The 72,089-nt window shown below is 31.7% G+C and overlaps 3 protein-coding genes and 1 non-coding gene across 4 annotated transcripts; 3 read left to right on the top strand and 1 right to left on the bottom strand.

Annotated features, from left to right (window-relative positions):
• The first annotated feature begins 31,477 nt into the window (after positions 1-31,477).
• On the top strand, positions 31,478-35,099 carry LOC112743817 (CBL-interacting protein kinase 2). Its single transcript, XM_025793166.3, has 2 exons — positions 31,478-31,881; positions 33,087-35,099. Exon 2 carries the CDS (start codon positions 33,521-33,523, stop codon positions 34,898-34,900), a length of 1,380 nt encoding a protein of 459 aa, XP_025648951.1. The 5' UTR covers positions 31,478-31,881; positions 33,087-33,520; the 3' UTR covers positions 34,901-35,099.
• Positions 35,100-35,364: 265 nt separating this feature from the next.
• Positions 35,365-38,739, top strand: LOC112743818 (small ribosomal subunit protein eS25x). The gene is made up of 4 exons (XM_025793169.3): positions 35,365-36,874; positions 36,948-37,022; positions 37,255-37,389; positions 38,348-38,739. The coding sequence occupies exons 1-4, from the start codon at positions 36,872-36,874 to the stop codon at positions 38,459-38,461; spliced, it is 327 nt and encodes a 108-aa protein (XP_025648954.1). The 5' UTR covers positions 35,365-36,871; the 3' UTR covers positions 38,462-38,739.
• A 5,965-nt stretch (positions 38,740-44,704) lies between these two features.
• Positions 44,705-44,792, top strand: TRNAY-AUA (transfer RNA tyrosine (anticodon AUA)). The gene is given in 2 exon segments: positions 44,705-44,741; positions 44,757-44,792. It is a non-coding gene; the product is annotated as a tRNA-Tyr (tRNA).
• Positions 44,793-50,137: 5,345 nt separating this feature from the next.
• Positions 50,138-55,565, bottom strand: LOC112743819 (uncharacterized). The gene is made up of 4 exons (XM_025793170.3): positions 55,255-55,565; positions 53,343-55,005; positions 52,024-53,111; positions 50,138-50,736 (listed from the first exon to the last, which is right to left on the bottom strand). Exons 2-4 carry the CDS (start codon positions 54,825-54,827, stop codon positions 50,628-50,630), a joined length of 2,682 nt encoding a protein of 893 aa, XP_025648955.1. The 5' UTR covers positions 54,828-55,005; positions 55,255-55,565; the 3' UTR covers positions 50,138-50,627.
• Between the last annotated feature and the right edge of the window lie 16,524 nt (positions 55,566-72,089).

The following is a 72,089-nucleotide window of genomic DNA, read 5'->3' on the forward strand; positions in this document are numbered from 1 at the left end:
TTCAAGTCCTCATAGACATCAAAAAACCATTGAAGAGGAAGATGAGAATCTCAGAAAGCAACAATAAAATTATTGACCTTCAACTCAAGTACGAGATGATTTGTAATTCTTGTTATTGTTGTGGGTGCATCGGGCATGAGAGATCAGGCATGTTCAGAAAACCTAGCAAATATAGTGCAAGGCAGAGAAGAAGAAGTGTAAACCCCGAGTAATTAGTAAATAATTAGTTAATAAATTAATTATTAATCAACTAAATAAGAAAATAGAATTTTATGATTTAGTGAAATAGAAATAATTAAAATAAGAATTTTGACACCAATTTTAAAGGATTTGGCCCAAGATTGGACCGAATGGACAGAACCAATTAGACCGGATCCAACCGGGTCCATGGCCCATTATATAAATAGCCTAATTCAGCTTCCTTCTCCTTCCCGCAACCAAATTCACGATGAGCTCCATGAAAGGGAAGGGGCAAGATCTCAAACCCTAACCTCTCACTCAATCTTCCATAACTTTCGATTCGGAGCTCCGATCGTCGCACCGTTTGTGGCCACGCATCGAGCTCTACGAATCTATCAGAATAATTTCATAGGTAAGCCTCATTCTCATCTTCAGTTTCTCACCCCTCAATTTAGAAAATTTATGAGTGCATGTGTTGAGATTTGTTTAAAACTCAATGTTTAGGATCGAATTAGTTTCGTGAGCTTGATGGGTCTTGCATCAATTCTCCGTCGATAAGGTAAGGAAACCCTAACCCTTGTCACCTTACTAAATTTGTGAACCCTAAGGTAATTCCAGTGGTAATTATGTTGTTAGATTGGAAATTAGTTGAGAAGTGGAATTAATTTGAGGATATGGGAGCTTGAGACCGATTTTGGGAGGTGGGTTCCTCGGTGAGGGGCTGTGTTGATAAGCTTGCGGTACGGGAATGCTTGAATTGTTTTGGATTTATCGGAAAATCGGCCAAGGTATGGTTTAGGTTTCTCGTATTTAATATATAATGTCCTGTGAAAACTTAGGCTAGTTGACTATAAGATAGGAATGAATGTATGTGTATGTTAAATTGTTTAGTGTCTTGAGAATAATTGTGAATTTAATTGGGGGTTGATTGTTGTTTGATAGTGGAGATGAAGGTTAGAATGATTAAGGGTGTTGAATGTTTAGTAATTGTGACTTGGATTGATGATATATGTTGAGCATTTGTTGATAATTATGAACCAAGTTGAGTATGAGTTTGTTGTTTGATATTGAGAATGAAAATTTGGATGTTAAATGATGATTTAATGATGATTGATAAATTGAGAATAATGAATGTGAATAGATGATGGATGGTTGGTGGTCTTCTTGATATAATTATGAAGTTATGCATGAGAATTGTTTAGAATTGAGGTGTGATGGATGATGAAAAGGTGTAGAGCTGTGTTGTTGTGATATTGCAAGTGTTGGAACTAATTTTGAGTGTAAAAGGATTGATATTGAATGGTGAATTAATGAAAATAAAGGTTTGAAGGTTTTTGTGTAAAGTTGATCTTTTGCCGAACTTTGGCGAGCCGTAACTCGGCTTCCGAACCCCCAAATGGTTTCAAACTTATTTTTTATAAAAATTGGGCCCGTGAAATTTACCTCGTTCAAAGAATGGAATAAAAATATTTTAAAACGAAAAAGTTATACGTGTTGAAAGTTCGGAATGCAAACTGAAAAATTCTGCAGCATTCAGCATTTTTGCTGTTCTGCATAACTCGCGTACGCGACCACTGCACACGACGTGATCAACCTATTCGGGTTGCGTATTTCGCGTACGCGAGCATAGAAAATTGTACGCCCACGCGTAGGCCCACGCATACGCGTGACCTTTCAGAAATGCACTCCCACGCGTACGCGTGACCCCTGTTTTCAGCAAATGGCATTTTAGTATTTTAAACATGATTTTAAACCTTTAAACCTCTATTTTTTACTCCATTAGACCTTAAATTCTAGTTGAGGTATAGTGAAGAGGTTAATCTAGGAAGAAGTAGTTAACTTGGAGTTAAAGAAAGATAATTAATGGTCGGAAGAGATAGTACTCGAATTGATAAGATGATGAAAGTGATATATGAACCCCTTGAGAGAGTAAGGTAACATTGAGAATGATATGTGAGATAGTTGATGATATTAAATAATTGAAACTGATGAGTTGAGCTATGAATTATTATTGAGAATGAAAATGATATTTATGAGAAATGATTGAATATATTGAGCTTGGGGTGTTATCTCCCCCATGTCAGTTTGGGGTGTTGTCTCCCCATGTCAGCCTGGGATTCGTCCCACGGATAATATTGAGCTTGGGGTGTTGTCTCCTCCATGTCAGTTTGGGGTGTTGTCTCCCCATGTCAGCTTGGAATCCTACCCATGGTTATCATTGAGCTTGGAGTGTGTCTCCCCTATGTCAACTTGGAATTCTTTCCATGGTTAATTTCTACAGTTAGTTACCAGGACATGTCGGCCTGGCTACGTAACCGACAGTTGATATCAACAGCCATAGGATAGGCATATATCATGTGCATATTGTCTGATTTGCTTGCTTGTGAACTTTATGGGATTGCCCACGTGATTATAATATGCTATTTGTTATTAGGGGTGGCAACGGGGCGGGTAGGGGTGGGTTTTTACTCTACCCGACTCCGCCCCGCCGTACAACAACCCGCATGGAATACGCCCCGCTTCTACCCGCGGGTAGTAAAATGTTGAACCCTAATCCGCCCCTGCGGGTACCTGCCCCGCCCCTACCCGCTCCTATAATTATTAAAATTCAATAAATTAAATTAAATTTCAAAATTTATATAACCATCATCACATACATAACATAAATTAAAGTAAAAATTTAAATATGATACAATATTATTAATTATTTACTAATTATTTTACATATATTATATATATAGCGGGGCGGGTATTACCTAAACCCGACCCCGCCCCGCCCCTCCCAAGAACCCGCCCCGCTAAAAACCCGCCCCGGTGCGGGACGGGTAAGCGGGTAGGGGCGGGGTGGGTACCCGCGGGTTCGGGTGGTATTGCCATCCCTATTTATTATAATTGCTATCTGTATTACTTGTGAACTACTTGTGTTTGCCTTGTTTTGCTTATTTGTCTGTGCAACTCATAGGAGACAGAGGAACGGAGAAAAAGTGGAGAAGATTAGTGTGCAGGTTAAGTTTAGTTAGGATTGAGAACCTTAGCATTGAGAACCTCTAGATGACCACCCACTTATGGCGTTAATTTTTAGTTCCTTAAGATTTATATCTGAGTGTCGGCGTTCTAGGATTGCCTCTGGCATTTCCATGACCTTATATCTTATATGCGTGGCACCTTTACCATGCTGAAAAACTTCGGTTCTCATTCCATATTGTGTTGTTATTTTTCAGATGCAGGTCGAGAGGCACCTCGTTAGGCATCTAGAGCTTCTGCAGCGAAGTGGTTTTCATTTTGGGGTTTCTTTTGTTCTATATATATATATATCTCCTCTTATATACTTGTTTATTTTTCTCCTCCTAGAGGATTATGGAGAACTAGGGTTTTATCTCTGTATTTTGGATTTGGGATATGTATATATGTATGTAAATATTCTCCGGCCAGCCTTAGTTTCGCAAGCTGAGTTAGGAGCTTGTTATTTTTTATTCTTGACCTTCTATTCCTACTTTCTGTTTATTTTTGCCTTTGAACCTTAGTTTCTTCACACGCATGTAATCACGTTTTCTGAGCATTGCGCTTTTATTTTGTGATTTTGTTTTATCCGCTTTTCAAGACTCCTCGTATACTGTATCCTTTTCAATATTATTATATATATTTTCATTTTTAGAGGTCGTAGCACCTCGCCATCTCTATTTTACATCCTAGGTGTAAAGTTTTGTGTGGTAGGGTGTTACATTATGGTATCAGAGCAGATTGTTCTCGTAGAGGCTGGAAAATGGACTGACTATGCTTCTGAGCATACTCTAGCTGTGTGTACATGCTATTTAGGATGTCTGCTTGCCATATATAGCATAAAAGTCCATGAGCATTACCTTTGGAGATTCGAAGTACTAGATTTTAGATATTAAGACTGATCACCTTAATATCAATTGTTCGGTGTGGACAAGACCCAAATGGCATCTCGTGGACGCGAGCAAGGTAGTACGATTGATTTTCAAGCTGCTCTGGAGAATATGGTTGCTGCTGTGCGAGCTGCTGCTGAAGGAATGGAGCGAATAACCTAGGAATTATGATGGAGGCGATAATGGACCTAGCGATGAATGAAACCAAGGGATTCGAACTTGTGCAGCTAGGGCGAAGGTCGATAACATCTTCTTAGAAAGATGGAAAGATTCAAGGAGTTTTCAGGCATAGTAAGTGATGATTTAGAATCTTAGTGGCTTATAATCAGAGTAGCGATGCGAAAGCATGATGATTTTGGTGGCTCTAGAATTGTATCGATGTAAGAATAGAGTTTTAGGATATGAGGGTGTCTTGAGGAATCAGTGTAGGATCGAGGAGTGAAAAGTGTGTGTGATTTAGGCTATAACGGATTGAATTAGAATAAGAGATTGGAAAATTGATTAGTATTTGAGATAGTTGAGAAGGATTAGAGATCGATTTGGTTTAGATAGGATCTTTGGAGGATAAGCGAGTTCGTAGTCAATAAGAAAGAATTAGACGAAACTAAGAATGAAATAGACGGGTTTAGCTTAGACTTGAAATGAGAATAAGGTGTTAAATTGATGTTGGATAATGACAAAATGAATGGTAAGAGATCGGTTGAATCTGAGGGAGCGTATATGGAGAATTGAGAACAAATTTTCGAGGACGAAAATTTTTGTTAGGGGGGTAGAATGTAAACCCCGAGTAATTAGTTAATAAATTAATTATTAATCAAATAAATAAGAAAATAGAATTTTATGATTTAGTAAGGTAGAACTAATTAAAATAAGAATTTTGACACTAATTTTAAAGGATTTGGCCCAAGATTGGATCGAACGGGTCGAACCGGTTGGACCGGACCCAAACCAGGTCCATAGCCCATTATATAAATAGCCTAATTCAGCTTCCTTCTCCTTCCCATAACCAAATTCATGCTGAATCTCCATGAAAGGGAAGGGGCAAGATCTCAAACCTTAACCTCTCACTCAATCTTCCATAACTTTCGATCCGGAGCTCCGATCGCCATACCGTTTGTGGCCACGCGTTAACTGCATCGAGCTCTACAAATCTATTAGAACAATTTTATAGGTAAGCCTCATTCTTATCTACAATTTCTCACCCCTCAATTTAGAAAATTTATGAGTGCAAGTGTTGAGATTTGTTTAAAACTCGATGTTTATGATCGAATTAGTTTCGTGAGCTTCTTGGGTCTTACATCAATTCTCTATCGGTAAGGTAAGAAAACCCTAACCCTTGTCACCTTACTAAATTTGTGAACTCTAAGGTAATTCTAGTGGTAATTATGTTGTTAGATTAGAAATTAGTTGAGAAGTGGAATTAATTTGAGGATATGGGAGCTTGAGATGGATTTTGGATGGTAGGCCTCAGTGAGGGGCTGTGTTGATAAGCTTGCGGTGCGGGAACGCTTGAAGTATTTCGGATTTATCGAAAAATCGGCCAAGGTATGGTTTAGGTTTCTCGTATTTAACATATAATGTCCTATGAAAACTTAGGCTAGTTGACTATAAGATAGGAATGAATGTATGTGTATGTTAAATTGTTTAGTGCCTTGAGAATAATTGTGAATTTAGTTGGGGGTTAATTGTTGTTTGATAGTGGGGATGAAGGTTGGAATGATTAAGGGTGTTGAATGTTTAGTAATTGTGACTTGGATTGATGATATATGTTGAGCATGTGTTGATAATTATGAATCAAGTTGAGTTTGGATTTGTTGTTTGATGTTGAGAATGAAAATTTGGATGTTAAATGATAATTTAATGATGATTGATAAATTGAGAATAATGAATGTGTATAGACGATGGATGGTTGGTGGTCTTCTTGATATAATTATGAAGTTATGCATGAGAATTGTTTAGAATCGAGGTGTGATGGATGATGGAAGGGTATAAAGCTGTGTTGTTGTGATATTGCAAGTGTTGGAACTAATTTTGAGTGTAAAAGGATTGATATTGAATGGTGAGTTAATGAAAATAAAGGTTTGAAGGTTTTTGTGTAAAGTTGATCTTTGGCCAAACTTCGGCGAGTCGTAACTCGGCTTCCGAAACTCCAAATGGTTTCAAACTTATTTTATATAAAAATTGGATCCGTGAAGTTTATGCCGTTTGAAGAACGGATGAAAAATGTTTTAAAACAAAAAAATTATGCGTGTCGGAAGTTCAGAATGCAAACTGAAAATTCTGCAACATTCAGCATTTTTGCTGTTCTGCATAACTCGCGTACGCGACCACTGCACGCGACGCGACCAACCTATTCGGGTTGGGTATCTCGCGTACACGAGCAAGGTTCTTGCGTACGCGAGCATAGAAAATTGTATGCCCATGCGTAGGCCCACGCGTACGTGTGATCTTTCAGAAATGCGTGACCTTTTAGAAATGCACTTCAACACGTATGCATGGTTCACGCGTACGCGTGACCACTGTTTTCAGCAAATGGGATTTTAGTATTTTAAACATGACTTTAAACCTTTAAACCTCTATTTTTTACTCCATTATACTTTAAATTCGAGTTGAGGTATAGTGAAGAGGTTAATCTAGGAAGAAGTACTTAACTTAGAGTTGAAGAAAGATAATTAATGGTTGGAAGAGATGGTACTCGAATTGATAAGATGATGAAAGTGATATATGAACCCCTTGAGAGAGTAAGGTAACATTGAGAATGATGTGTGAGACAGTTGATGATATTAAATAATTGAAAATGATGAGATGAGCTATGAATTATTATTGAAAATGAAAATGATATTTATGAGAAATGATTGAATATATTGAGCTTGGGGTGTTATCTCTCCCATGTCAGCTTGGGGTGTTGTCTCCCCATGTCAGCCTGGGATTCGTCCCACGGATAATATTGAGCTTGGGGTGTTGTCTCCCCTATGTCAGCTTGGGGTGTTGTCTCCCCATGTCAGCTTAGGATCCTGCCCATGGTTATCATTGAGCTTGGAATGTGTCTCCCCCATGTCAGCTTGGAATTCTTTCCATCGTTAATTTCTGCAGTTAGTTACCAGGACATGTCGTGCTGATTACGTAACTGACAGTTAATATCAACAGCTATAGGACAAGCATATATCATGTGCATATTGTCTAATTTGCTTGCTTGTGAACTTTATGGGATTGTCTATGTAATTATAATATGCTATTTGTTATAATTGCTATCTGTATTACTTGTGAGCTACTTGTGTTTGCCTTGTTTTGCTTGTTTGTCTGTGCAAGTCATACGAGACGGAGGAACGGAGGAAAGGTGGAGAAGATTAGTGTGCAGGTTAAGTTTAGTTAGGATTGAGAACCTCTAGATGACCACCCACTTATGGCGTCTGTTTTTAGTTCTTTAAGCTTTATATCTGAGTGTCAACGCTCTAGGATTGCCTCTGGCATTCCCATGACCTTATATCTTATATGCGTGGTACCTTTACCATGCTGAGAACCTCTGGTTCTCATTCCATACTGTGTTGTTATTTTTCAGATACAGGTCGAGAGGCACCTCGTTAGGCGTCGGGAGCTTTTGTAGCGAAGTGGTTTTCATTTTGGGGTTTCCTTTGTTTATATATATATATATATCCTCTTATATACTTATTTATTTTGCTCCTCTTAGAAGATTATAGAGAACTAGGATTTTATCTCTGTATTTTGGATTTGGGATATGTATATATGTATGTAAATATTCTCTGGGCAGCCTTAGCTTCACAGGCTGAGTTAGGAGCTTGTTATTTTGTATTCTTGACCCTCTATTCCTACTTTCTGTTTATTTATGCCTTTGAACCTTAGTTTCTTCACACGCAAGTAATCACGTTTTCTGAGCGTTGCGCTTTTATTTTGTGATTTTGTTTTATTCGTTTTTCAAGGCTCCTCGTATACTGTATCTGTTTCAATATTATTATATATTTTTTCCAATTTTAGAGGATGTAGCGCCTCGCCGCCTCTGTTTTACATCCTAGGTGTAAAGCTCTGTGTGGTAGAGTGTTAGAGGAAACGGAATGGGGAGCATGCCTAAGGGCAGATCAATTCGGTAGGCGAGTGGAGGATAAATAAAAAACAATCCAAATCAACCCAATATTGCACAGGGAGACATACATAAACAGAGAAAACTAATCCTAGTTAACCTGATCAGAGAATTTGCAAGTCTCTCTGTTCAGGGCCGGAACTCACAAATCAAACAAGATGATCAAGAGGTGTAAAGTGGCCAAAAAATGCTAAGAATGGAAAGGAATAAGGGGGGAGATAAGAAACATGGGAAGAAAGAGATAAAGATAGCAACATAGTGGCCTAATCAATAGAGCCAACTCTACCCAAATTAGATTATGGATGCTTCACCTTCAGTGCAGCAGGAGGTAACGGGAGGGGAAGAGAGATTAAGAAACTAAATCTAAAACAAATAGCAAGAAAAAAATACAGCTTTCAATCTATCTTAGGTATTAAGAGGAGATCTGGAGGATCAGGGGAGAGTATAGGTGTTAAAAAACTTTGTTAGGAGGAAGGGAGCTGAATAAAGGAGAGGGTGCCACCCAACAATTGGCATCCACGGAGGGATGAAAGTGATTATGTGGAATTATCGGAGTTTGGGAAAACAACATCAAAGGGATATCTAGATCCCATTCCCCTAAGGTATTATTTTTTTGTGAGACAAAAAATAATACCTTGACAATAGAGAGAGTGCTAAGGAGGGAAGGCTACAAATATGATTTTACAGTTGATCCAATGGGACCATCTGGAGGATTAGCAGTGGCTTGGAAGGATAAAGTGCGAGTTCACATAGTGGAATATGATCAGTTCTTTATCTAGTTTTCCATAGAGGACCAGCAAGCGGGTTTAAAATGGGATATTGTAGGAGTTCACTTGCACACATATGAGACAAATAGAGGGTATCAATTTGTAAAACTATTGCAGATAATGAAAAGAGGGAGTGAAACGCTGGCAATAATAGAAGACTTCAATGCAATTAAAAATCAAGACGAAAAGGAGGGAAGAAAACAAAAATTCAGCACTTCAATACAACAGTTTAGAAATTTCATCAATGAAGGAAGGTTAGTCGACATTGGTTATGAGGGAGATAAATACACTTGGAGTAATCGCCAATTCGGAGATAATCATATAAAAGAGAGATTGGACAAAGCTCTTGTTACAAATGAGTGGAGAAGTGAATTTCCAGCAACCACTCTTGCACACTTATCTAATTCGGGTTCAGACCATAAGGCCATTCTTCTTAACACGGGTGGTGAAGAAAGGAGGGTAAAGAGGAGGTTTAGATTTCAGGAGTGATGGTGTGAAAATGAATAGGTGATTAGCTTAATCAAACAGACATGGATAATAGATATTTATGGGTCTCCAATGTTTAAGCTAGTTAGAAAGCTGAAGTATTGTAGACATTCAATTATACAATGGCAGCAGCACTCTGAATCTAATTCAAGAAAAAAAATTCTGATTCTCAAGAATCGGAAAGAATAAAAAATGCAGAAAGGAGTTCAGGCGGATGAAAATGCTATCCGAATCTTAGAAACTAAATTAGAGGAGGCATTGGAGGAGGAAGAGCGATATTGGAGAGAGAAGTCTAAGGTGCAGTGGCTCAACTGGGGTGATATAAATACCAAATTTTTTCATTCCAAGTTTCAAACGAGGAACCAAAAAAATAGAATAAAGGAGTTAGAGGACGGGGAGGGGAATATGGCAAAGGAACCGGCAGAAATAGTGGAAGTTGCACAGAAATACTTTTAAAATCTATTCACAACAAGTTGTCCTAAATATCCGACTACAGAATTGGATGAAATACGCCAAAAAATAAATGCAACCACTAATAGAATGATGTGTAGGCCAGTGACTAAAGAGGAAATCAAAGCAGCAATCTTCTCCATCAACCCGTTTTTGGCTCTGGGAGATGATGGATTCACAGCAAAAACTTTTCAATTCTTTTAGAGTACAATAAGAGAGATGTGACACCGGCTATTAGAAGCCTTTTCTACGGAGGTAAAATTTTGAAAACTTTTAATCATACTCACATATGTCTCATACCTAAGGTGTCGGCCACTAATTCTATGAAACAAGTTAGACCGATTAGTCTTAGCTCTGTTTTCTATAAGATCATATCTAAAACTTTGGTGCACAGGCTTCAATCAGTTATGAATAGACTAATCAGTGACTCTCAAAGTGCTTTTATAAAGGGCAGGTTGACTAGTGATAATGTCCTAATTGTATACGAATTCATGAATTTTCTCAAAAATAAAAGGTATGGAGATTATGATTTGGTATTAAAGCTGGATATAAGCAACGCTTATGATAGGATGGAATGGAGTTTTTGTTTGGAAGGTGATGAAGAAGCTAGGTTTTTGTGATCGATGGATGAAGTGGATTGAGGAACTTGTGACGGTATCTTACTGTTACTGTGGACGGACAACTTCATTGTTATTTTAAACCATGTAGAGGATTACGACAAGATGATCCTCTATCTCCCTACCTATTTTTGTTTTGCGCAGAGGGACTCTCCCATCTGCTCGACAGAGAAGACAGAGGCTGAAAATATCTGGTTTGAGACTCAATCAGAGGTGTCCGACAATCAATCATATTTTCTTTGCAAACGATTCAATTCTTTTTAGCAAAGCTTCAGAAGTAAAGTGCTAGAGATTGCTACAGGTCTTACAGACTTACAAAGAAATTAGTGGCCAAAGGGTAAACTTTGACAAATCATCTGTCTTCTTTAGTGAGAATATACCAATTCCAGTCCGAGACCATTTGGCGGAGATTCTCCTTGTCCCTCATGTTGGCAATCAAAACAAATATTTGGATTTACCGGCAGTGATTTAGAGATAAAAGAAAGCAACATTTAACTACATTAAAGATAGGGTGTGTTAGAAGCTTAGCCACTAGAAGAGGGCTCTATTATCTTCTAGTAGACGCGAAGTGCTTATTAAGGCGGTGGCAACGGCGATACCCATATACACACTAAGTTGCTTCAAGTTACTAGAGACTCTAATCGAAGAGATTTAGAGAGCCATACTCCAGTTTTGGTGGGGGCAGAAAAGGTCAGAAAACAAGATGCAGTGGATTGGATTGAGAATTTTTTGCCGACCAAAAATGCAAGGGGGACTAAAATTTAAAGATTTGAAGGCTTTTAACCTTGTCATGCTCACAAAACAAGGTAAGAAGTTAGTTTCTAGACCTAATTCTCTCATCAGTAAAGTATTACAGAGCAAATATTACAGATATTCAAGCTTCCTAAGAGCAGAGGTTGGTAATAACCCATCATGGGATTAGAGGAGTATTATCGAAAGCAGAAAGGTGCTAGAAAAATGTATACTTTGGGAAGTAGAAAGGGAATTTAACATCAGAATTCGAGAAGACTTATGGCTGAAGGATTATGTTTTAATTACTTCTATTACTACTACTGCAATGACTGCTAATCTAGAATGGGTCTCACAATTACAACATTCAAACAGAACATGGAACCAAAACTTAATTCAGTCCAATTTCAATCCAGAAGTAGCTACAGCAATAATCAACACTCCAATTCATGAGACAGAAGATAGAGTTACTTGGATGCTGGAAAAAGGGGACGGCTTGACTGTTGCTTCGGCATACAAAATAGCCTTTAACTTCTACCACCCACCAACTGAATATCTGCCAGAACAATGCAAAAGAAAGGACTTACGGAGGAGCATATGGAAAATTAATTATCAACCGAAAATAAAAAATTTGTTCTCAAAACTGATGCATGGAGGACTCCCTATGAAAGAAAGGTTGAACGCCCGAATATAATTCGAACCCTGGTACCCAAAATGCAATCGGTCACAAAAAAGTGTTTTTCATTGTTTCTGGGAGTGCCCAGATGCAACTGAAACTTGGAGATGCTCAAATCTACCATGGCTAATTCAAGCTCGAGAACTATGAGAGTGGTGGATTCCATTGGAAGCAGAATTGAGATTGGAGGAAAATTCGAACAATAAAAGAGCAGTAGCAGCAAATCTCATATGGTAAATCTGGTTAGTAAGAAATGCCTAGGTATTTGAAGGTAGAATCACTCATTCGACAACTATGGTGGAGATAGCAAGGAGAAGTGTGCAAGAGAGAAAAAGAGACCCTTGAGTTTTTACTTTACCTTTCTAGTTTCCTTATATTTAAGTCATTTTATTAAAGTTGGAACTTTATATTCTCTTTGTTATAAGTCTTACTTGTTGTCTAAATTAGACCAATTTTCAGTAATAAAATTGTATAATTTGAACAAAAAAACTACTTTGTAGATTAATCTTACTTCGTTCTCAGAAGTTTTTTTTTAAAGAAATCGTACGACACTTATAAATAAATGAATAAAACATAGATCTTTATTCATAGATTTTAATCTAAAGAAAACAAATAAATATTCTCCATATTGAGGTGAAATAAGAGTGAACTTAACATTCAATTATAAAGAATTTTAGAATATAGAAACAGAAATAATCATAATCTTTTTAGTTTATAAATTTATACAAAAAACACTGCAACAATGTGAAATATTATTTGTTCTTCTCTAAAAACACCATCCTATATGTATCATTTTTTATTTAGAACAATGTTAGGGGGCAGTAATTTTGGTGTTTTATAACTATTAATTGGTCATCAATAGTGTTTTTAATAGTGTGAAATTACATCTAATAGTGAAAGATCACTCACTTTTATTTTAATGGTTAAATGCTAGTCAAAAAATACAAAAATTACTAGCCCCTAAACTTTTCCTTTTATTTATATTACCGTACTTAAATCACCCAACAAATCAAACCCCTACGAAAGGGAAAAACCGCCTATAAAGGAGGAAGTCAAACTCCAATATATATATATATATCATACCACCAAAATGATTGAAGATAAAGAATTAAAGAAAAACTAAGACAGAAAATTAAACCACAAACAAAAAGAAAAAAGATGGATAATAATCAAATAAGAATCTTAATATAGAACGAAATTTATATTACAATATTATGAAAATAGTAAACAATCCACCTGCAGTATAAAATATCCAAAATAAAATAAATAAGTCTATTCATATTAATCTAAATAAGGTTTTACACATCCCTTAATTATGAAGAACACAAATTGATAAGCGAATGTATAATAATGCACTGCTACAACTTAACTTACACGACTTTTCTTTGTCATTTTATGCTTCAAAATAAAGCATGCAACCATCCCCCACAACTTTGGCCACTCCAATGATTACGGTATTGAAAAGAAAAATTAAGGGGGGGAAAGAGGAATATTAATTAAGGTATGCAGCTCCTGTCAAGTTTTCATTTATCTAATTGATGAACAAATAATTAAGGCGGGCGTAAGTGCGTAACTGTATGCTTTTTATTCTCTCGATGAAAACAGGTCAAATTAAAGGATACATATTGCCAAGGAATATCACATTTCAAAGCAATAAACACGAATCATGATCATTCCTGTTCCACACCCATATTATCAAATATAAACATTTGCAATACACAACACTACAACAATAAAATTTGAAATTAAAATTTTACGTTTAAATAGGTTTTTATCCCTCTAAAATACTGTTTTTATTTTGGTCAAATAAAATAAAAAATGTCTATTTTAATCTCTATTATTAATTTGTTCATGTTAAATAAGATTTTCCTACTTTGATATTTTAACTTATCATATCAACATTTAACTTGTCATGTCAGCCCCCAATAGAACAAATTAAAAAAAAAATAACTAATTATAAAACATTGATATTTTAATTTTTATTGGACCAAAAAAATGTAAAATAACAAAAACAAAAAAGCTTATTTGAACCTAAAATTATATATAGTATTTAAATTTATATTAAATTGATTCTAGTAGCTTAATACATATTAGGGTTCAATTATATATAATAATGATTACTAACTTAAATTGAATAATGATTATTATTTAAGTAGTGAATTAGAAAATTAATCAATGTAACTAATCTTGCAAACCTGTGGGACATAATTAATTATACAAAATTTTTAAAAAAATATTAGGTGATCAATATTTTTTTTATTTTGTCTTGTATTTGAGTCACACATATATATTATGTTATCATTTAATTAAAAATTTAAAATAATTAATCTTACATATTATATTTGCAGTCTCCTAGAGATATTAATAAATTATATTATAATAAATATTTAAATTAAATCGTATATTTTAATTTTTAAATTATTTTTCCTTCAAAGACTATATAATATGCATGGATTCCACTACTATAGTCTCTTAGAGATATTTTCGGAGATTAACCATATTTTATTAATTAATCTTCATCAGCATGTGATTGAAATTGCTATATATATATATATATTGTTTGTGAAAGATTGATGCTCCAAATGATTCATGATAGTGAAAGATACGAATATTTTCTTTTCACAATGTGCCAAAGTTAGGTTAATTTAATAATTTAATTTATTAAGAAACGCTCCTAACAACAGCTGCAAATTAAAGATTGATAAGATCAAAATATTTTTCTTTTAAAAGATAGCCAACGTTGGACGTGAAGGGATAAGCTCTACTTTGTTGTGGTTATTTTAAGTAAAACAGAATATTTTATAATATATTTAGATAATCTTCTATTCCACTTTAATTGGTTGAGATAATTACTAACAAATTAAAATAAACCAATTGACACCTAAGTAAACATATCACATGACAATATATTATTAAGTTATGATATCTCTTTAAATCTCAATGATGATTCATTTCCCATTTGATCATCTTATTACACTTAGCCTTAGTTACAAGAAAAAGAATCCAACACTATTAAACTTTGATGATAAGATTTCTCTCACTTATATATATAATTGATCTATCTTTCATCTCACTTGACTTTATTTTTCCTTCACACATATAATAAATAAATATTAAATAAAATAAATTTAAATTATTTGAACATATTATCTTTTTGTCTTCTTAACATTAGCGATATAATTTATTAACTTTAAAATTAGATGTAAGAATAGGTCAAACTTCTTAAAAATTGGGGTTCATTAGCTTAAAATAAAATTAACTTGAGCTTATCTATAAGAAGAGAGACTAACTTTTAAATTCAAAATCTAGCTTATCATCAAGCTTGCGTTAAACAACATGAAATAGATCAAGTTAATAGATAGAAATTTAAGTAATTTTTAAAGCTTAATAGGTTAAGTATGTTTAATTAGTCGTATACATATGGCTCAAGTTTAATTTGAATGTTTAATATACAAGGTCATCAAACTCTTTTTTCAAACTTTGATTTTGTACCCTACCTATATAGGATTAAGCATCGGTCAACAACATTCTAAGATCAATCTCTTAAATAAACTTCATTATAATTTTCTTTCTCACAAATAATGCTATGAGATTAGAAAATGAATTTAGATATAAATATATAACAACAATGTTATATTAGTTATGGAACTACTTTTTTTTTTTAAGTTTAAACTCATAAAATAAGACACATGAAAGGGGTGAACATGGATAAGATCGGATTAGATCGGATATAACCAAATTTCAATTCGATCCGTACTAAAATCATCGGATCAAATCTAATATCCGCAATTTTTAAGTTTGGATCCGATCTGATTCGCAAAAATTTCAGATATATCTGTGAAACATAAAAGGATTTTTAAAAGCTTATTTTTATTAAAAAATATTAATAAAATTCATTTTTTCATTCTTTTAAACAAGTTTACTCTTAAAATATTATTAAACATACTTTTTTTAAATAATAAAAATAAAATAATACAACATATATGATAATTATTAGTTGAAATAAAACATAAAAAGAATATTTACTTATTTATTTATTTATTTATTTTTGCAGACCCGCAGATATGAGGATATCTACATAAAATCCGCAATCCAATCCTACTAGTGTGCGAGTCGGATCAGATCTGATCTGATAACCTTGCGGATCAGATCGATATTCACAATTTTCGGATCGGATTCGGATAAATATCGTGGATATGCATATTGGATCCGATCCGTTAACACTGCTACACATGAATATTATTTCTAATACATCCCTTCATACAACACTACAAGAAAATCGCTGGATACCGTCAGATTTATCGCAGATTTAGCAGCATACTAAATTCGACGGTATAAACCTCACCAGTAACTATTTATCGGCAGATTTTTTCATCCGCCGCTAATTACCGGCGAATATAAATTTTCATTTGGCAAAATTCTTGAGCTTGTTACCATCGGTTAATCCCCTCAATAAATTCGACAATAAACTTAAATTTAATTCTTTTCAAAAAAATTTGAATGGTAATATTTCTTTAGATGGTAACATTTCTTTTGCAATCTTAACAACCAAACAACAACACTAAATCACACTTGTATTCTAATATATTAAAAAAATAAAGAATTGACATTTTATTTCTCTTCAACCAAATAAAACTTCATTTCTCTCATTAACTCACTCTCTATTAAGTAATAGTATGAATTATATGCAAAAGGGTTAAAATAAAGCATCATAAATATTTATATTTTTTATTTAATTTTTTATCCTATATCTAATTTATTAATTTTGTGGTATTATATTATTACACATAGGTAATTGCTCTAGGAGTCACTAATCAAATAGTATTTTAAGATTCAATAGTGACTAACTGTAAATGTAGAATAAATTGATACTCAATGTTAATCATTATAACAACAATAGTAACTTATGTCATTTAAAAAAAAAATAACAATCTCATGTTTGTCAATTTATTCAATTTATTTGTCTGAATTAAGTGAATTTTTATTTCTTGAATTCCAAATTAAAGTAACCTAAACATTTTCTAAAACAATATGAATAAAAATAAATTTATATATCTTTTCATATTCAAAACTTCAATTGTACATCAATTGAACTAAAAAAACTAATATATTCAATATTATTACATATTGTTTACTTGAACATATTACAACTCGTCAATACCTTCATCTTCAACATACAATTCAATATTCAATTCAACAATACTTAGACGACATTTAAAAATAGACCAAAAGAACTTAACAAAAAACTAAATTAGAATAAGCTAATGAACAAATAGTTAACAAAAATGACAAAAAATTACTCTGTCTAAGCAACTCAGCAACAACATTAATATTAGAATAATGAGCTGTCCAAAAAATCACAGCACAAAAATAACTTACTTAGAATAATTTTATGTCAATGAATAAGAACACTAAAATAAAATTTATTATGATAATAATAAGAAAAAACATAAACATGCATTAAATAAACAGAACCAACTGAAGAAAGTAAAAATGGGGTTAGGGTTCAAAAAGGGGTTAGAATTTTTTTATTTAAAATGAAATAAAAACAAAGATGAAATAAGGAGACGGATGAGGACAACCTACCTAGAAGACAGAGGAGAGACATAGCTCTGATAACATAAGGTGTAGTAGTGGCAGCGGCACCAACAACGACAAAGACAGAGAGAGAAGCTCCATTTCAGACAACGAAACAAGATCAAGGCGAGTCCATGAAGTCTTTGAAGAAGAACGTATGTGGTCGGTGCTGGTAGAGGGTAGCTGGAGGGGATGCCGGAGGTAGAGAGAGGAGAGAAAGAGAGAGAAGAAGGTTAGAGAGAGAGTGTGTGTTTCGAAAATGAAGGAAAAATGTTCACGTTTTGAATTTAGGGCAAGTTTACCGTCGGATTTACCGGTGGGTAAATTCGAAGGTAACGCATTATGGGTTATCAAAACGCAGCGTTCCATTAATTGAATTTATTGGCGAAAAAATTCGCCGGTAAATCCGACGCTAGATTTCACGCCTATTTTTCTGTTTTCCATCCAATTATTACTAACAAATTTACTGTTGGAAATGAAAATTCGCCGGTAATGATTTGACCTGATAAATTTAACATGTAAACTACCAGTAAAACCGACGTTATTGTGCGACGCTAAATCCGACGGTATTTGACGTTTTTTTTTTGTAGTGCAAAAGCCTTTTTTTTAAGTTTGTATAATTTTTTTATGGGTTAAGTACTGAAATCGTCCCTAAGGTTTGGGGTGAAAATCAAAATCGTCCCCAACCTTTTTTTGTTATTAAATTATCCTCAACGTTACAAAACGTTATAAAATCATCCTTTCCACTTCAATTTTATTTTTTTTACCATATTACCCTTCATTATTAATAAAAATAATTAAAAATAATATTAAAAAATTAAAACAAACTCTCCCTTTCCCCTCCCCTCATCACCTCACTCCCTCACTCACCCTCCCGTAACCCCCTCACCCCTCACTCCCTAACCCCACTCCCTCACTCACCCAATCTCCTTCCACCTCCTCCCTCTCCCTCACCCAATCACCACTGCCACCATAGCCATTCATTACTCATAACAAAACAAATTAACAGCAACATTCACAAAACAAAACAAATCAACAAAAAAATCAGAAGCAGAAGAAGCATAACAATTTCAATAATCACATCAATTTCAATAAACAATAATTCAATAATCATCAACTACAATTTCAGTTTTCAGATCCAAAAGTTCAATAATCATCAAGTTACAATTTCAGAAGCAGAAGTTCAAGCAGAGCAGAGGAAGAAGCAGAGGCCGTCACAGAAGAAGAAGCAAAGGCAGTCATAGAAGAAGAAGTAGCGGTGGTGGGGTCCCCTCCCGATGACCACGCGACGGCGGCGGCGGCGAACCCTAGAAACGAAATAATCACAGTAACCCAGTAATAAATAATCACAGTCCCCCTTCTTCATCACCACTAACCCAGTAACCCCCTTCTTCATTAATCATGTATATGTTCTTCAAAAATTAAAAAAAGAAAAATAGGAAGAACGAAGGGGCGGCGAGGGGTTGGACGCAAGGGCGGCGCATGGGTTGGACGCAGGGGCGGCGGCGGGTGCACCTCCGAGACAGTGGGGTGAGGGGTGAGGGGGTGAGGGGGTGAGGGAGTGGGAACTGATGATGATGGAATTGGGGTGGGTTTGGGATGGAGGGAGAGACGAAGAGATGCTGGGTGTGGGTGGGGTAGGGTTTTATTTTTTTAATATTATTTTTATTAATAGTTAAGGATAATTTGGTCCAAAAAAATAGAAAAGGACGATTTTATAACGTTTTGTAATGTTGAGTATGATTTTAATAACAAAAAAAGGTCGGGGACAATTTTGATTTTCACCCCAAACCTTAGGAACGATTTCAGTACTTAACCCTTTTTTTATAGACTTTTTTTTTTTCCTTTTTGTTGGCCTTAAGCTGATTTTTTTTTTTTTTTGGATCAATAAAGATCAAATTCTAAATCTTAAATTATAAAATTTTTAATGCTATCATGAAATTAGTTCTCCTAAAAATTTAAATTAATAAAATAAAATACATAAATAATTATATTTTTAACTATATCTATACTAAAAATCTGCCATATCAACTAACTATTTTATAGAAATATGTATTTGGTATTCATAAATAAATTTGAGTATGCTACAGTAGAAAAATTTTATTATTCGAAAAAGCCAAGTTTGATTATTTTATTATAGCAAGTTTGATTATACTAATAATTGTATACTTGATTTTTAAAAAAAAAAGTGCAGAACATGTATAAATATTTATAAATACATAGGGTATGATTTTTGGTATATTTATATAAATTTTTAAATATATAATATTAAATTACATACGCTCAAAAAATGATTAATTATCAAATTGATATCCATATATATAGAATAATCTATATGCTTAAAGTCACCTCAATCCTCATATACTGGGTACATGCAAGTGATGCCCGCACCAAATATAGAGCTTATCCCTAATCTTCTTTCCATCGATGAATAATCTTAACAATATTTCTGGACCGCAAGTAGTACCAATTTGCCAATTTACCTCAATTAAATAGATATAGGACAATATATATAGACAAATTTAATGTATTCTTAATTTAAAAAAAAGAAAGATACAAAAAAAAATACACATATATATGAATTTAGATTCTCTAAATTTTAAATTTTTATTTTAAAGAATAAAATGTGATTTTTTTCCCTTAAATAATTTTTTTTATATTTTTTTTAATCTTATTTATAAAATAAATAATAAAAAATTATACTTTATTCTCTAAAATGAAATTTAAATTTTAGAGAATCAAAATCATATATATATATATATATATATATATATATATACGGAGTCAAATGCTAGAAAATTTATTTCTAATAGAAATTGTTATGAAAAAATTTGATACAATAGTCCCAATTATTTCCTTAATTAGATCTTTAGCTAAAGCGAAATTTTATAATATATTAGGACATCCCATTAGTAAGCCCATTTGGACCGATTCATCTGATTTTGATATAATTGACCGATATTTACGGATATGCAGAAATTTTTTTCATTATTATAATGGATCCTCAAACAAAAATTTATATATGGCAATCGCGATAAGTGCTTAAGCGCGCTCTACTCTATTAAAATAGGGCAATATGGTGGGAGAATATCAAATCAGAAAAGTGGGTGAGAGTAGCGGAAATAATTTAAAGAGCGGGAAAAAAATGAAGAATTCATCCATGTTGAGATTAATAAAATTTATCATAAACATTTCGTACAGCCTACTTACTCCAAATATATGATAATTATTATATATAAATCATAGGATAATTTATATGAATAAATTAAATAAAAAAATTACACAAATATTTTAAACTAAATTTAATTACATACATGTCTCATTTGACCTCTTATATAAAATTGAATTAAATAAATTTGATTAAATTTTAATATAAATAAAATCAATTAGATTTCATTTAACATGACACGTAATAAATGGAAACAATTAAATTTAATTTATTAGCCATAAACTTCTTACAACATACAATATTAATAAATCAAAGATAATGAGTCCAATTTATAGGAGAAGGAAAAATAACATTAAATCGATACAACTTGTTTTGGATTACTAGCTAGGTTTTTTAAATTAGTATTTCGCTTACTTAATTTAATTAGCTACGAGTATATCCTATATAAATACAACTAGAAAATTTGTTCAAATCGAATTTAACAAAAGAATAAAAAAATTTAAAAATTTTACTCGTAAATTATAAAAAATATCTACAAATTTAACTACTAATATTATTTTAAAAATATTTAAAAATATAGGATTTTAATATAAATATTTTAATTGAATCACAAACTATATATTAATATTAATAAGTAAATTATTATGCTTTAAAATAAATAAAATTATTATTTATTAATTTTATTATTTTTAATATTAAAAATAGTTAAACTTTAAATTTAATAATTTTATAAAACATTTTATAACAAAAACAACTATGTGTATTTTTATTTATAAAATTAAAAATAATATTATTATGTATTTTATATATTATCCGTACAAGACACAAATAATAATAATAATAATAATAATAATAATAATAATAATAATAATAATAATGAATATTAAAGTCGTATAAAGAATAGTGTATGTAGTAATATTTTGGGAAAGTTTTAGATTTTTTTATAAATAAAAAAATTTATTATTTTTAAAAAGAAAATAAAAGAACATTATTTACTAGGATGTAATTTTTTTTTTTTTTTTTTTTTTGAGATTGCATACAGTTTATCTAATAAGTAGGCGAATTATGCTAGTTTGCCTAATAATTAAGCAAGTTGCTCCTCAACCCACTGATTAAACAAACTTTGTGTTCTAATAATGCATAATTTTATACAATTGGATACCATTTGAATTATATTGGTATATTTTTATATTTTAATTAATTTAATTAATAATTTAAAATTATAAAATTTTTAATTTAATATTTTAAATTTAAATTAAAATATAATTTAATCAAAATAAACATATTCATATTATTATACTCATATGATTAATTATACTTATTTGATCTAAAAAATAACAGTTTAAAACCATTAATTTTAAATTAAAAATAATTGTCATTGTATTATTTTTAAATTAAAATTTTAAAATTAATACAAGTATATTTGTTTCAAAATTTTAATTTAAAGTTTTTAGCTTCAAAATAATACTAATACCTATATTTTTAAATTTAAAATTAACATAAAATCAAATAAACATAATTATTCTACTAAAACAATGATTCAAGTACATACTTTTTTATAAAATTAAAATAAATTATTAATTAAATTAATTAAAAAAATAAAAATTTATCAATACGATCTAAATTATATCAAATTGAGTTGTAAAACACACAATTTACTTACTTATTAGACGAACTACATATAATATCTATTGGAGATATGAGTAACAGTTAGTAAAACTATTAGTTAACTATCAATAATTTAGTTAAAGGTTTTAACTTTCTAGAAATAAGGTTCTCTAACCAACTCTGCTGCATAAATAGAAGGTTATGATTCTGGTATAAAGAACAAAAAAATATCACGATAGTTATTCTATTCCAATTTTCAATTCAAATCTTTTGTCAATCTCTCTTCTATCTATTTTTCCGTTTCTATCATGGTATCATGATCTCAGGTTCAAGATCCATGGTAGCAATCATCCCATACTCTTCTTCTTCTCCTTCTTCTATAAATTCAACTAATTTTTCTGCACTTATGATAGATAAATTCAATGAAAATTCTTTTAAGACTTGACAGCACTTAGCTTTTCATGTCATCAATGCTAATAAATTGGTGGATCATCTTAATCCAAAGAAAATTTCAACCAAATTTGATAACGAAGCAACTCAAATCACAGTAACAGAATTAAAATCCTACAAGAAATGGAAGACTAAAGATCACTACCTCACGACCTGGCTTCTTTCATCAATTGATGATAGTTTCAAGAACAGAATGTTGGATTGTACTTTTGCATACCAGATTTGCACAAAAATTCAAGATTATTTCTCTAAAACTTCAAAAATAAAGATTCAACAATTAAAATTTGAACTCAAGTCGATTAGAAAAGGTGAAACTTCTGCTACTGAATATCTTATCAAGATAAGAAAGATTGTGAATTCTCTAGCAGCAGGAGGTTATACTCTCCCCTTGATGATCATATTACCACCATTACTGAAGGCTTGTCTGAGAATTATGCATTATATATCTCTGTTGTAATGACAAACATTGAGTCAATTTCTCTAATGGAAGCTGAATCCCTCCTTCTGGCTCATGAACATATGTTTGATCATTTTCGAAAATCTGATTTTGGATTAGTTTTTGCCAATTATATACAAACAACTACTTCGTATGCAAATTTCTATGGATGTCGTGGAAAGGGTGGTAGATTTTCTCGTGGTGGTAGATACTCTTCTTTGGACTCTGGGCGTCAATGTCAAGCATGTAGGAGGCTTGGACATGTGGCCTTTTCTTATTTTCATCGTTTTGATCACAACTTTCACCCTTCTTTTTAAAATTTCACAATCAGCAAACAAATACATCTTTGCCTCTTCCACCTCCATCATCATTTCATGCTCCTCATGCTTATTTGCAACTCCTTTCGCCTTGTTAGATTCTTCTTGGCTTCCTGATACAGGTGCTAGTCATTATGTCACATCTGATCCAAACAATCTGGTTTGTTCATCTGATTACAATGATTCTGAACAGATTATGCTAGGTAATAGTACTGGTAGTAGTATTACTCAATATGGTCATTTATATCTTGTTAATCTTGATACAAAACAAAAGTTTTTGCTTGACAAATTATTACATTTTTCTGAAATAATTCAAAACTTTGTAAGTGTGCATAAATTTGTTGTTAATAACAAGTGTTTCTTTGAATTTCATGCTAACTATTGTTGTGTTAAATCTCATATTACAAAGGAGATTCTTTTTTAAGGAATTTTTAGAAATGGAATTTATCATTTTGATAGAGTGGCTGTTACTCAAACTAAATCTGACAATGCTGATAAGAATTTAGTGCAAATTGACAATTTTTATCCTAAAATTTTTCATGCTAATTTGCACTCATATGAATTGTGGCATGATAGACTTGGCCACTGTGCCATAAATACTGTTCTAAATATAATGAAACATTTTAATTTGAATGTTCAATCAAATAAAGCTACTTCTCATGTTTGTGAATTCTGCTGTATGGTAAAAATGCACCTTCTTTCTTTCTTTCTTGACAAATTTAATTTTAATGCTCCTCTTGAAATGTTGTATTCAGATTTATGGAACCTGCCCCTATTACGTCATATCATGGATTTAATTATTATATCTCATTTTTTATGATTTTATTAAGTATACCTGTGTTTATCTTCTCCATTCTAAATCTCACGCATTTCATGGTTTTTTACAATTCAAAGCTAATCTTAAAACTCACACGGGTCTAAAGGTTAAAGCTTTACAAAATGAGTATGGCTGTGAATACCTATCTACACAATTCACTAAATTTTTTGTTACTCACGGTATCACTCATCGCTTCTCTTGTCCATATACTCATCAACAAAATAGACGGGTCGAAAGGAAGCATCGTCACATTGTTGAAACTAGTCTTGCAATGCTTGCACGAGCTTCTCTTCCTTTGAGTCATTAGGACGATGCCTTTCTTTCAGCAACTTACATCATCAATAGACTACCCTCTCTAAATACTTAAAATATCACTTTTTATGAACTCCTTCACCATCATAAAACCAGACTATTCTTTTCTTAAAATCTTTGGGTGTGCTTGCTATCCTTGTCTTAAACCATATTCTACCAATAAATTTAACTACAAATCTCAATTATCTATCTTCTTAGATTATACTTCTAATCATAAGAGATATAAGTGTCTCACTAAAACTAGGAAAATCATTATTACTCATCATGTTATATTTGATGAATCTAAGTTTTCATATTCTATTCTTTTTTCATCCTCACCTTTTACTTTGCCTAAGCAATAATTTTCTCATACATCTTTGGTACTGCTATTATAACTCATACTTCTTCAAATTCATATCTTAACAATGAATCTAGTTCTGCTCTTCATTCCTCCTACCAACCAGTTCCATCTAGTTCTAATTCTGATCATCTTTCTCACTCTTCTTTAGATGTATCATCACTTAAGTAAGCCTCTAAAGAAAAGTCAAATGAGCCAATTTCTTTTTCTGAAGTCAATAAACCTCAACATCACTCAGATAGTATCCCTATTTCAGGTTTAGAAATATAATTTGGTAGTTCTCCAAAATAAAAATATCAACTAATACTCACTCAATGCAAATTAGATCTAAATCTGGTATTGCAAAACCAAAACTCTTCTCAACTGCTATTTCTTTTAATCTTGATCTTTATAATAATGTTTCTACCACCACTACACAAGCTTTACAGTCACCTCATTGGCATCAAGCCATGTTGAAGGAACTGCAAGCTTTATATAAGAATTAAACATGGAGTTTAAAAACTCCTCCCCTTATTGCTAAGGTGATCGATAGCAAGTGAATTTATGTTATTAAAAAAAAATTAAATGGAGATATTGCTAAGTATAAAGCTAGATTTGTTGTAAAGGGTAACCACCAAGTTGAAGGAGTTGATTATGAACAAGTTTTTGTTCCTGTAATCAAACCTTCATCCATAAGAATTGTTCTCACCATTGCTTTAAAGTATCATTGACAGATTCAAGATTTTGATTTTAATAATGCATTCTTGAATGGGAATTTAAATGAAGTGATTTTTATGAAACAACCTCCAGAATTTTTTCAAGGTGATGTTGGATAGATTTGTAGATTGAAAATTTTTTTGTATGGCTTAAAACAGGCTCCAAGAGCATGATTTATTAAACTTTCTTCAACTTTAGTTTCATTTGGTTTCATCAAAATCAGGTCAGATAATTCTTTATTTGTCAAGTATGATCCTACTATCACTATATATATTCTAGTATATGTAGAATGATATACTTATTATTGAGAATAATAAAATTGCCATTCAAAATACTATAAACCAGCTTCACAATATTTTTTTTCTTAAAAAATCTTAGTGAATTTAGTTATTTTCGTGGAATCGAAACATGCAAAATTGATTCGGAAACGTATCATCTTAATCAAACAAAATACATCTCTGACCTATTGAAGAAAGTTGGCACGACAGAATTGAAAGGAGTTTCAACTCCTATAATCACAAGTATTAAACTATCTAAAGAAGAAAATGATATCTTTGATGATGCAATATTATATAGATATGTTATAGGGTCTCTACAGTATGCTACTTTAACAAGGCTAGAAATCTCTTATTGTGTTAACAAATTAAGTCAATATATGCAAAGACCATTGATTAGTCATTGGAAACGTGTGAAGAGATTGTTATGATATCTTGCAGGGACCATAAAACAAGATCTTTTGTTTAATTTCAGCACAACGAATTTAAGAATTTATATTTTTTGTGATTTAGACTGGGGATTAGATGTTGATGATAGAAAATTCACTTATGGTTATGGAATTTATCTTAGTGCAAACTTAGTATTTTAGTGTAGCAGAAAACAATTATCTATCAACAGATTTAACACAGAAGCTTAATATAGGGGACTAGCTGAAGGCCTGAAGCAGATTTTCAAATAGTTTGACTCTAAAATCTTCTCAAAGAACTTCACATTCAAGTGGACATTGTTCCTACTCTATATTGCGATAATATAAGTGTAGTTTTGCTGGCAGCTAATTTTATTTTTCACAATAAAATTAAACCCTTTGAATTAGATTTATATTTTGTTAGAGAAAGAGTAAATTTAAAAAATTGTATCCTGGTAAATAATATATTTTTATTTTTTTAGAAATAATATTTTTTTAATTTATAAAAGAAAACAATCCAATTCAAAGATGTTATTATTAGCAAAAGTAAAAATAGATTTTCTCACGTGGTCAGGGACTGATGCAAGTGCATTGGTATTTGAAAATTTTTTTAGTAGTATATGATAATAATATTTATTTGTCCCCATTAGATTATTAAATTTGACGTCACAATAATTTTTTACTCAACTTTTGATACTTAATCGTCAGTTTAAAAATTTTATATTAGATATTCGGTAGAATGATCAATTCTCAAATTTAAACAAAATTAGTGTTCTTTTTTAAAAATTAACTCAAAAGAATATTATTTATCTTCTTTTCAAATTAGCTTTAATTTTTGCGTAGTAACTATATTAATTGAAAGAACTTTTTTTAACTATGAATATCAATAAGAGTCGGCTTCTAATTGTGTTGGGAAGTGAATTTTTAAATAATTATTTAGTAATATATATGGAAAGAGAGAAATTTTGATGATAGTGTTAAGAGAAAAATTACTTAATTTTTTAAAAATATAAAACCTAAAAGAATAGAATTTTAAATTATATATTATTATTTAAATTACTATTTTAGTGTTTTAATTTGTATATTAGATATTTTGAAGGCTAATTATATTTTACAATAACAAAATATAATCATAACAATAATCATGCTATATGTACATAAAAAATAATTATCTGTATAAAATATATATTAAAATATAAAATACACATAAATTAAACAATACATATATTTATACATAAATATATAGTGATTAATAGATAATTTAATATTTAATTTTTTATATACACATATTATTTTTATTATAAAAATTATTATCATGTTATATAAATTTTACCCCACTACCAAAATTTTCTGGATCCGTCACTGCACGTGATCCTAGCTCCTATGTGACATGAAGATTAAATTTAACACGCAACACACTCGAGTTTCAACACGAGATTAGATTCATTCATTCATTCACGTTAATAGTACTATTATTGCTTTGCTACAGAATCTACTGTACTAGTTGATTTGGACATTGTGGGTGGCATGTTTCCACAAGCCACAGAGTGTGTAATTTTCAGAGTAAACAGTCATTTTACACTTCCAAAAATTAGAATTTTGATAAAATAAATTTTAAAAGATGTAAATAATAAAATAACTTTTTTAAAAATATTTAGAAGTCAAAATGGTTATTTACTTGCAATTCTTATATGAACACTATGTAGAAGAATAGTATTTTTTATAAAATTTTTAATATTAATTTATTATTATAAAATAATTAAGACGAAAGATAATATATAATGAAAAATGAATAAATAATTATTAAGATTTTGTATTTTATAAAATGAGAAGAAGCGCGTGATGTCACACTCACACACCTTACTACGTGTCTGCTCCCTTGCGGCGACCTTACAGACTTCCTTTGACACGTGTACGATTAAGACGCCACCGCACGAGAACGCTTCATCCATCGCCATCAACGTCGTTCATCTACGAAGTTTCACCCGCTACGTGTAAACTCCTCATTCGTCCTTCGTTGCTATTCACGGACGCTCGAAGTTTCATTTCTTCGATCTTATGTATAATGCTTCCACCAATAAGAAATTAGATAAAATCATTTTTAAGCGTCGATGTCTCGATGATATAAATAAAGTATTTTATATTGCGGGTTTCAGTTTTAGGAAAAAGATTTTAATATATAATTAGAATGTGATATTTTTAAGAATTTAATTTTAATATATTGTTAATATAAAATATTTTTATATGTGTATTTAATTATATAATATTATATTATTATCAGCAAAAATAATTATTTTTTCTATTAATTACATAAATGATTATCCAACAGAACGTATGTGATTATACGATTGTGTAAAACGTTTTATATTGTCCATGCATCAAAATTAAATTTTATTTTTAAATATATTATTTTTTAACCAAAATATGAGAATTATTTAAAAAAATAAAATAAAAAGATTCCATTTCAATTTAAAAAATATTTTAAATTTTTTAAAAATAGAAATTAAAAAGTTTAATTTCAATTTAAAAATTATTTTAAATTTTTCAATAAAAAATTAAAAGGTCTGAATTCGAATTTTTGAATTTAATTTTAAAAAAATATAAATTAAAGAATTCAAATTCTAATTTTTTTAAAATAAACATTAAAAAATAAAAAACGTCGGATATGATTTTTGATTTTCTTTTTAAATTAAACAATATAAATGGGCGTGTGAGTTTTTTTCACACAATCATTTAGCTAGCCGAAAAGAAATAGGAGGCACCTATTTCTTCAAGCCCATAGTAAGAAAAAACTCTACCCAAACACAGGCTTAAAAAAAAAATTTCTATGCTTATTATCTAAAAAGTAACCTAATTTTTTTTATGTTAATGCAAATTAAAATCTGAAAAAGTACACTTTATTGTAGGATAACTTATTTATTTTTCATTAATGATAAAATGAAATTAATTTACATTCTTAATACAAGAAAATGGTTAAGTATAATTTTAGTCTCTAACGTAGAGGCCGGAAATTTATTTCGTCTTCGGTCTTTTTTTCGTTATAAAATGGTCCCAAAGGTTTTAGTTTATTTTAAAATCGTCATTCGGACGAAAATATCATTCTCCCTTCTTCCCAAAATCAACCAAATGCAGAAACAGAAGCAGGCAAAAGCAGAATGCTAAAATAGAAGCAGGCAGAAATAGAATGCAGAAGCAAAAAACAGAAGGTATGAAACAACATCAACTAGAAGAACAACACCAACAACAACAATGGATAATGAAGCAACAACAAAAACAAAACCAGAAGAAGAAGCAAAAATGACGAGCGATGCGCGAATAGCGGCAGCCGCACTGAATGCGGTTTCCCCTTCTCCATCGCAGGCGGCAGCAAGCGCAGCGGCGCGGAGAGTGGGGCGCGGGGCGCAGGACGCAAGGAGCGGCGGCGCTACCTTCCCTTCCCGATTCTCTTTCTTCCCTCTCCTCCCCCATTCTCTTTTCCCCTCTGGTTCCCTTTCTTTCTTTTTTTTTTTTTTTTGCTTTTTGTTTTATTTTATAATTTATTTAGGGAGAGGTAATGTTTTATTTTATAATTTATTTAGGAAGAAGTAATTTGGTAATAAAAATAAAAAATTTGGTAAAAAAGACAATTTTTAAATAAACTAAAATTTTTGGGATTATTTTATAGCGAATAAAAGGTTAGGAACGAAATAAATTTTCGTCCTCTATTTTAGAGACCAAAATCGTACTTAACCCTACAAGAAATATTAAAAATTCAATCCCCCCACCCTTATACATATATAGGTAATTTTTAAGTATGAATAAGACAAGTAGTCAAGTTTAACTTGCTTTGCATGTTAATTAAAACTAATAATGAATGATTCAGTGGACTAAACACTCAATTCTAGTTGGCAAATTAGGTGATTAGTATGTCGTTAGATGGAACTTTGCTTCTAAGAAAAACAGAATATACCTTATACCTTATATATTTGATGGGTTGTTGAAAGCCTTCCACTAGCAACAATTTTTTTACAGTTTTTAAGCAAAATATCTTTGCCCATTAATAATAATAGCCCAATATATTTTAAAATAGAGGAGCTACAAGACAAACATAAATGATTGGCCAGCCTCAATATAAAACTATTTATTTGATTATTTCTTAAACTATTCTGGCCCCTGCATCTAACTCACATAATAATGGCCCCTCTCTGTTCAAACTCACCTTTAAAATTTCAGAGGGTTTTTTTTGGGTTCTTGTATTGCATAATATAACAAGTCAAATTTGGCTTTTCAATTAAGGAAATTTGTTATAATATTTCCTAAAATAATTCAATTTGTTACTCATAAATTGTGATGTCATGCAACATGCGAACTTAAATAGAATTTGCAAAAATAATTTTTCTTTCAAATAAGATTTTATATTTTTATTTTCAAATAATACTAGATTCCAATTAGAAAAATAGTGATATTTTTTGTAGTTTATTTTAGAATATTGAAATTGATTTTTTTTATCATATAACTGTTTTAATTTTTTAATTTGTTTGTGGGTAATATATATAATAATTATAATCACAAATTATACTATTTTAAATTAAATGACTTATATAATGGTGACCTTATTTATTGTTATAAATGCTAAATTGAATAAGTAATTATTATTTTTGATTTGGAATTAAATGAGAATAAAACCAGATATTATTTTTGTTCCTTAGATAATTATCTTTTGGATTTTAGATATATTATCTTTTGGACTTTAGATACTATTTTTATTTGGGATTTAGGGTTTAATGAGTGACATACTCAAATATAAATAGGTAGGTTTCAGTTCCCAATATACCAAAGTCGTCTTTGTTGCTCTTTTGTTATCAAAAGAGTCACAATTCAACTGTATAGAGATACAGAAGGCTTTGATTGAGGAAGATCAAAACAACCACAATATCCAAACTCTTCCGATCGTATAATTCATGTTTATGAATTTAGGTACGCTTCTGCATTATGATATATTTTTTATGACTCAATATGGATGATATGGGTTAATAAAATAATTTATTCTAACAATAACATTTCATTTGTTTTATCATTAAGTTAAAATTTATATACTTTAAAATAATATATTTATTTAAAAAAGAAGTATAAATTTATTTATATTTTCCAATATAACCGATTATTTTCTTTTATGAAAACTTATTCCAAGTTGAAGTTGAAGCTTGCATTCAGATTCATCGGATCAGAAAATCTTCAATTTTATTTTGTTCATATACCTATTTTGGCCTATAGCATGGCACCCTAATAATTAAAAATAAAAATAAAAAAAAATAATAATAATTAGCAAATGAAATATATAATAAAAAATGTAGGGAATAATAATTAGGTCACCATCAAAGTGAAAAACACAACACAAGTTTATATAAGAAGCACCTAATAAGGCATTTTGAGATTTCTCAAATTTCTCTCAATCAAACGTTCAAAACCACATCACTCTCTTTCTCTCTGATTTTCTCTCTTAATGGTTTTTCTGTTCCTTGTTCTTGTTCAGTTGTTCCAAATTTCCATTTTCATTGCAGCCACAGAAACAGAAAACCAAACAATCATCAATCTCCAACCCTTTCGCAGGTAAATTCTGTTACCCTTTATCGTTTCTGAGGTTTTTTCTCTTTTTATTTTTGTTTTTATTTTTTTTATATATTCGACATGCTTATTACACATCATGATGTTGTATCAAAGTTTGAAACTTTATTCGTTTTTGAGCTCAATTTGATTTGATTTGGTTTGCAACACGGCACGGCATTCTCTAATTGTTCCTCACTGTTTTGTTTCTTGAGAATATCGCTCACCATGGCTTCTGAGCTTCCTAATTACTGTGCAATTTCTGGGTTTTGTTGGAAAATTATTCATGTTGAGTCATAATTTGAGTAAGTTTTTTTTCCTGCTCATAGATTTGAGAAATTTTATGCTTAATGGGATGAGGGAAGAGTTGTGTTTTGGGTTATAAAATTTATTCTCTCCTTAATTCTTTGATGAATCTTGGTTGGTTTTTAATGTAATCCTCTCCAATGGCAACTGCTAAAATTATCTGTTTTTATATTTATTATATTTGCTGCTACTTTGCTTGTTTTCATTTATTAAATACTTCTGATATTGCACACAATTTTGCTAACATTCTTACTAATCAAATAACCATAAATCAAGGATTAAAAAGAATTAATTGGAAAATAGATAGTGCGTGTCAGTGTTCTTATGTAAACCAGCTGTTTGATTATTTGATTCACTCAGTTTCATTGCTTCTGCATGACTCACTGCTACCTTTGGTTTGGATCTATTCATTATTTGAAGTCATATGCTTGTGTCAATATTCAAGTTCACACACTTGTTTTCTGTTTCATGGTCTTGAATTATTTACTTCTAATATCTCTAGAGCCAGCATTTGATTATAATATTTGTACTAGAGGACGCTGCAAATCAGCGGTTGTTAATTTCCCTTCAAATTATATCCTATAAAATTATCCCGAAAAGCCACCTTGGTGTTGAAGTTATGAGATTCAATCTTGGTACCACCCAGGCATTTGTTCTGTATACATTCAAATTGTTAAAGTCCAGCACCTAACTGATGTCATAAATATTAAAAGAAAGTAAGATTACGATGGCATATATGTCGGTATTTGATTCATGTACTTGATCTCACCTAGTATTTGAAGGCTTAGCTATTTCTATTGTTTGCTCCAATCAACCGTAACGTTTTGTGTAGCTTAAATATCCACAAATTATATATAATTTATTTATGTTACTAAGTCTTTTCTTTATTTATTTCTTTCTTTCAGGTGTGCCTACTAAATTTTGCTGCTGTGTAGTTGAAAGTTAACAAGTTTCTGCTTTGTTCTTTGGTAGTTCTTCAAAGCTTTTTAAGAAGTTCATCATCTTCAGTATTTTCTAGTGTCACTACAAAACCAGGGAATGCTGAATGATGTGCTTGCAAGTAAATAGTTCCTTCTCGGAGTTTAATGAGGCTTTGGCTCCATCTGGGCTAGCCTTGTTTATCCTTGATGAGATTGGGTGTTCAATCCACTGCCGACGTCTATTTTTCGCTCATGTGCCGGTCACCGGAAATCTCAATAGTTGTTCAATGCCAGAACATGAACTTTGTGAAGATGGTTGATCTTGGAGAATCTTCTTAATCCCCATTTTGGTCACTTAACTACATCTACTTAGTGTATTATAGCACTGATTTCAGCATCCCGTGTAGGTCTTACTAGAAATGGAACAAAAAGGAAGTGTGCTTATGCAGCGATACGAACTAGGGAAGTTATTAGGCCAAGGGACCTTTGCAAAGGTCTACCATGCTAGGAACCTTGCAACTGGCATGAGTGTGGCCATTAAGGTAATTGACAAAGAGAAGATATTGAAAGTTGGGATGATTGAACAGATTAAGCGTGAAATTTCGGTGATGAGACTAATTCAGCATCCGCATGTGGTGGAGCTTTATGAGGTAATGGCCAGTAAAACCAAAATCTACTTCGTCATGGAGTATGCAAAAGGGGGTGAGCTCTTCAACAAGATACTTAAAGGAAAACTCAAAGAGGATGTTGCCAGGAGATACTTTCAGCAACTGATTAGTGCAGTCGACTATTGTCACAGCCGGGGGGTGTGCCATCGAGATTTGAAACCAGAAAATCTACTATTGGATGAAAATGAGAATTTGAAGGTTTCAGACTTTGGATTGAGTGCTCTTGCTGAATCGAAGCACCAAGATGGATTACTCCATACAACATGTGGTACGCCGGCCTATGTTGCGCCAGAAGTGATAAACAGAAGGGGTTATGATGGGGTGAAAGCTGATATATGGTCCTGCGGGGTAGTCTTGTTTGCTCTGTTGGCTGGTTATCTTCCATTTCAGGATAAAAATCTGATGGAGATGTATAGGAAAATCGGTAAGGCGGAATTCAAATTTCCTAAGTGGTTTGCACCTGATGTTCGCCGATTGTTGTCCAAAATCTTGGATCCAAACCCAAGGACAAGGATATCAATGGCCAAAATCATGGAAAGTTCTTGGTTTAAAAAGGGGTTAGACAAGTCTGTGATTACTGCAACTGAAAACAAAGAGCTAGCCCCTCTGGATGCCGAAGATGTTTTCGACACATGCGAGAACTGTCCAATTGCAAAGCCCAAGAAAGAGCAGGGAAAACCTTTCAATTTAAATGCCTTTGACATAATCTCTTTCTCCTCCGGCTTTGACTTATCCGGTTTGTTTGAGGATACTGAGCAAAAGAAAGAGGTCCGGTTCACATCTAACAAGTCCGCCTCGACCATATTCTCTAAGTTGGAAGACATTTGCAAGCGCTTTCGGTTAAAAGTGAAGAAGAAAGACGGAGGTTTGTTGAAGTTAGAAGGTTCCAAGGAAGGCAGAAAAGGGATCTTGGGCATTGCTGCTGAGATTTTCGAGATAACCCCACAGTTCCATCTGGTAGAGTTGAGAAAGGTCAATGGTGACACAGTGGAGTACAAGAAGCTTCTGAAACATGACATTCGGCCGGCACTCAAGGACATTGTTTGGTCATGGCAGGGAGAACAACCACCACAGCATGAAGTGGTGCCGGAAGAGCAACAACAGCAGTCTCATGTTGTGCCTAGTTATTAGGTGCTTGATGTGTACTATGCAAACTACTTGGATGTTGTTTTTACTACCTAGGGTGTTATTATGTTATAAGCTTAACTATGTTATGATCTTGGTCAAGTCCCCTTGTTAATTTGACATATAGTCAGAAATAAGGTGGCTAGTTCAATCTCTTGTACAGATTGTATAACTGAATTGCAAATTTGACCATTTGGATCTTAAATTCTATTCTCATTATCAGATTTTAGTATTTTGTTTTCACTGAATATTGTGTTCTTTCAAATGGCATTTTCTGCATTTTGAAGCTGCAATGATCTCATGGCTTTACTGAAAGCACCATCCTCACAACCTCCATGGTGAAGGGAGGGGAATGAATCCTTTCACGTTAGAATTTTATATGATCTTATCATATAACTACACCCAGGGATGCAATTATCAAGTTATTTGGATGTTAGAAAAAACAAAAACTATTTTCCTTTTTTTAACTTGAAGTGGAAGTTTATGTAGCAAGAGTGAATACCAGGTCAACAAGCAATTGAGACCATTCATGATGGGTTTAATTATTATTAATCATGTTGACATGTTGGGTTCAACTTTAATCTATCTACATTATTTTCTTCGAATGAAGCAACAGTCATCAAATGATAAGAAGACAACTGAATAAATCAGTGTCAAGATTATAGTGACAAATTACATTATTATGGAAAATATAAACTTGTATTTAAGCAATTTATAAAACTACTGTTCAACAATCTTTTACAAAAAGATTCTCTCATAAACAGCTTGAAAACCAGTACCCCACAAAGCATGAGTTCAACAACAATGCACAAGAATTCATAACAGTGACGTCTTTTCCTGGTTCAGCCCACAAATTGTTAGAAACAATGGGTGTAATGTCGATTAGTCATTGTCAAGCTGGACCAAGGTGGTAATCAACTACCGCATTTAGTTTTGGTTAGAACTTAGAACATGCTCAACGTTCAAGGCCAAGGCTTTTCAAGTAACAAACTTCTTTTATTTATTGAATTTAAGGATAAATTATAAAAGATTTACTCGAATTATTTTGCCTCTGATAAAAATATTTTTGAATTTTGTTATCGATAAATTTTTTTTTAAATTATTTAAAAACGCGATAAAAATGTCAAAAAATTATATTTTTATATAAGTGACAAATGATTTTTGTATTTAACAAATCGCATACGTATTTGATCTACAATTTGATAGGAATAGTTAGATAACTATTTAAAAAAAATTTGACTTTTAGATTTTTTTTATTTTTTAAAAGAAATATTGGTTGTTGAAAAATAAATTACAAAAAAATATATATACTTAGCGAAAGATCACAACTTTAAGAATAAATATATCTTATTTTTCTAATAATACTTACAAAAAAACTGCATCAAAATTTAATTTTTAAAATATTTTTTTATAATATATATTTAATGTTAGACATTTTGTCACATTTTTAAATAATTTGAAAATATTTTTATCTATAATAAAATTCGAAAATATTTTTGCCAGCCCTAAAATACTTCAAATGTATTTTCGGTGGTTTACCTTGAATTTAATTAACCCGCTATCAATAATGATAGAAAATGGAAATAGAAAATGTTTTCACTAATTATACACTATAATTATTAAATTTTTTTCATTTTCCATTTTGACTTTTCCTTTTAAGAAATATAAAATATTAGAAATAAAAACAGAATATTGTTCACGAAACAAAATATATATATTTTTTTCGGTATACCACGAAACGCCGAATATGTTATTTCAGTGGGGTTTTTTTTTTTTCATTTGCTTTTCAACTTTATTTTAATAGTGGGCCTGAAAATAAATGGGCCTTCCAAAAATCTCATTGTGGGCCCATCCGTGAATTTAACATCCAAACATATAATGAACATAAAAAAATTCAAGGAAAGAACCCTACCTATATAGTTTCTGAGCTTCAGTTCCTAATTCTCAGTTGCCAATTTCACATCCCTGCTATTTTCCATGGTGCGAATCTCTTCATTCATCTCTTTCTTCTCTCATATGTAATTGCCTAACTGTGTTCTATTCTCGATTGCAGGCTCCAAAGAAAGATAAGGCTCCTCCACCATCTTCCAAGCCCGCCAAATCTGGCGGTGGCAAGCAGAAGAAGAAGGTCCCTTTTCCTTTTTCAATTTTCAGTTTTGAGTTTTTTTCTATATTTTATATGATTGTTATTATGATTTGGTGTTGGTGCTAATATGATTTTGTATCAACTATGATGTGATAATTAGGGTTTTGACTTGGGCATATTTAGTTATATTGTATATCTGAATTTGATGATATATTTTGTTTTGATTACGTAATTAATAATTTCTAAGCTTGAGAATTTGATGTGGAATTAACAGAAGTGGAGCAAGGGAAAGCAGAAGGAGAAGGTGAACAACCAGGTGCTGTTTGATCAGGCTTCATATGACAAGCTCCTCTCTGAAGCACCCAAATTCAAGCTCATCACTCCTTCCATTCTCTCTGATCGTCTGAGGGTACTTCTCTCTTTCTTTTCTCTTACTTGTTTGAATAGATTGAAAAGTGATAGCGTAGGTGTGGATGTGTTGTTGTTTTGATGTGTGTTCTGTAGTAGGATCATGGTTGTAGGTTAGGTTGTGATTTGGATTGTGGCCACTTCTTTATACAATATGTTCTTGAATGTGTGTTTTATTCTGTTGATCTATTCACATTCTAAGTTCGTAAGACTAGCACTAATTCAAAGTTTCAAACTCAGCAATCATGCTTGTGTTGGTGTTAGCTTGCATTTTTTGGTGCTAATCCTAAGAAGCTTGTTATATGCAAGACTGATTGGCACTATAAATGGTTAGTGTTTTTTTTTTTTTAATGGTAAGTTGTAGTATGTTGAAGAGGAGCTTTGGAGCAACGGTTGAGTTGTCTTCGTGTGATCTCAAGGTCACGGGTTCAGCTGTGGAATTACATGACACCCTTTTGCACCGAGCTGCTTCGTTTTTTTTTTTTATTATTTTGAAGTTGTAGTATCATAAGTTCAGTTGGTATCCTCTTATGAGAAAATCAAGACAATGACTTCTCTATTAGATATCGCGTGCTTGTATCTTGTTGCTTCTACATCATATTTTTTTATTTATGATTGTCAACTTTATACTTCTATCCAACTCAATCCTTTTATTTTCTAGATTTGGTTTCCCTCTTAATTTTCAATAAGATTGTTGGTTTATATGGATATAATTCATTAAACTAAACTGTAATGACCTTGGCATTGATATTTTTGGTTAACCATTTCCATATATAATGCTTGAGAATCTTTTTCTTGATGGCATACTGACAATTTTGATTGCAACATTTGTTATGGTTTCATATCCAATGCATTCTCTAAGCATAAAACAATTTGATATTGATTCTCATGAGTGCTACAGAAGCAAGGTTCTATCCTTTCCAAACCAAAGAAGTCATTATTTTCCTTTCACTGTACAGATTAATGGGTCACTTGCAAGGAAGGCGATAAGAGAGTTGATGGCTAGAGGTTCGATCCGGCTGGTGTCCGCTCACGCGAGTCAGCAGATTTACACTAGGGCAACAAACACCTAGATGTAGTACCGCGCAAGATCAATGAAGAAATTTTTGTTTCAGTTTGAGATGTACCTCAGACTAGACTAATGTTGAATGCATCTGAGGTTTTTTTTTCTGTCCTTGATAATATATATGGCTTTTGTTTGTTTATCATTTTGATATTCTCGCCATGTTTGCAATCTATTTAGTTGAATTGCTAATTTGGTGGAGATTCAATTTTGCAACCGACTTGTTACTGTTGCGCCGTGCTTAGTATTTTGTTAATTTCTAATTCGACCTGGAAATTCATTTGGGTATGGTTATCATGACTTGAAATTTAGTATGAGTAGTGTATGACCATCAAATCGCAACTAGTAAAACAATGTTGTATCTTCGAAATAAATGTCTAATAATATGCTTAATATAATTTAATGGAAAAAAATTGTTTTTTCAATTTTATTTTATTTAAGTAATAAATTGGGCTGACTAAAGAGGTCACATTTTCTTGTTTGAGGGTTTTTTTTTTTTTTTAATGTTAGATAATGCAAGATACAGGACAACAATGGTTTTTTACTTTTGGGTAAATTATTATTTTGGTCCCTAATATTTGAGGAGATGGTTTTTCACTTTTGGGTAAATTATTATTTTGGTTCCTAATATTTGGGGAGTTTGATTTTGATGCACTGACAGCGTAAAATATTTTACACAGTCATGTAATTGTATCTATTCTTGTGCAATCGCATCCATTCTTCTTCATGACCAAAACTATTTTACGTGCATGTGTAAAATTATTTTATACTTATAGTGCATCAAAATTAAATTCAATGTTTGGGTTGAATTTTAATTTTGTCCCAAATCTATTTCAATCCCAAAAACTTTCAAACATTCTATTTTAATCCTAAAAAAGTTTTAAGTAGGTTTAATGTTGTCTCCATTAAATTTAATACAAACAATTTGCATATTGAAGAATTAATAATAGCATTTGATTTTTGTATGTAAGTAAAACCGATCCACTAATAATTACTAATATAATTTTTTTTTTTATTTTGAAGCGTTGATAATTGATTATTAGGATTTAGAATTTTGTACCAAAAGAAAATTGAGTAGTGTTTCAAAAAGGTTTTTGTAATGTTTTTTTAATATATGGAAAAAAATATGAATTAACTAATAACGTTAATAACGCTTACGTCTTTCATTCCGTTAACTATTAGTATCAAATTTAAGACACTATTAAACATATTTAAAAAACTTTTTGAAATAAAAATAAAATCTTAAAATAAAAATAAGATGTTTAAAATGTTAAAATCAAATTAATATTTAACTTAAACATTAGATCAAAATAATATTTTACTCTTAACTTTAGTGGTCAGTTTCCGTGCACAAGGGCTAAGGAAGAAGTGGTCAGTTTCCGTATTTTGTTATTAATGTGCCGATGGAAACAAGGAATTTGGCTAGTAAGCATTATTTCTTGGAATTCGATCTTAGACACAATAGTGTTTAGTTATGTATGCTATACCAGTCAAAATGATTAAATCAATCACTTCTTAAGATTATAGTGTCGCTATTATGTGAACTTTTCCTTTGGTTAAGTAATAGGATAGATAGCTAGGTCTGAAAAATTTTTGTAATTGATTTATAGTTTTTTTTTTAAATAAAATACTATATGAAAATTTTGTAATAGATTTATAATTTTTTGAGAAAAAAATGATAAATAATTTCTTGAAAAATTGAAATGTTAGTCTTGTAGTTCCTAAATCATGCAAAGTTGCAATATTAGACACAATTCATTATTTTCAATATTTTATCCTATTCGGTCAGAAATTTATAAGTATAATTATAATTTTTTAAAGACTTATTTTTTCTAGAAACTTATAAGTTTATTATAAAGTTTTCTCAAAGAGACTTATTTGATATATATATATATATATATATATATATATATATATATATATATATATATATATATATATTTTTTTTTTTTTTTTTCCTTTAGGACATAGAAGTCCATCATAAACTTTTTAAGGATCTAATGTTTCTATTACTCTCTTTTTTGGTACACCTTATACTGACAGAGAAAAGTAAACATCTATGATGGAGGAAAATGAATTTGTATGATTTATAAAAAAAAAATATTTTCTTATTAGCCTGACATTTATTTATCTAACTAGCAGATATTTATTTTTCATTTATACTTAAGTTTTGTTTATTTTTATAAAGTCATATATATTATTTATCTATGATAGATATTTATTTTTCTTTGTAAAATACATTTACTAACAAGGAGGGTAGAAGGTAAACACAAAAAGTTGTGTACACCAATATTTTGTTTAATTTCTCTTAAAATTAAAGCCATAGAAATAAAATGATAACTCATTTTAATCCAAAAGTGCCAACATTAAATTCTATCAATTAATTTCAAATGGTATTTCTTTGTTTAAAATAAATTTTCGTGTAAACTTTATGCAGAGCCACTGTTAACCTATTCTAAAAATCAAGTGCTAAATAAAATTAATCAAATTTTTTTCAACTATTTAATCTACCAATTAAAAGAATTTAAACTATAGGATCTGATTAATATTTGATAAACTACAGAAACTTGCAATATAACTAGACCAGCTGAGCAATTACGGTGCACTGTAACTAATTTGTTCATATCATGTTTTCTTTTTCAATGTTGCTGGAAGTACCTACGAACTTAAAGTATGGAATATATATTTTTATTTTCGCTCATACTGTCTGCAAAATTAAAATATAACACGCAAAAACGTAATTCTTTCTACTATGCTTTTAATTGGAAAATATGAAATTTTTTATTTAAATAAAAAAGTTAAGTATAAGGTACAGATACAAATTTATAAATATTCTGTTTTATTTACAAGCAAAATAATACGTAGATTATCAATGAACTATAATTCAAACGAAATAGTTTCTCCTTCTTCAAATAGAAATTTTGAATTTACGCTTAGCCTGAGTGTTTGCTGCAAGTATGCAAGATAACGTAAGAAAGAGAAAGTGGGATTATAGTTAATACACTATAATTACGGGATGTTATTTTTATTAGGAAAAAAAAAAAAGGAATATGAAGTAACATGAAACTCATTCTTGAAGATGAGTATGTGTATGTAAAAGGGAAAGAGTAAGACAGTATCTCCAGATATTATATACACTTTTTCATATCTTTTTAATCCTTTTAATATTGAAATTCTTTATCTTTTGTAATTAGAAAATGAAATTTATTATTAGAATATTATTTATTATATTTTTAGAATAAAGTAATTGCACGCATAAAGTTAAATAGTTAATATAGCTTTCTAAAAAAATAATTAAGGAATTGTTAAATTGATTTGAACAACTTAAAAAAAATTTGACAAAAATAATATTAATTTAATATTAACTGAATTTATTTTATTTTAACTAACGTATCATGGACATGCAATAATAATATACTCCAAATTAATTTTTAATAATTTTGTTTCAAATAAATTAGTACCTAATAAATAAATATTAACGTAATAGTTCATGATATTTTATAAAATTAGATAAATCAGTTTCAAATAATATAAGAGGACAAATTAATTTCTTCTATCCTCAAATTTTAGATAATTTAATTCTTTTATCACATTATTTTTATAAAAAGTGAATAAAATTGGCACTTTTTAAATAGAATTACAAACTAATTTAGGTTATTCTGTTATTTTATTAGATACTAATATATCTAATATTCTATTCGTCTTTGAATTTTATCATTATTCTATCCAAATTTCGAATATTAATTTTTTTCATCCAAATTTTAAATTTTAAAATTTTTGCAATTTAAATTATATCTTATCAAAATGTTAAATTTTAAGATTATTGTAATTTAAAAATTTTAAGTTATTAAGTTTTTTTCAAACTAAAATAAATTGGTCCAATTCAAATAACAATTATTAGAATAAAAATAGATAAAAAAAATTAAATTCAAATTAATATAATGTAAATTCTTATCATTTGAATCAAATTTTATTAAACTGAAAAATAAAATAAAATAAACATAATTTAAATTCTAATAAATTATATTGATTTTATTTTTTAAATTAATCTATATATATTGTGTTTCAAAAATGATATATAGTGTTTTACGGAAAAAATATAAATATTTTTAATCTTTAAATAATTTAAAACATATATAAACAAATATAAAATATGAAATTTAACCTTTTTAAAAGCTCCATTCAGTGAATCATATTTAAATCCTTATCAAAGTCTTCTAATGTTAAGGCATTAAGGGCGCCTCCAAAACGGCCAATGAATTATAGTTCAAATGGCATAGACTTTTTATACTCAATTCAATGAGTAATAACTCAAATGACATAATCTCCCCTGAATTCGAGTCTTATATCTTTGGTAATAAAAAAAAAAAAAAAGGAGCGCCTGCAAAACTTTGATGCGCACATGGATTAGGATTACACCCTCCCTTTTTAAGTTGCGATTCAATTTTCAATGGAGTAACATTCCACGCGTCACTTACTTTTTTTTTTTGAATGAACAAGCTCAACACAACAAGTGGAGCGATGAGAATAAACAAATAGGAGAACACCAGTTAAAGGCATAAACTATTCAGCACTACATGATACTTCTTGTCATCTTCGGCATTGCCATCAACAACAAAAGGGATCTACACCTAGCCACTCCTTAAAGTTCATGAGCGACTGGTGGATAATATCGTCAACCCCTTTTCCTGTATTCTGAAAGATCCTTCTGTTCCGTTCAAGCCAGATATTCCATATTATAGCACAAAAATTAAAAATTAAAAAATTTGGACAAAATCTATACAAATAGATTTGTACAGTAGAATGACCCAAATAAAAAATTCAAAGATAGCATTTGGGATACAAACCCATATGCAAAATGGTGATATAAGTTCAAGTTATTCGCAACTAGAGGCAAAGTGGACATGAAGAAATGTACGGAGGTTATTCCTAAAAGAGTCACTGAAGAGATGAACAGAAAGCTAACACAAGAAATAAGATCTGCGGCATTTAACATGGGTAACTTGAAAGCCTCAGAATCTGATGAACTGAATGGATTATTCTACCAGAAACACTAAAAGACTATAGAAAAGGACATATGCACGGTTGTGAGATTGTTCTTCAAAGAGGGGTGCCTTCCAGCGGAGGTTAACGAAACACATGTGGTTCTGGTCCCAAAAATTAAGCAAGTCGAAAATTTGAATCACCTATTAGTTATTCAAGATCATATCTAAAGTATGGTTAATCGACTGAAAAGTATCATGAATCACATTATGTCGCCGGTGCAAAGTGTTTTTGTAGGAGAGAATGATCCAAGACAACATATTTATTGTTCAAGAAGCCTTCTATGCCTTGAATCAGAAGGAAATAAGAGAAACTTCAACTTGGCTATCAAGCTAAACATGAACAAGGCGTATGATAGAGTAGAATGGAATTATCTAGAAGAAGTTCTTTTGGCTTTTGGCATTTGATTTTGATCAAAGATGAAAATACCTAGGACTACCAGCTAGATGGAGAAGATCAAAGTGCAAAGCATTAGAATGGATAGAAGAAAAGGTTACTAACAAGATTAAAGGCTGGAAACAGAAACTGCTCAATCAAGCAGGCAAAGAAGTCCTAATAAAAACAGTAATCCAAGCCATCCCAACCTATGCCATGGGAGTGCTCAGATTTTTGAAAAGCTTCTCCAGGAAATTATGTGCCAAGATAGCCCAATTTTAGTGGAGGTCGACTGACAAGGAAAGGGGTATTTGTTGGAAGAGTTGGGATAAATTATGTGCTAGTAAAAAAGAAGCATAGATGGGTTTTAAAGAATTTTATCACCAGAATATGGCACCAACTAGCAAAACAAGCTTGGATGATACACCAGAATCCGAATCCACTGTGGGTTAAGGTTTTAAAAGGTATATATTTTCCTAAGCAAGAGTTCTAGAAAGTAAGTAGATACTAGCAAGGAACTTGGATATGGAAAAACTTATTAGAAGGAAGAAATTTCCTAAGAATAAATGACAAGTGTAGTTTAGATATGAAAAAAATTTTTGATTATTAGGCCTACGACTGCGGATTGTCCAAGCCAATCAAAAAATTTGTTCAAAAAAAGAAAGTTTTAAATTACATGCTTTTGTAAATTTGAAGCATATGAATTAATACATTCTTCTAAAAAGTCTTGATGAAATGTGTAACTTTGCATTAAAAAAAAAAATAGTTCCACATAAATATTTAACACAACTTAAAAATGCATCTAATTAAACAATAAGCAGGCAAAGTATCAAAACCGACCTTAGCTCAGTTGGTAGAGCGGAGGACTATAGTTTGAAATAACAGAAATCCTTAGGTCGCTGGTTCGAATCCGGCAGGTCGGAAATTCTGTTTTATTCATTTCAATTATTTTGAAAATAAGATTTAAGCGTTGCATAAAATACATTTGTGAACAAATAACACATTCATGCATGTGTGAATTCAAATACAATCCTATTCAACTGAATTACCAATCAAAACTAAAAAATTTAACTTGGATTATTTCCCGTTGGTTACAAATTACATGAATTAGATCAAAACTATAATCTTAAGGCAACGCACACGTTATAGGAAACAAACAAGAAAAATAAATAAGATTTTAATATGCACAACTATATCAACTAGTGAATTAATAAGCACTAACGTCTTTACTCTTTTTATTTATTAAATATATAAAATAATAACAAATGCATGAATAACCAAAATGGTTAATATTTTATATTCTATCTAAGACTTTGAGTTTAAATTAGACAAAAATCAATCCTCATACTTTACCGAGTTTATTTCAAAAATTCGAAATCAGCTATAAATTAATCGATAAATCAAGTGAAACTATGTCAATCTGACATATAATTAATATACGAGAAGTACTATATATACAAGTCATTTTAATTTATAAGTTATATAAGTTAGGTCAAATCTAACAAAAAAGATACTCACATGTACGAGCGTGTTAACACATGTGCTACTCAACAGTCATAACGCGCTTTGCGTTCCTCTTCTTCTTCCTCCTCTTCTTCTTCCTCTTCCTTCTTCTTCTCCTTTTTGTTTGTGTTTCTCTTCCTTTTTCTTCGCGTGTTTCATCTTCATCGTCGTTTTTTTATTAGTGCTGTTGTTGCTGCATTTTTTTTCCTGCTTCTCTTTCTATTAATTTTGTAACATTATGTATTTTTTTTTCTTCTTTGTTTAATTTTTTCCTTCCAAAAAGAATTATGAGAATATCAAAAAAGAAGATGAAGAAGAAGAAGCAGCAGAAGATGAGAAAGAAGAGGAAGAGTTTTGAATTATCCAAAACTTATTAGCATATATACACCAAAAATTCTTAAACAATACACCCAAATATCTTCGTGTTACACCCAAATTTGCTGTAAATACAGAAAAATATTTTCTCTAATGCTGCATTTTTTTGTTCTTTTTTTTCTTATTTCTTTCTTTCTTTTAGTTGAATGAATGTAAGTTTATCCTCTTCCAAGTAATTTTGTACCATTATGTATTTTTTCTTCTTCTTTGTTTGATTTTTTTGTTTTTATTCTTGTTAAAAGAGTAAAACAAGAAGAAACTTGAGAAGATAAAACAAGAAAAAAAAGATGAATAAGAAAAAAAAAAGAAGATGATGATGATGATGGTGATAAAAAAGAAGAAGAAAAAACAGCAGCAGAAGATGAGGAGGAGGGAGACGAAGAGTTTTGAATTATGCAGAATTTATCAGCACACATACACCGAAAATTCTTAAAGAATACATCCAAATATCTTTGTGTTACACCCAAATATTTTCGTGTTACACTCAAATTTACTGTAAATACAGAAAATATTTTCTTCAATGCAGAACTTTTACATTACATTCAATTCAAACCATCAACGATGAAATATTATTCACCTACAGAATCATAAACTACTAACAAAAAAATTCACTAGAATCGATCCACACCTTAACTACTTGATTGGATTTAAAATAATAATCAATTTTGTTTTGGATCAATTGATAATCTGAACTTGAATTATTCATTATTTTCAACAACGAAATAAGGAGGAGAAGGAGGAAAAGGAAGGATGAGAAGAAATTCCAATGAAAAAAGAAAGAGGAAGAGGAGGAGGAGGAGGAGGTAGTGTTGGTGACGACGATAACGAAGAAGAAAAAGGAGGAGGAGGAAAAAGAACGTGCAGCAAGAAAAACGTGCAGTAACAGCACGAAGAAGAATGTACACGCGTTGATTGGAACATCTGTTAAATTAGGAGGTGCGTGAAATCGACGTGCTAGAAGAGGCGCGTCTGACGTGAAATAGAATATATGAACTTGTATGACTTGTATGGGTAAAACACTTGTATGTGGAGAATAATTGTTAATGTATATAATTTTACAAGTTTTATATAACAAATTAATGAAATATGACTTTTAAAAATTAAATTTAATAAATATTATATAAAATATTAAAATTAATGTTACGCGTATACTAAAATCAGCTATCAAAGTCAGCTATTAGTATAAAATACATGTTAGAATACAAATATATATTGAAAATAAATTAAATTATATATGTATTTATACATAAATACATTGATAACTGATTTTAGTAACTAATTTTAGTATATAAATAGCATAACATTTTTGATAATTTATATAAAATAAATTATTCTAAAAGTAAAACAATAATATATATATATATATATAAAAGTAACTAATTTAATTTCTGAAATTTTCAATGTTCATCAAAACAGCACATAGCTTTTGAAAATGACAAATTATTGGTAAATTTACAAATTATAAATTTACATTCATTCCTAATTCAATTACCATGAGTACAATGCTGATATATTGCGTTAAAATTCCAATGTAGAATTCCCAACGATAATGTGATGTAGCTATGAGTTTAATGTGATCAAATATGGGTCTTAATTGATTAATTGGACTCATTTTTGTTAATTAGTTTTATCTTGGTGTAGAGACTAAAATGAGTTCTATTAACCAATTTAAGACACCTATTTAATCATTGTGAAGTCTTAATCAGATCATTCAATAATGTAAGAATTTGCCTTTTTCAAAAAAACAAATTAATTCATAAATAATAATTAATTAGATGATTTTTATGTCACAGATAATTTTATCTGTTATTCTCTCTGTAATATCTTAACGATATTCTAAAAGTGAGAATATAATTAATATCAGTGAAAATTAAAAGTCAAACCGAATTAATTATGATCTTTGAGAAAAAAAAACTATTAAAGTTAGTTAGTGAGTTTTTATTATTCTCTTTTTTTTTTTAAGAAAGAATTTAAGCTACATATCTATACATTATTTCCTAAAATAATTTTTTACCATTCATATTTTTATCATGTGGTAAAAATATTGTCTAATTCTAGTAGGATACTCTCTCTCTCTCTCTCTCTAGAATGTGATTTAGAATTATTAATTACCATCTTATTCACTTTTACCTTAAGTAATTATTTCTAGACATTAGGATAAAATCAAATAATAAAATGTGATTAAGTAGTGACTAAATACATTAATGAAGATCTAGACATTCTACTATTTGATCTTGTTCTAATATTTAGAGATAATCACCTAAGATAAAAGTGGATAAGATGACAATTAATAATTTTAATCACATCCTAATTATGGCTTAAATGTAGGTCTTATCCCTAATGATTATGAATAGTTATCTAAGGTGAAAATTAATTAATGAAAAGGTTAGAGAGAGAGAGAATTCGATTAAGAGAGAGAAAAATGATAAAGATTTTAAGGTTTAGGTGTATCCTATTAGTATTAGGCAATATTTTTATCTATAACAATATAAGTGATAAAAAATTACTCTAGAAAATAGTGCATAAACATGTGACTTAAATCTTTTTTTTGAAAAAGAAGAAAGAGATAACTAGCTTTTATGGTTTTTTGCAAAAATCATAATTAATCCGGTTTGTCTTTTGAATTTGACTTTGATCGGCATTAATTATATTCCCTCTTCTAGAATATTGCTAAGATATTATAGAAGGGATAACAGATAAAATTATCTGTGACACGGAAACATCTAATTAATTATTATTTTTGGATTAATTTTTTATTTTGAAAAAAGCGAGTTTTTACATCCTACTCTCCTTAGAAAAAAAATTTGTCTCCAAAATTTAGATACCTGAGATAGATGCAGGATGTTGCTCTCATAATAGACTCTAGCTCTCAGGTATGTTCCTCTATTCCGTCTCTTTCCCAAGTAACTACTTTCACTAGAGGGAGTTCCTTTTCCGTCAGTTTCCTAGCACTCCGATCAACTATCCTCATTGTTAAATCGTCTATAACTGAATCGACTCGGACTCTAAGACATGACTTTCATCAGGAATATACTTTCTAAGCTGAGAGACGTGAAACACATCGTGAAGGTTGGACAAATACCGGAAAAGTGCTACTTGATAAGCTATCGGACCTACCCTCAAAATTTGGAAAGGACCTATGTATCTAAAGTTCAACTTTCTAGTCCTAATACTACGACCTACTCCAGTAGTTGGGGTAACCTTAAAGAATACGTGATTACTCTCACTAAATTCTAAAGGTTTTTTTCTCCTATCGGCATAACTCTTTTGTCGGTTTTGGACTATTAGAATTCTATCACGAATCCGCTTGACTTGTTGATGGCCTCTTGAACTAATTTCGGTCCTAGAATACTGGATTTCTTTCCCTCGTACTATTATAAAGGTGATTGGTACTTGCGCCCATAGAGTGCTTCGTATGATGTCATTTCGATCCTCGCATGGTGATTATTGTTCTATGTAAACTCTACTAGTGGCAGATATCTATCTCAGCTCCCTTTCTTGCCTAATGTGCAAGTTCTTAGCATGTCCTCTAGAGTTTGCATGGTTTACTCTGATTATCTATCAATTTGATATTACCTTTATAAAAAAATATTAATTAAAATATAAAAACAAAAAATTATTACTAATTTTATAAAATAAATATTTTAATTCTATAATATAACAATGAGTTGGATTGAGTAGACCCAAAACATAACTCAAATCTAACCCGAAAATAACAAACTCAAATTCGGAAAAAAAAAAGAGTCTGAGGTAAGTTTTGGGTCAGATCGAATCTGATCTTGCATGCCCCTGGTTTTTCATTTTATTCGTATTTTAATTATAAATATAAGTAATATTTGATTATATCATTTGTAACGTTCGACTATATTCCTTATAAATATATTCTGTTTTGGGTATTGTATTCCTTATAAATCTTATTACAAATGTGATTAGCGGGCTGATTTTTATACCCGTGTAGCATGTGGTTGGGTATATACCCTAAATTGATTGCTTCTTAACCTCGATCCGAACTCCAAAGACATCCAAACTAAAACAACGAACACCCTAACAGAACCACGATAGCTTGAGCATCTATCTCTAAACTGGCTCAACATTGAAGTATGCTTATCAAGTCTATACTCCACTAATCCTTTCATTCCTTAATATTCATTCATAATTCAGTTCAATGTAATTAGATATAATTGTACCTAAATAATTGAACGATGGACGGTATGAGACACTTGAATTGCACTACGTTCTACTGTGTCAACCCATTAGGATCAAATTCAGGTTGCATTTGCTATTGGACTAGTTTCTTAATAGAATTTTTGGAGGTGTATGACTATGAATAACTTAGTTTGACCCCATTGTAGAATCCTTTTCAATTAATTTGTTAGCACAGTTGACAGCATGAGGATCAAAGGATTCAAATCTCTTACCAATAGCAAAAGGTTACTAAGATCAAGTGACATAAACACATTGTATTACACAAGAACATACCCACCACTTCTTCATTAACAGCTGGTCCATGTTAGTAACAGTTCATATTCTATTTCTTTTCTTTTTAATAAGAAATTAGTTGCTGCCAATTTGAAGATGACTGAGACGAACGAGTGGAAATGTGAAGGCACCATTCTGCAAAAGGACTAAATTGACCTCAAAAAATGGGGCCAGCTCTGTTGTTAGATGATGTAACCTGGATGACTCAGGCATGCACATTCCAACATGTATTTTCCTATGGATGCTAACGGTTATGTAAACATCAATCTCCCTTCATAAAGAAGAAAGGAAGATACAATACGTTCGGTAATTTGCCTCTAAGAACAGTTATGTTTATCAAGTCCCTCATAACCCTGTCACTATCCTCTTTCTTTCTATTTTCTTTTTCTTTTTCAATCAAATCACCAAAATGACTGTACATCTGAGGATGGATGTAAACTGCCATTATGGGGCCTTGCAACAGGTGACTTCCCTACACTTTCCACAGAACCTTGTACAGCCCATTCCTTTCTGCAAGTTAAACAAATACCATAACCTGTTAATAATAATAATAATAATAATAATAATCAACAAGTTAAAAATGTCTGATTAAAAGGACACTACAAGTTACATAATCTAGGAATAAAGATCCAACACACTGGATTCCACTCGCTTCAATTTCTATTGTGATTATTTTTCTTCTTCATCAAGTCAAAGACTACTCAACAGTTAACAACAATTTGCTACTCCAGATTATCCTCTGAAGAAAGACAGGCTGTTGACGATAACATGGATAGTTTTATAGCTAGACAATCAGCTTTGTTCACTTAGTGATGCCTATATCTAGTTGCACTTGAAATATGCCTTTTTTGTTTTCCACAACTCAAACTACAAAAAATCAGCTCCAAAAGCGCTTCATGCTTATTTAAAATGTGATGAATAATAAATAAATTTAGAGTAATATCCCAAATCAGTCTCCAAAGAATTCTAGTTGGATAATTTAATCCTCAACAAATTTTAATCACCAAATGAGTTCCTAATCTTTAATTTTGTTAGACATATCAATCTTCACGTCAAATTTTGGTAGAGTTAGACAAATCAGTACTTGCCATTATTTAATAAAGGCATAGCAGTGCCTAAGAATTTTTTAAAATTCTCATATTAGTCCCTCCATATAGTCGATCTGATATGGGAACTGATTTGTCCAATGAAATAAAAATTTGTGGACTGATTTGATGATTAAAATTTGTGGAGAACTAAAGTGTCTAAATAAAAATTAGTTAGGGGTGATTTGGAATATTACTCATAAATTTATGAATCCAGTGCTGCATTTCAAATCCTGGATGTAGTAATGAAGGATTAAGATTTGAACAAGTCATTTTGTGTATTCATAAATAGTTCAGGAAAATTTTATATGTTAATATACTCGGGGATTAGCAAGAGCTTAGCAAATTATGTTCTGTTGACTAAGTCTAGTTATCAATTAGCGATCCGTAACTCCAAAACAGCCAACTGACATGTCAGATGTTATGCAAATATTACATATACAGTAACATTTTTGAAACCACTTAAACCAGAATTTTCCCCTGCAAAGTATCATCACCTTCATAAGATGAGTCTCAATACAAACAGAAAAACACAACATACAAGCATGTCATCAATCAATCTTTGGAGGTCAGCATGAGTAAAACCAAATGAGGGGATTATCTAGCATCATCAGTTTAAACTATGCTACAAATCCAATACACATCATCTACAGGCATTCCAAATTACCTAAATAGAAGGCGATAAAAAACAAGTTAGCAGCTATTTACTCACTTGGACCAACTGTTAGCCGGAGAATCCTCAAGCACACGGCTGCTAGCAGAACCACTTGGACTCCCATATATTATTTCATTCTGAGTAGCACCCTCCTGAGCTTTAAGCCCACCGGACAATGGTGGAAAGAAAGCAGTCTGTGACCAAGGATCATAACCACTTGAACCAGGAACAGGGCTGAATGTGCCGCTACTCTGACCATTGGGAATAAAAACACTTTGGGGAGAATGGGATATGTTATCATCTTTGTTAAAAAGAGAAGCCATAGTCTTCTGAGATGACGGAAGCACAAAATCATCCTTGTTTGGTACATTTCTTTGTGAGGATAAAAGCCAGCTACCAGGGCCACCAACCAAACCTAAACCTAAACTTTCCTGACCTAGTGGAGGGGTACTCCACATCTGCCATGTTCCCTTCTCACTTGTAGCTGCATTGTCCAAAGGAAGTGCATTATCTTGGGTGCTGGGGGTACTTGGAAACCGATTAGAACAACTATGCTTCTCTCGGGATAACGGCGACTCAATTGGAGACGGCTTACTGACTTCAGAACTAGCAGTTATGTTTTTCAAAGAGTGAGGCTTTGCTACTTCCGTGTCTGCTACAAAGGCACTTCCCTTGTCCAACTGAAAATCATTGAGTGACTGGGAAACAGGCCCAAGCAAGGATACTGGATCAAATTCATTAAGTGACTTCGAAACAGGCCCAAGCAAAGATACTGGATCAGGAATATAGCAGGGATCTTCAAAAAGCTCTTGTTCTTCATGCCTATAGTCATGTGCTTTATTCCCAGCAGGTGAGAATATGGGTTCAATTGCAGGAGAAAAACCAAGACTACTACTACTAGTTGTTCCATTTGGAAATGTGGAAATATTAAATGGTGATGGAAGACCAAAGTGGATTGGATTATTAAAAGATTGTGTAACCGGTGGTGGAGCAGATAACTGAGGGCTTTTGATTTCTCCTTGAGTCTTGGAATTCGGTCTACATATTACATTCGAATTTGAGGGTTGAGGAGCAGATGAACCGCGAGTAAATAATTGCTGCCATGACATTTTAGGTGCTGACCATGGCTTTGGTTCTGGAATAACCTGCAGGGAACAGCCACCATGGTAATGCATTTTTCTTTATGGGCCAAAAAAGGGCTACATAAGATCACGGTAAATAACGAGCAATTAAGTTTTAATATTAGCTAAATTATCTTCCAGAATTTGTTCATAAACCACATGATGATAAATAAGAATATGAACAGACAAATTGTAGTTAGTTGTGGAGGCAATATTAAAGGCAGAGGAAAAGGGATAGAAAGCAAAACAACTTACAGAGTGAGTGATATTCCTATCATCTCCATTCAAATTGGATTTTGCAGCTGGACGATCAGGAAGACCAACATCTCTCCTGCTGGCAGCAGTATGAACATGATCTACAGAACTGTTAAACTTGTTTTCTTTCAAAACAGTGGTAGGAACATTAGTACCCCTTCCAAAACCAAGTGCCTTTGAAGAGGACAAAATTGTACCTCGCATACGATCAAGATATCTTGTTCCAGTACTTCCTCGATTATAATTGTTCACAACATTTTTACTATGTGCATTGTCTGTACTCTGTCCCTTGCCAATCTCTAACCCAGATTTCTGATGCTCTCTCCGATCAGTTTCACTCTTTTTATCAAAGTCCCGCTTCCGCTCACTTTCCTTTCCAGCTTTCTTTTCTAATTCTTCTACATCAGAGTTGCTCTTACTAGACCCCTTATCTTTCTCCCTTCTTTTTTCCTGACGCTTCTTCTCAGTTTCCTTCCTACTTTCTTTCTCCTTACTGGATTGTGACGATTTACTGCGATCTTTTTCAGCTTCAACTTTCTCATCCCTCAGTCTTCTACGCTCCTCAACTAACCTTGCAACCTCCTCCCTCTGTTTCCTCTCCTCCTCCTCGAGAAGTTCTTTCTCTAGCCTAGCCTGTCTTTTCTCCTCTGCCTTCCTCCGTGCTCTTTCACCTCTACTTTCATTGAGGCTTCCCCCGTTCTCACCCCGCTTTGCTAAAAGCGCCCTATGTTCAGCATCAGATGAACATTCTTCTCTTGAACTAATTCTAAAAGCCTTTCTCCAGAGCCATCTAATGCTCAAGAAAAAAGATGTCAAAAGCTTGCAAACAAAAAACAAAATACCAGAATATGACCTCTCTGTCAAACAATGCTCATCTGCAAAAACACCAGCATTCCCATTTGTCCTCCAGTTGCTTGGATTACTCGGCATAGATCCGCCAACCCAATTGCCATTCTCCAGCCAGTCCTGACTGCACATCCACCCATTTTCAGACCAAACCTTGCTATTTAATATCTTGCCACTTTTTCCAACCAAATCCTTAACTAAACCAGAATTTGAAATCCCCAACCCAGGCGGCACAGGCAAGTCTAAAACTGGTCGCTTCGAAATATGCCCACAATATGAACACATAAACCGACCCCCACCCGGGTTCTGGTCCCTATATGGATTCAAGCAGTTACGACACCGCCTAGTAGCTGTCTTCCTTAGCTTTTGCATTTCTATTGCCTCAAACCTCTTCCTCTCCCTAAGCCGTGCATTCCTCCGCACCCTCCAAGCAGACAGCTGAGGCATCAAAATCTCATACCAAAAGAGTGTAATCAGCAACACAAATACACAAGCCAGACGAGGCGAGGTAATCTCGAACCTAAAAGCTGGTGGAAGGAGCTGAGAAAGCGCCCACAGACCAATTAACGGAATAACCAACCAAGGTAGCATTGTAGCAACCCGGCGAGACCACTTCTGAATCACACAAAGTATACACATTATACTCTAACCCACGCCAATCTTCCCCGTCTCGAATCAAACCCTAAGAACAACCGAAATTCAACCTCCCAACAAAAATAAAAATCAATGCTTTCGAGAAAACCCTAACCCTACTTATCCTTTTCTTCCTTCTTCCAAATCAATATCCAACAGAGTTCAACGCAGAAACTTCAGAACCCTAAAATTCCAAACCCAAAAACACACACAAAAAACAATAAAATTTAATTTCAGAATCACTCGTGTTAGAAAAGAAACCAAAAAGTTTACCCTATTGCTATTGCGTCGATAGTTCGAAACGCGAAAACTGAAATTGAACGAAGAATTAACAATAGAAAAAAATAGAAAAGGGGAAATGATTCAGGGCTTCAGCTACAGCGATTGTGGCACCAATCGAAAGGGAAATGGAATAGGGGAACCGAGCACTTACGAATTCGGCGCCCATGGCGGAAACTCATTAAGAGAGAGAGAAAATCAATGGAAGCGAAATGCGATTGAAGAAGAAGCACCAGAGAACGGGTTCGGGACTGAGTCGACTCGTCCGATTCGGGTCGGAGCCTCCGTTCGGTGTGTTTCCTTTTTTTTAGAGAGAGAAACTGTGCGCGAGAAGAGAGAGAAAAGATAGATAAGAATAGGGAGAGCGAAGAGAGAAATGTGAAGAAGAAGATGAAGAAAATATAACACAATAACCAAAACTAAAAAAAATAAAAATTAAATTAAAAAAAAAAACAAAATAAAACCAAATCCAAATACAATAAGCTAAGGTATATGTGCTAGTGAACCCGGTTGGACCAGTGACGGTGAACCGGACTTGTCTTAATCTGCTCGTCTAATGCTAGAGTTTGTCCTAAAATGGCAAGAATGGAACTGAAGAGGTAGTTAAATATTTAGAAAAAAAAAAAAAAAATGAAAACGTGAAGAGGGAGTGTGCTCATTCTCCAAATAAAGACTAAAATGGATTATCAAATTTTTTTTAACTACCTTCTTCCTTTTGTTAAGTTTGCTTTGCTGAATAGTAAATGGGTAATAAAAGGTATTCTTTTATGAGTTTTATCAGTAAATATTCTTTTTTTTTTTTCTTAGGAAATAATAGAAAAAAAAAAGAAAATTAAAAGAAAGAGGTAAAAAAGAATTTTGTATTTAGTTAGGAGTCCTTTCGTGTTATTTTAGACATTTAATTGTAGTGATTAAACTCAATGAAATTAGAGAAATTTCATAATTACTGTTATTTAAATTATTTTTTTATTAATTTAATATTAATAATAATTAATTATAGTAAAAATATATAAAATTAACTATTATATATTTTTTAATTTTTAATTTTTATTTATTTTATATTGATTTATTCCAAAGACTAGCTTGTTATACAATTCTAATTTACAGATTAATGGTAATCAATTTAATTTTTTTATTAATTTAATATTAATGATAATTAATTATAATAAGAGTACATAAAGAGTATATAAAATTAATCTCCAAACATTAAATAATTAATTATCATCAATATTAAACTAATAAAAAATAATCTAGATAACATTTTTTAAGATAATGTCAAGCTTCGTAACATCTAAAAAAAACAACAAAAATAATTAAAAAAAATATTTAATAATTAATTTTATATACTCTTTATGTACTCTTACTATAATTAATTATTATTAATATTGAACTGATAAAAAAATAATTTAAATAACAATTACTGATTATAAAAGAAAATTATAGTCCATCAATTACATAAAATATAGACCATTTTAAAAAATTATATAATACTACATGATCAATTAATTTTAGTAAACAAATTCAATCAATTTTTTTTTTAAATTAGAGAGTTATCTTTATTTTTTTTTCTTTTTCTCTCTCTTATCTATTTTTTTATATGTTTTATTTTTTTTTACTTATTCTTTCTTTTTTACTCTTCTTTTCTCTTCTTGAGTAATCGTTTTTTACTTCTTTTTTTTTTTCTCCTTAATTTTTTATCGTCTATTTTTTTTGAGTGAATAAAGCTCCAAATTAAAAAAAAAATACATATTTTAATTCTTGATATTTAATTTTGTAAAATTGATTATTAATAATTTCTCTTTAAAGCATGCTTATGTGATACATTAATCACTAATATATCCTTTATTTAATTTTATAAGTAAAAATAATTTAAAAATCACAAATATTTCTTAATTTTACATAATAAATTTAGCCAATATATTTAAAAAATAATAAAAATATTAAAAAATAATTAAATAATCTTAACAATTACCCTAAAAGATAACGAGACTCCTACAAAAAGAATTTTATCAATCTTAATTAATACTTAACGGATAAGTCAATAATTTAATATGCTATGTAAGTTAATTCTATTAATACTAAGATAAAATATTGACAAAAGAGCCTATCAATCTTAAAAAAATAAAGATCAATAGTAAAAAAAAAATTTATTGAAGGTCTCATTATTTTTAAAAGTAATTATTAGAAACCGTTTAAAACTTTTTCTCTTAATTTTTTTTATCTCTTATGGCCAAATTCTCTTCTTCCCTTCAATATTCATCTATATCAATCTTTTCATTCAAATCAGCTATTAGAAAAGGATTTCATTTCAACAGATTAATTTTTAGTTTAAATTATACAGATAAATAACATAAAAATAATACAAAAGAAAGCACAAGTTTTAGTTGAAAATATAAAAAATTTAGTTAAAAAATATACATTATTTTAAACTATACAACTTTTTACATGAAATGACACAGAAGAACAACACAAAAATTATAATTAGATAACATAAAAATTATTTTAAATTGTGAACAAAAAATTTAGTTCAAAAATATAAAAAATAATTGAACAACACGCGCGCGCGCACACATATATAATTAATATATATATATAACTTGAATAACATAGAAGTTATTTTGAATATTTGTGTTATTCAATATCTATCATAAAATAATTGTGTTTTTTTTATGTTTCTTTTCAAAAATTTGTGTTTGTTTAAAGAAATTGTGTTTGCTTCGTATGTTTTATCTTCAACATGTGTGTTTACTTTTTTAAAAAAAAAAAAATTTGTGTTTGTCATTACAAAATTTCTATGTTTAACGTTAAAAATTCTTTTGTTATTTTGTTTCTTAACCTTCTTCTTCTTCATTTTTGTTTTCATTTCTCTTCTTTATTTTTTTCTTCTTCATAAATAAAAAAAAATACAAGAACGAACAAACAAAAAAAAATACAAAGAAAAAGAGAAGGACATATAAATTCGGTTTAACAAAAAAAAAGTAAAAAACACAAGTATAATAAGATTTAGTTACTAAAAAGACTTTGTCACACAATATTTGTATTAAAATTGATTATATATTGAATCTCTCACAATATCAATAATATTATGTAAAGATAATAAATTAACAAATATATTATTATCAAAAATACTACTCTCTAAAAATTTAATAACTAACCAAATCCATAAAAATATAAACAATAAAAATGTCTTTAAACTATTTGAAAATTTGACAAGAAAAAAATATATATATTTCGATATGAAGTAAATAGGGTTAAGTACTTTTTTTCGTTCTTAAAGTCTTAGGTCAAAATCAATATCGTTCTTGATATTTTTTTATTAAAATTATCTTTAACATTACAAAACGTTATAAAATCATCTTTTTGTTCATGGACGATATTTTTCAGACAATTTTATCCTTAAACAAAAATTAAAAAAGTCTCCCCACCCTTACCACTAACCCTGCATCATCATCACCATCGCCATCGCTACGCACCTCTCTCTCTCTCTCTCTCTCTCTCTCTCTCTCTCTCTCATCAGTACCGCCACCACACCATTCTTCATCCATCAATCTGAATCTATCACAACACGAGCTACTCCTTCATCCAAACAACAACAACAACTCAGATTTAAAGTGAGAAGAGAAAGAGAAAGAGAAAGCTTGACAACAGTAACCTAATGGCAACAACAACTCAGACCAGATTCGCTTTGCCTTTTCACTTTCAGATTAGTATCTGACTTCGTCAGTCGTGCCTCCAGTCGGATCGCCGTCGACTCCAGCCCAACAGTTACCACGCCGCCTGAGGAAGAAGAAGAAGAGAATGAGAGAAAAGAAAGGGGATAACAGTGCCCGCGTAAGTCGAATAGCCGTCGTTGTTGAGCTTGCCAAGAAGAAGAATGATAGAGTAAGGAGAGAAGAGAATGCAGTGCCAATTTTTGGTAGCTAGAGGTTCAGCAGCGCGGACTTCAATTCCTCCCCTTTTCCTCCTTTGCGTCGTGCTCTCTTTCTCTTTCTTTGTCTTTCATTCTCCGCTCTTCCCCCTCCTTCTCTGATCTGTCTTTTCAGCCGCAATCGTGATGACAATGGTGGCAGCAACTCACTCTTTCTCCAGCCACGACTACGACAAACGGCAGCACCATCCTCTCTCTCTCTCTCTCTCTCTCTCTCTCTCTCTCTCTCTCTCTCTCTCTCTCTCTCTCTCTCTCTCTCTCTCTCTCTCTCTCTCTCTCTCTCTCTCTCTCTCTCTCTCTCTCTCTCTGTTGAGGGTGTTAGAGAGGTGGATGGAAGAAGCTGGTGATGAAGATATTCGATGGTGTCTGATAATGACAATGATAGAAGATGATTCTTTTCGTTCTCTTTCTCTTAGGTCTGATGATGACGATGATAGAAGATTATGGATGAGAAATAACATTTTTTTTAAAAAGAGGGTAATTATTAATTTTTATAAAGGGTAAATTTATCCAAAATAATTTTTTTTTCAAAAAAATAATTATATAATATTTGTAACATTGAGGATGATTTTAATAATAAAAAAAACACATAAAAAAAATTCTGATTTTGACCTAAGATTTTGGAGATAAAAGTATTTAATCTAAGTAAATACTAAGATAGGCTTACTTCATATTGGAATATTTTTGTCATGTTTTATTTTAAACTTTTTTAAGGTTGAGTTCCAATAATAATAATAATAATAATAATAATAATAATAATAATAATAATAATAATAATAATAATAATAATAATAATAATAATAACTTTTTTAAAGGTTCTTTTTGTCGTTTAGGTTTTTTAACATATTTATATCAATGATTAAATTTTTGGAGAATATTTTTTGTAATCTATGTAAAACCCGATCAAACCATAATTAATTAAATAATAAATTAAATAGGATCGAATATGGTTAAAAAATTTAGCAATCGGAATTTGATAATTTAAATATGATATTTGGACTTAGTGGATTTTTCTGAGTCGGAAAACATAGTTTTTTGCGTAAAAATGCGCACTGAAAATTTGACCGGCAGTACCGACTGCGATTTGTCCAGTACTGTGGCTAAGGAAATTAATTAGAAGTGAATAATTTTAAGAAATAATAATTTATAATTTGGGAATATAGAAATATTTAAGATACGATTTAAAACTCTAATCTTAGAGGTCTTGGCCCAAAATTGGGCCAACGGATTAAACCAAGTGAACCGGACCCAAGTGAGCCCAAGACCCAACATATATAAACATTAGTTATGAGTATTTCAGCTCATTTACCCTAAAGAAAGAGGGTAGGGGCGCAACTTTGGAGAAGAGAGGACGAAGAGAGAAAATCCTAACTTCATCAAATTTCAAATCATCATAACTTTCTCTCCGGAACTCCGATTGACGAGCCGTTTATGGTCACGCGTTGCTCTTCTCCTCCTCTTCGAGTCTATCTATATTTTGTGGTAATTATCTAACTCTCCTCTGTCCAGTTTCGATTTTTCTCTTATATTTTGAATTTGGTTTGGGTTTTGAAGAAATCTTGTGATTTTGGTTGTTTAGGAGTACTCTAGTATGAGCCATTGGTGATATTCATCACAAAATTTTATGGGTTAAGGTAAGAAACCCTCTAACCCTTGTGATTTATCATTTTTATGAACCCTAGGTTGATGTATGTATGTGAAATTGGTTATGTTAGTGTATTTGGTAATTTTGGTGCACAATTGGGAGGTTGGTGTTGCTTGAGGAGCCTTGGTGAGGCTTGGAGCTAAAGGTTGGTGGAGACTCTCAAGAAGAAGCTCAATTATTTTGGCTATAAGAAGTATGATTTAAGTTTCATTTAAGTACAGTGTGGTGTGATAAGAATTCCTAGCCTAGATGCCCCTAGGATTAAGTTTGGATTGTGTAAATAGTTGGTACTCATATGCATAGTTGATATGTAATGTAAATTAATGATTGGATTGAGAATTATGTGAATTGTATGTTTGGTGTGTTGAGAATTTGATGAATTGGATAATGCGTATTGGTTTGTGGAATATACATTTAAATTGTGAATTTGGGCTGGAGACCGTGAATTTTGGGCCGGAGGCCGGGAAGAGGTAAGGAAGGTAAGTTGATGTGTGTATTGTATGATGATATAAGAGATTGGATGGATTTTACATATTAAATGTGTGAATAATTGGTTTGATTATTGAATAATAAGGTTTGAAGAATTGAGGTGTGAAAATTGATAGTTTTGGGTGAAATTGTGTAGATGAGGTAGGTTTGATTTTGGTTGAGTGTAATTATGTGGATGTAGTTGGGTTGTGGCCATTTGGATGAGTGGAAATGAATTTGGCTTGTGAACATTGGAAAAATTGGTGATTTCTATTCTTGGGTAGAAACTGATTTTTGACCAACTTTAGCGGTCCGTAACTCGGCCGATGGAGTTTGGAATTCTTCAAAATTGGATTCTTATGAAAGTTTATTCAACGTTCTTTCTAACGGTTTAGAAATGGTTGAAAAAAGAATTTTGTAGAAGAAGTTATGTGTGTTGGAAGTTTGGGGTTTGAAAATGTAATTCTGCAGCTTTTTAACTTAGTAAAATTTTTGGAATATCGTGCTTCCACGGCTCCACGCGCACGCGTGGCCGACGCGTACGCGTCGATGCACTGATGTAAATGCCCAGTAGAAAATCCAGAGAGTTGCGCTAGAATTGTGCTGGTTTTGTGCGAGGGGCACAAAACGCACCCACGCGTACGCGTGGCTGACGCGCACGCGTCACCTTACTTTTCTGCCATCCACGCGTGCGCATGGGCGACGCGCACGCGTGACCCTGTTTTCAGCAAAAGTTAGTTTTTGAGTTTTTAAAGCCGAATTTCAGACTTCTAAGCCTCAATTTTCATCCTCTAAGTCCTAAATCTTTATAGTATGCCTAGTAATGAAAAGAAGTTAAGACATGTGGTAACTTGTGGATGAAGTAAAGTGAGAATCAATGATGAATCATGAGTAATGATGGTTGTATGAGTTGCTGAGGATGATGGTGAAAGTGTTGTGTCTAGTATGAGCCGGATAGATGTGACAAGCATTGAATTATGGCTGAGTATGTATATGTATATGATTAATGATTAAATGATTATGACTGATGGAGGAGGCTTGAACATGTAGCGAGTATGCCGGAGATGCATATATGATTAATGAATGAATGTGGTAAATGAATAATGATGGAAAATATTGAATGTTACGTGTGACCTCGGGTAGTAGGTAGTGGCGTTGTCCACTTACTCCGAGTATGAGATGGGGAAGGAGAATTATGATAAATGAGTTTAATTATGGATTTTTGAATGAATATATGTCTGTGATACCTGGGTAGTAGCAAGGGTCGTGGTTCGTCCCGCTTGCTCCGAGTCATTGTTTGAGAATTGATAATAATGAAGAGTGATTATGAATGAATGTGTATTTGTGATACCTGGGTAGTAGCAAGGGTTGTGGTTCGTCCCGCATGCTCCAGGTTAATATTTGAGATACCTGGGCAGTAGCAAGGATTGTGGTTCGTCCCGCTTGTTCCGGGTCAATGCTTGAGATACCTGAGTAGTACTAAGGATGGTGGTTCGTCCCGCTTGCTCCAGGTCAGAGATGGTGACGCCTGGGTAGTAGCGGCAGTAGTGGTTATTCCACTAGCTCCAGGTTGAGCTTTTAAACACCTGCCTGGGTAGTAGCTGCAGTAGTGGTTATTTCACTGGCTTTGAGTTGAGCGGGTAGTAGCAAGGGGGTTGTAGCTCAAACCTACTTGCTTCGCGATGGGTGTTTCTGTCCAATGGTTACCTATCAGGACGTATCGGGTTTGCTATATAACTGACAGATGATATCATCATCAGCTATAGGGCATGCATACATCATTTGCATATGTTTGATTTGTTTGGATTTGCCTATTTGTTTGGATTGCTATATCATATATGCTATGTTACCTGACTATATACTATGTGTTCTACTTGTACCTTAATTGTGTATTACTTGTCTGTATTGTGTTTGTACAACTGAGAGGTCCCTCATGCTGGTGTCAGTTGACGCTGAGGGCTGTTCTTGTGGAAATGGAATAATGATATGATTAATTTAAAATGATGATTATTGAATGAGATAATTTGAGTTCCTTGGGTAGATGCTGTGAAGTGATTTCACTTGTCCCAGATTGATAATGAGATCATATGAGTTCCCTGAGTAGACGCAGTGAAGTGATTTCACTTGCTCCAGGTGAGAGTATGAAGTATTGATATAGAATTGCTGAGACAAAAATAACTGGTGATGGTTTAGCTTATGATTCTGATTCTGATTTTTCGGAGAGTTAGAAAGTTGGGAAGCACGAGGAATATGAATTAGATTTAGCATTCCCTTATGACAGTTGCCTGTTTATGGATTAGTGAGAACATAGGTTGAATATTTGGTGAAAGGAAGTTTAGGATGCTTAGTGAGTTTTTATTACAATGCATTGTATTTATTTGGCACTTTTACCGTACTGGGAACCCATGGTCGGGGGTTCTCATTCCGTATATATCTCTTGTTTTTCAGATACAGGTTCAGGTGCTCAGAAGTGAGATGTGGTTCATCTGAGAGATGGCGAAAATCTTTATATTATCTACTTTATATTTGCTTAGAATCTCTCCGCTTTTATTTTGAAAAGCTTTATTATGTATTGAACTCTTCTGAACTTGCCTATAGAGGCTCTCATGTTTCTTTTGGGAGAGATTAGAAGATACTGTTATCAACTACTTTCATATTGTACCCTAGCCGGCCTACACTTCGCGAGTCGCGACTAGTGGCTATTTACTTTATATATCTATATACTGTCATTCTCTTACTCTCCTTTATGTCTTTATCCTTATATCGCTTTTGACTTCACGCTTTATCTTTTAGTTGTCGAAACATGAGTAATACGACTTCGCAATTTTATTTTACTCAATTTCAGGCTTCTCGATTAATACTTCCTTCAATTTTACTTATAACTATGTATTAAAAATTCACCTAAGATTCGTACCACCGTAATATCATTGACTTATGACTCGAGTATAAAAATTTAAATATTAGGATGTTACAATCTACACTAAATTAATAAATATAAAACATATTAAAATATGGTTACCAAAAGAAAAATATATAACGGATAGTCATAGCTTTATATAGGGGTGCACAGACCCGGCCCGGCCCGAAGGTCCGGCCCGGTCCCGAACACTTTTGGGGCTAATTTGGTGTGATTTCATCGGGTTTAGGGCCGGGTAAGGGTCTCAAAAATAGACCCGGTCATTATTTCGGGTCGGGTCCGGGCCATAGCTCGGGTCACCCGAAGTCGGCCCGGTGACCCGGTCATCATATACAATTAATATTTTGTGTTATTAGTGATGGATCATGACTATTCTTATGTGGAATTTAAGTATTGTAAATCTTAATATTTTGTGTTATTAGTCATTATAAAACTATAAGTTAATGTTTTATGTTTAGAATGCATAAGACTTTAGACTAATGCATAATATTGTGTTATTTGTATTGATTTAAATATTTGGTATTATTAGACAATATTAGTATTGATTGTGGTTATACTTTAGTATTGATTGTGGTTATGCTTTAATTTTGAAGAATGGTTGGTTCTTGTTATATTTTTCTAAGTGAATTTTACCATGTTAAATAATGGTTGGAGTCTTGAAAATTTGGATATTTTTACATGCTAGCTTACAAGAAGGTATCAACGTAATGTAATGTTAACGGCCCGGTTTTCACCCGGTTTTCACCCGGTTTTTACCCGGTATAATTGTGGCCCGAAAGTGTATTGGTTTCATCGGGTCTAGGGCCGGGTTCGGGTCTAATAAATAGATCCGGTGTATATTTCGGGTCGGGTCTGGGTCACATCAAACCTGGCTTCACCCGGCCCATGTGCACCCCTAGCTTTATATATAATAATCAATATTTTGAAAATCAGATCAAATTAACCCATGGGATCGAGAACTATTTGACCAAATTGACCAACTTGAAGTTTATAGCTGTGATCAGCTTTCTCAAAGCAATCTTTAGTCAGCTATGTTTATAGCTAGTTTAGCACTTTAGCTACTGAAAAGACCGTTTAAATAGATTTATAAGTTATTTTTTTATTTTTAATTTATAAAAAATATAATATTAATATTTGATATAATTTTTAAAATTAAATTATAATTTTTTAAAAAATTATTTTAATATTAATAGTTTTTTTATAATAATTTTTTTTAAAATAAATATTTTTAAAACAAAAAAACTAAATATAAAATAATTATTTATAAATTATATTTAATATAAATATTTATTATTTAAACTATTTTCTTAAAAAAAATTTAATTAAGTTATTTATTCAAATTCGACTGAGTCTACTATTGTATTGCACATTCAATGGGATCAAGTTACAAGAGAAGGAATTGAAGTTTAGGGTCAAAAGAAGAATGTGACCGACAAGATTTGCCAAGTATATCAAATACCCTGGACCTCCTCTCTAATAAATACCATTCTATGCATGCAAACTGTCTAGATCATTGGCCAGTTGAATATAAATTACTTCTGCAAAAAAAAAAAAAAAAAGAATACGAATTAATGCTAATTAATTTAAGCCCCTTGTATTTGGTAACCACCCATATATCATACATGCCAACATCAAATACATCATTTGAAACCCAAGATAATTCTTGTTTTAACACACCAAGTAAAATATTCATTTTAATTTGTCAATGAAAATTAAGAGATATTAATTAAGGGTATTATTGTCTAACTAAAAAGTTTTTGTTGCTTCTCCTTAAACTTGAATTTTATATATAAGTCATTAATCATTGTGATGTAATTATATATATCCTTTTTATTAATTAACCCTTGTGAACAGTCTTATTGTTAATTTTCCCTTAAACATATCATACAATTTTAACCATGTTTTATAAAATTATTTAAAGGAAGAAATTAATTTAGAGTAATTTTTTGTTAAAGAATAAATAAAATATTTTAAAAAATAAGGAGAAAAAAGATTTTTTTTTTGGACAGTATATTTTCTATTCTTAATATTTATAATTTCTTTTCAAATTACTCTTAACATTTAATTTCATTCAATTTTATTACTAACATTTTTTATTTTTGTTAAAATTACTCTTAGTCGTTAACTTTATAAAAAATATTAAAGACAAAATTAAAAACATACAAAAAAATTTTGATACGAATAAAAAATATTAAGGATAAAATTAAATAAAATTAAAAATTACAAATATTTTAAAAAAAATTATAAAATTTAAAGACAAAAAACATATTTTATTATATATATATATTTTTGTGTGAGTGATACTGTGATAGTAAGAGAGCGCAGTTGAAATTGAAGAAATGGCTTGTGATTTTTCCTAGCCATTATCCCATTTCCTTTCATTTAATTTCTTGGAATTTTTGTTTTTTAACTCTTAATGAAAAAGCAGGGACCGGTTGGCAGCTATCTTGTCTTCTTCCATTCCACTCTCAATGAGACTTGTATCATTATTTGAGTACATAAATTTATGAGCAAAGGGAAACTGGTGGCTCTAAATGAATTTGTCTTCTTGATAATATTACATTTGAAGCATGTCTCTTTCTATGCATTATTATGGGAGTGAGAAAAGGGGAGAGAAAACAAAACAAAACCTACAACAGCGTTGCTCCAAAATTTTAGGAAATCTACTTATATCCTAACATGATGGCTCATGCAACTTTCTTTTCGTTTCATCTCTGATGTTTATATTCAAAATTAGAAGATAAAATGCTCTAAAAAAAGAGACAAATTAAAAAAGATTTTCCATACGATATGAAAAAACAACTTAATTTGAACCGAAATTGAGATAATTTTCCGCCCACCTCTAAATTAAAATTTTGTAAGAAAGAATATTAGCCAACAATGATATATGTATGTTATAAAGATTTTGTGGATCAATACTTTTATTTTCAAAAAATAATATTGTTCATCATTTTTGGACACTTTTGATGATGAGAGAAGAAGAAGACACATGCCATATTTTTGATTAATTGATTTTGTTTTTCTTTTTATTTTTTGAAATGATTTGATGATTTAATTTTAATTTAAATTATTATTAAAGATGTGTATTCTTGTCACATAAATAAAAAGGATTGTTTAATTATTTAACAAAATTAATTATAAGGATATATTTATTTTTTTATAATTATATATGAGGATATTTTTGTAAATATAATAATTTAATATTTTTTTAAAAATTAAATAAAAAATAAATGCTCACGAAGATAAATAAAATTCACATGGCAAATTTTTATTTATTTATTTTTTTATATCGTACCAATACGTATAAATAAGTAATCGTACTGAAACAATCACCCTTAAATATACCATTTTTTTAAAAAAGTACATATTTTTGTTTTTATTTTTTATTTTTTTATATTTAAAATAGAATAAATATTAAAAGAATGCTGCAAATAACACAACATGAAAAGAAAATAAAAATATTCTTGAGACTAGAGTAAAGAATGTCTACAATCATGTGCATTTTGTAAACCACGTAAAATTAGTAAATAATTAGTTAATAAATTAAATTTTAATAAAAAAATTAGGAATGCTAATTTTGTAGTTTAATAAGATAGAGCTAATTAAAACAAGAATTTTGACAATAATTTTAAAGAATTTGGCCTAAAATTAAGCCGAACGGACCGAACCAACGCGAACCGAGTCCGTATTGGGCCCAAGGCTCAATCCACACTCCCCTAACACCATGAACTCAGCCAATTCCTCCCCAGACTCATGAGAAACACGCTGCTGAGGAAGAACACAAGGAAAGAGAGGGGGAAGGTTCCAAAATCCTTGGTTCCATTCAAATCCAGATAACTTTTCGCTCCGATCGCCGCATTGTTTGTGGCCACGCATCCGCAGTGATGAGCTCTACAAAGGCCAATATATTGTAAGGTAAGAAAACCGCTTTCTCAGTTTCAATTTTCTCTTCTAAAATTTGAAAATAGTATGGTCTTGGGTGTTGAGATTTGTGGCTAATTGATGTTTTAGGACCAAATTGACTTGATGAATTAATGGGTCTTGACTTAATGGAGGCACATACAAGGTAAAGATCCTCAACCCTAGTAAATTCCTTAGTTAATTGTAGCTTTGGTATTAAAGTTTGGTATGCATATGTGATATTATGTGTTAGGTGTGTATATATGTGATATGAAGCAAAATTGAAAACATTAGAAACTTGGTTGGGAGCTTGGGAGGTAGAATTGTGGTGTTGAAGGCTTGTGAGCTTGCCTTGTGGGGTTGTCTTGGGTTATACGTGGAAATCGGCCAATGTATGGTTTAGGTTTCTCGTATTTAATATATAATATGTCTTGTAAAAACTTAGACTAGAAGACCAAAGGAGGTTGGATTTGAGTTTGGGTTTTAATGAAAATTGAGGTTTGAGGTTTTTGTGTAAAATAGATTTTTAGCCAAACTTCAGTGAGCTATAACTCGGCTTCCGGACTTCTAAATTGTTTCAAACTTGTTTTATATGAAAATTGGGTTCGTGAAGTTTACGCCGTTCGAAGAACGGATGAAAAATATTTTAAAACGAGAAAGTCATGCGCGTCGAAAGTTCGGTATGTAAAATTGAAATTCTGCAGACCTAGCCATTTTTGACTAATCTACAATGTATGCGTACACGGACTCCTCTATACGCGGATGGGCATTTCTGTTTGGCATGCATGCAACGCGGACGACGTAATACGTACGCATGATGGGCAAATTGCGCTCCCACGCGTACGCGTGACCCCCCCGCGTTTTCAGAAAAAATGCACACCCACGCGTACACGTGACCCCTATTTTTAGCAAATGGGATTTTAGTGTTTTAAACATGATTTTAAACCTCTAAACCTTTAATTTCATTCTTTTAACCCTAGATCTTAGTAGTATGCCTAGTAATGAAATGAAGCTAGAAATAGGTGGTAATTTGGAGATGAAGAAAGTTTCAGAAGTGATGATTTAGGTATATATATATATATATATATATATATTATAAGGCTGATTGATTAAAGAAAGGAATAAAAGTTACATCTGAGCACTCTTTCTTGAAAGTGTGACCTGATGAGTCCATATTTGATGGTATATTTTGACTCAATTTGGATGGATTCTAGCACATGAACTCACACTTAAGCACCCAAATATCATACTTTTGTGTTTGATCCCTAATTTGATCCTAAATGTACAAACATACAATTTTGTGCTTTAATAGAGCAATTTAATCCCACCTTTGTGCCATTCGATGCCGTGATATGGTTTGTGAGTAATTTCAGGCCTTGGAGGCAAGAATGGATAGCCAAAAGTGGAAGAAAGCATGTACACGGGAGAAAACATGAAAAAAAACAAGGAAAAGCACACACAGCGAAGTGTGCGTGCGCACAGCCCTGCGTGCGCGCGCACAAGCAGAAATTTCCATGTGTGCGTACGCACAGGTCAATTTTTAGCCGCGTGTGCGGACGCACACGTCTGTGCGTCTGCACAGGTCCCTGCACGTGATTTCATTAATGAGGCATGTGCTGCGCGAATTTGGAGGCCTCTTGGCCCATTTTGGAAGGCTGAATTGCGGTTTGGGAGTACTATATGAAGGAGAATTGACCACTTATAAAAGGGGAGGGAGGCATTAGAGCAATTTTTACATAGTTTTATATAGTAGGAGTAAGAGTAGGAGTAGTGTAGCTTTGCTCTCTTAGGGTTTAATTCCCATCTTCATGTAGCATTTTATAGCAAGCTTAATTTTGGATTTTGATCATCTTTAATTGTAAGTACTCTTTAATTCCTCTTTAATTACATTATTTTTACTTTCAATTTTTCTTGGTTCAAGTTACTTTGTTCATATTACAACTTTGTGTTTCTTGAAGTTTTGATTGATGAATTTTACATTTCATGCCTCCTTTATGTTTGATTGCTTGTTTATGTTTGGTATTATTGATAGTTGGTTATAGTTTGTTATTTTTTCGTGCAATTTTCCATGCTTTACTTTTATGCACACAAGGTGTTTGTGAAAATGTCAACTCTAGATTTTGATTAGATTTTCTCACCTTGGCTTGTGGTTTGAGTTTCCAGGATACTAGAGTCATAATGTCCGATATTTAGTGGTAATTCTTGGGTAGTTAGTTGACTCTTATTTCCATTGACGCTAGCTTTTTATCAACTAGTTTGGTAAGTTAGCTAGGACTTATGGATTAAGGTCAATTATTCTTGCTTGACTTACTCCTCGATGGTTGGGGTTGACTAGGCGAGATTGACTCATCATAATTACCATAGTTGTGGTTATGGCAATGATAGGATTCTTTGGATCCTCATTCCCAAGTCAAGGTTTCTTTATTGCATTTTCACTAGTTTTGATCTCATTTTCTCTTTACTTGTATTAATTACAATTTTGATCATCTCTTGGTTCTTTTATTGCTTAGTTCTTTTAATCTTTCATTTCTTGCTTGAAAACCCCAATTTTCCTCACAACCGAAAGAGAAACACTTCCAATTCCGTCCTAGGGAGAACGACCCGAGGTTTCATTACTGTCGGTTATATTTTGTTTTGAATTGGAATATTTGATTTGAGCATTACTTGTTGGCTAGGAACTATGCTTACAATTCCAATCTTACTTTGAGACTGAATTCCTAGTCGACGGTAATGTCCTACTTATCAAATTCGGCGCCGTTGCCAGGGATGCAATTGAGTGCTATCTGTTGGTTGTTGTGAATATGTTAATAGTGTAAATAGCCTTTTTGCTTGGTTGGTTGTTTTTGTTAGTAGATTTCTGTTTATATTTTCTTAATGACTTTTTCACACCATTGCCACAATGCACCCCAATGCAACCCAAACACTTACCTATATGGTCACCAACCTTATACACCATCACCTCACTACATACAAGACCCTTACCCCATGAGTCTGATTGTCAACCTTCATCACCTCAACCCTCCTCTTCATATATGGATCAAGCCATACAAGAAGTACTTTTCATGCTCATTCAAGAACAACAAGAGTTCCGGAAGAAGCAAGAACAAGTTATGTCTACCTTAGCAAAGGCTTTGGGTCATTTAGCTTCGTTGCGTTCATGCCACAAGCAAGAAACTCTAGTGGATGAATGTGTGGAACCAAGTGAAAAGTGTGGAGTGAAAGAAGAATTGCAAGATCAAGGAGAAGATGTCAAGTCACCACATGAAGTGCAAGAGGTGATAAATGAAGAGTGAATAGGAGTTGATCAAGAGGATTCCATCATTCAAGATTTTTTGTCCAACTTGGGTAATTCCTTCTATGACCTTCATGAACCTCTATCATTAGATTTGGAAGGAGATGTTGATGTGGACTTCACACAACCTCCAATATTTGACGTGAGTGATGATGAAAAAGATTCAAAAGAGGTTGAGGAAGATATTAGTTGCCAAGAAGTGAAGTTAGTTGTGCAAGAACGAATTGAGTGGGTGAAGACTTCTCCAACAAGATTTCTAGGCCCACATCAATATGCCGTTTTAGAAACGGATGGCCAACTTCGGACCTTTCTTGGAGTAGTGGATGGTGAAAAGAAGAATGTTGATTGGAAAAGAAAAGGAAAGTTCATCAAAGGAGCCAACTCAACATTTGGAGCTCATTTTTGGTGCAAGAGTCACTTTAGTGGATTCCGGGGAGTACACAATCTTGTCAATGGTGATAGAGGAACTCAAGTATGGGATCCGGGCATTAATTTCAAAAGTCAATACTTGAGGATCCTAGTTGCTAGCTTGAAGTCTCTTATGTATTTGATGCAACTTAATTGGGACCCTGGAGGTCAAATCAATAGCAAACTTGGTTGGAGATTCAAGGAGGAGTGGAAGCATAAGCCGCCCTAGCAAGGATCTCCTCACCAAGTCCAACTTAGGACTATAAACCAAAGTGCTAGGTGGGAGACACCCACCATGGTAATATCCTTCTAACCCACTCTCTCTTTTAACCTTGGTTTCATGGAAAATTGGTTAGTTTGCTTGGTTGGTTGGTTTTATTTTGATGTTTGTTGAGTAATTTTGGTAAAATAAGATATTTTTGGGAGTTTTG

Source organism: Arachis hypogaea, chromosome 14 (genome assembly GCF_003086295.3).
Source record: "Arachis hypogaea cultivar Tifrunner chromosome 14, arahy.Tifrunner.gnm2.J5K5, whole genome shotgun sequence".
Lineage (NCBI taxonomy): Eukaryota > Viridiplantae > Streptophyta > Magnoliopsida > Fabales > Fabaceae > Arachis > Arachis hypogaea.

Bases quoted from the DNA above. Each gene is read 5' to 3' on its own strand.
- LOC112743818 (XM_025793169.3), top strand. The intron at 37,023-37,254 runs GTCCCTTTTCCT...TGGAATTAACAG, and splicing joins GTGGCAAGCAGAAGAAGAAG to AAGTGGAGCAAGGGAAAGCA. The intron at 37,390-38,347 runs GTACTTCTCTCT...TTCACTGTACAG, and splicing joins TTCTCTCTGATCGTCTGAGG to ATTAATGGGTCACTTGCAAG.
- LOC112743819 (XM_025793170.3), bottom strand. From the start codon at position 54,827: ATGTGTATACTTTGTGTGATTCAGAAGTGGTCTCGCCGGGTTGCTACA. The intron at 53,112-53,342 runs GTAAGTTGTTTT...TGTTCCCTGCAG, and splicing joins ATAGGAATATCACTCACTCT to GTTATTCCAGAACCAAAGCC. The intron at 50,737-52,023 runs GTGAGTAAATAG...TTTAACTTGCAG, and splicing joins CCGGCTAACAGTTGGTCCAA to AAAGGAATGGGCTGTACAAG.
- LOC112743817 (XM_025793166.3), top strand. From the start codon at position 33,521: ATGGAACAAAAAGGAAGTGTGCTTATGCAGCGATACGAACTAGGGAAG.